At 33.6% G+C, this 69,653-nt stretch overlaps 10 protein-coding genes, 2 long non-coding RNA genes, 2 other non-coding genes and 1 pseudogene across 15 annotated transcripts; 6 read left to right on the top strand and 9 right to left on the bottom strand.

Annotated features, from left to right (window-relative positions):
* The first annotated feature begins 835 nt into the window (after positions 1–835).
* On the top strand, positions 836–3,839 carry LOC107412199 (hydroxycinnamoyltransferase). The gene is made up of 2 exons (XM_016019915.4): positions 836–1,474; positions 2,634–3,839. The coding sequence occupies exons 1-2, from the start codon at positions 881–883 to the stop codon at positions 3,582–3,584; spliced, it is 1,545 nt and encodes a 514-aa protein (XP_015875401.3). The 5' UTR covers positions 836–880; the 3' UTR covers positions 3,585–3,839.
* A 197-nt stretch (positions 3,840–4,036) lies between these two features.
* On the bottom strand, positions 4,037–7,071 carry LOC107412201 (probable aldo-keto reductase 1). The gene is made up of 7 exons (XM_060812417.1): positions 6,733–7,071; positions 6,394–6,549; positions 5,982–6,185; positions 5,706–5,878; positions 5,320–5,414; positions 4,820–4,975; positions 4,037–4,363 (listed from the first exon to the last, which is right to left on the bottom strand). The coding sequence occupies exons 1-7, from the start codon at positions 6,790–6,792 to the stop codon at positions 4,170–4,172; spliced, it is 1,038 nt and encodes a 345-aa protein (XP_060668400.1). The 5' UTR covers positions 6,793–7,071; the 3' UTR covers positions 4,037–4,169.
* Positions 7,072–7,680: 609 nt separating this feature from the next.
* LOC107412160 (probable aldo-keto reductase 1) lies at positions 7,681–10,983 on the bottom strand. Its single transcript, XM_016019868.4, has 7 exons — positions 10,744–10,983; positions 10,408–10,575; positions 9,946–10,149; positions 9,607–9,779; positions 9,164–9,260; positions 8,641–8,794; positions 7,681–8,117 (listed from the first exon to the last, which is right to left on the bottom strand). The coding sequence occupies exons 1-7, from the start codon at positions 10,801–10,803 to the stop codon at positions 7,930–7,932; spliced, it is 1,044 nt and encodes a 347-aa protein (XP_015875354.1). The 5' UTR covers positions 10,804–10,983; the 3' UTR covers positions 7,681–7,929.
* A 61-nt stretch (positions 10,984–11,044) lies between these two features.
* TRNAG-GCC (transfer RNA glycine (anticodon GCC)) lies at positions 11,045–11,115 on the bottom strand. The gene has a single exon. It is a non-coding gene; the product is annotated as a tRNA-Gly (tRNA).
* Positions 11,116–14,991: 3,876 nt separating this feature from the next.
* Positions 14,992–19,291, bottom strand: LOC107412125 (uncharacterized). The gene is made up of 2 exons (XM_060812090.1): positions 16,011–19,291; positions 14,992–15,924 (listed from the first exon to the last, which is right to left on the bottom strand). Exons 1-2 carry the CDS (start codon positions 17,176–17,178, stop codon positions 15,881–15,883), a joined length of 1,212 nt encoding a protein of 403 aa, XP_060668073.1. The 5' UTR covers positions 17,179–19,291; the 3' UTR covers positions 14,992–15,880.
* Positions 19,292–26,976: 7,685 nt separating this feature from the next.
* Positions 26,977–28,144, bottom strand: LOC132799658 (uncharacterized). Its single transcript, XR_009634496.1, has 4 exons — positions 27,983–28,144; positions 27,668–27,834; positions 27,351–27,424; positions 26,977–27,181 (listed from the first exon to the last, which is right to left on the bottom strand). It is a non-coding gene; the product is annotated as an uncharacterized LOC132799658 (long non-coding RNA).
* A 67-nt stretch (positions 28,145–28,211) lies between these two features.
* On the bottom strand, positions 28,212–28,282 carry TRNAG-GCC (transfer RNA glycine (anticodon GCC)). The gene has a single exon. It is a non-coding gene; the product is annotated as a tRNA-Gly (tRNA).
* Positions 28,283–28,929: 647 nt separating this feature from the next.
* Positions 28,930–31,852, bottom strand: LOC107412188 (perakine reductase-like; annotated as a pseudogene).
* Positions 31,853–39,812: 7,960 nt separating this feature from the next.
* On the top strand, positions 39,813–40,907 carry LOC125420825 (uncharacterized). Its single transcript, XR_007239115.2, has 2 exons — positions 39,813–40,276; positions 40,541–40,907. It is a non-coding gene; the product is annotated as an uncharacterized LOC125420825 (long non-coding RNA).
* Positions 40,908–43,791: 2,884 nt separating this feature from the next.
* Positions 43,792–45,720, bottom strand: LOC107412193 (calmodulin-like protein 11). Its single transcript, XM_016019910.4, has 4 exons — positions 45,532–45,720; positions 44,887–45,044; positions 44,694–44,774; positions 43,792–44,153 (listed from the first exon to the last, which is right to left on the bottom strand). The coding sequence occupies exons 1-4, from the start codon at positions 45,605–45,607 to the stop codon at positions 44,019–44,021; spliced, it is 450 nt and encodes a 149-aa protein (XP_015875396.1). The 5' UTR covers positions 45,608–45,720; the 3' UTR covers positions 43,792–44,018.
* A 2,999-nt stretch (positions 45,721–48,719) lies between these two features.
* LOC107412126 (ammonium transporter 2 member 4) lies at positions 48,720–50,151 on the top strand. Its single transcript, XM_025070887.3, has 2 exons — positions 48,720–49,479; positions 49,825–50,151. The coding sequence occupies exons 1-2, from the start codon at positions 48,892–48,894 to the stop codon at positions 50,149–50,151; spliced, it is 915 nt and encodes a 304-aa protein (XP_024926655.3). The 5' UTR covers positions 48,720–48,891.
* A 90-nt stretch (positions 50,152–50,241) lies between these two features.
* Positions 50,242–50,937, top strand: LOC125421147 (ammonium transporter 2 member 4-like). The gene has a single exon (XM_048469076.2). It carries the CDS (start codon positions 50,269–50,271, stop codon positions 50,821–50,823), a length of 555 nt encoding a protein of 184 aa, XP_048325033.2. The 5' UTR covers positions 50,242–50,268; the 3' UTR covers positions 50,824–50,937.
* Positions 50,938–52,088: 1,151 nt separating this feature from the next.
* On the top strand, positions 52,089–54,775 carry LOC107412205 (uncharacterized). The gene is made up of 4 exons (XM_016019919.4): positions 52,089–52,491; positions 52,769–52,963; positions 53,496–53,677; positions 54,118–54,775. The coding sequence occupies exons 1-4, from the start codon at positions 52,197–52,199 to the stop codon at positions 54,433–54,435; spliced, it is 990 nt and encodes a 329-aa protein (XP_015875405.2). The 5' UTR covers positions 52,089–52,196; the 3' UTR covers positions 54,436–54,775.
* A 1,147-nt stretch (positions 54,776–55,922) lies between these two features.
* Positions 55,923–59,474, bottom strand: LOC107412204 (GDP-mannose 3,5-epimerase 2). The gene is made up of 7 exons (XM_016019918.4): positions 59,315–59,474; positions 57,921–58,331; positions 57,648–57,741; positions 57,421–57,550; positions 57,200–57,332; positions 56,540–56,747; positions 55,923–56,370 (listed from the first exon to the last, which is right to left on the bottom strand). Exons 2-7 carry the CDS (start codon positions 58,328–58,330, stop codon positions 56,215–56,217), a joined length of 1,131 nt encoding a protein of 376 aa, XP_015875404.2. The 5' UTR covers position 58,331; positions 59,315–59,474; the 3' UTR covers positions 55,923–56,214.
* A 5,786-nt stretch (positions 59,475–65,260) lies between these two features.
* LOC107412166 (V-type proton ATPase subunit F) lies at positions 65,261–68,508 on the top strand. 2 transcript variants are annotated; one of them, XM_016019873.4, is made up of 5 exons: positions 65,261–65,411; positions 66,338–66,419; positions 66,990–67,071; positions 67,892–67,974; positions 68,074–68,508. In XM_016019873.4, the coding sequence occupies exons 2-5, from the start codon at positions 66,357–66,359 to the stop codon at positions 68,236–68,238; spliced, it is 393 nt and encodes a 130-aa protein (XP_015875359.1). In that variant the 5' UTR covers positions 65,261–65,411; positions 66,338–66,356; the 3' UTR covers positions 68,239–68,508. The 2 variants fall into 2 exon arrangements, with proteins under 2 accessions (XP_015875359.1, XP_015875360.1); XM_016019874.4 differs by having other exon boundaries at positions 65,335–65,407.
* Positions 68,509–69,653: the final 1,145 nt, after the last annotated feature.

Below are 69,653 nucleotides of genomic sequence, written 5' to 3' on the forward strand. Positions count from 1 at the left end.
TGTAGAGAGTTAAAATTATCTTTTATTTCAATTATATATAATTTAATTAAATATAATTATAATATTTAAAAAGTAGATAGCTCATATAAAAAAAAAGAATTACAAATAAAATAATAAATATTTATAGAAAAAATTAAAAATAAAGAACAAAAAATTTGTTGGAGAACATTTTTAAATATTATTAATTATTTTAAAAAATATTTTTTATTACAGAAAATATATTTTTTTATTTTTAGAATGCTCTAATGACATGCAAATTTAGACTGATTCGCAGCCATAGGAAAACCATAAATAAATAAATAAAGATTTGAAATTGAAAAGCTGATACTGAATTCAATATGTGCGGTGCAGATTGAAGTGTAGTAATTTGCTTTATTGCTCACGAATTGATCAATTAAATATACAAAACAAATAAGTATGCATATACTACAATAAATAACATATAAGTATGCATATACCACATACGAGCTCGACGACGACATATCAAGTTGTCAAGTGGGAAATTAAATGATCACGTGACAGTAGGACGTACTGTTACAAAGCACACGAATAATAATAATAATAATAATAATAATAATAAATATTATGATTGCCAACTCCATTGAAAATACATCATTAAAATAAAATACTCACAAAAAAAATTTGATTAAAGTAAAATAAAACAAAACAAAACAACTGGTTGAGAATTCACAACGTGAAGAAAATAAAAAAAATAAAAAGAAGGGAAAAATGAGAGAGAAATTTAAGGACCCAAAAAATGATATTCACACAAACACTTCATAAGAGAGATTCAGAGAGGTACGAAACCATCAATCGAATACCCAATATTAATGAAACTCAACAAACACCAGCTTCCCTCTTTAATTGCGCCTCCCTAATTATGTTCCTTAACTACCTTCCCCTTCTTTTACATTGTTCATCTCCTCCAGCCTTTTACTTTATATGCTATATATACATATATAACAAGCTAAGCTACATAGTCTACGTTATATATTTGCTACATCACTGTCTCTTCCTCTCTGGGAATATATATATAATATATACATATATAATGTCTAACAGCAACAGTCGGGTTACAGTTCTTTCTAAACTAACGACAGTATCCAGTAGACCAGTCGGGCCGGATCATACCCACTCGTTTACTGCACTGGACCATGCCATGGGCCTTCACAGTCTCCATATTATCTTCTACTTCAAGGACAACATATTGAACGATTTTGATTTGGACCATTCCAGGGTTTCTCTCTCCGAGACTCTTTCACTGTACCCGCAGGTTACGGGCCGGTTGACCCGAGATGAGAATGGCAACTGGGCAGTCAAGTGCAACGACGCCGGTGTTCGGGTCGTTAAGGCCCTGGTTGGAACCACTCTCGATGAGTGGTTGAGCTCGGCTGATATGTTGGAAGAGAAGGATCTAACCGTCTGGGATGATATGCCTGATGATCCAAGTACATGGTCACCATTTCGGGTCCAGGTACTATATATATATATATATATATTTTTTTTTTTGTTTGGTAATACGGGTCCAGGTACGATACTACTTTCTTTTTCTGGGTTTTATGCATATTTGGGTAATTGGGTCGTAATTTTATCCCATATTCTCTTATATAATTGGTAAGATTTCTGTGAACAGATATTTTTTTGTCTGTGAAATGTTAATTTGTATTGGTAGGTTTTATTTATGTGATCAAAATATTGATAAGACATTAAAAAAAAAAAAATGAAGTAAGTTTATTTATTATAATGTATTTACATAACTATAGTCTTTATGTAATAAAATTATGTATGAAGCAAGTGGAGCACTTCCTTTGAAAAATAAATACAATACTTTTTTTTTTTTTATGTTTATTTATAATTGAAATTGAAAACTTATACCAACCCAGAAGAATCTAGGTGTAACAATAATAAAATCATGCCTATATAAGTCCAAACAAATTTTTTTTTTTTTTTTTCCTTTTTTTCCTTGCTGAAGAAGTCCAAACAATTAGATACATATCTATCTTTGTCACTTCGTAACATCATTTTCAAAGAGATACGTGGCAGCACATAATAGGACATACATATATCTTTTGTGTGGGAAGATAGACCCTAAACAAGCAAGCAAAACGTACGGACTTTTACTCATGGATACTTTCCTATTGGGTGGTTAGGTGGCATGTATACTTGTTCAAATCAGGAATTTAACAAATTTTTTTTATCAAAATTTTAATAATTTTTTATAATATTAAATTAATATTATTTTATAAATAAATAAATTATTTAAAAATTATCAAATTATAAGTAAAACAATTTAATCATTTTAGATTTATCATTTTAAAATTTAAAATTTACCATCATCATTAATAAATTATTGGATCAGATGGAAAATTTCAATTTCTAATTAATAAAAAAAGTTATATTATACACTTTTAAAGTTGTTTTTTATTATAATTGAATATTTTGGTGTTTATAATATTTATAATTTTATAAAAATATCTTATTATAATTAAAAAAAAAATCAAAATTGCATATGCAACATAATATACCGTTAATAAAATAAAAGGCCAAAAACCTTAAACAAGAAAATGATACGTTATTCAATGTCACATTATATTATATTATATTACCAAAAAAAAAAAACAAATGATATGCAGGTAAGTGAATTCGAAGGAGGAGGATTAGCAATTGGGCTGAGCTGCACTCACATGCATGCAGACCCAACTTCAGCAACCATACTCCTCAATTCATGGACCCAGGTTCACCGTCGGCAGCCCATAACCCACCCGCCTTTCTACTCGCCGCCGAAACTCCATCTACGACCGGTTACGAACCTCCAGACACAATCCGCAACCTTCTACGAAACCAAGTCCAAACAGCCTATGCAATGTACCGTACAAATGGCTTCGGCGACCTTCAGGTTCTCTCACGCAACTATCAAACAATTGCTTCTGGAAATCCACGAGAAATGCCCAGATGCAACCCCTTTCGATGTCCTCGCTGCGCTCTTCTGGTCACGCGTCGCTAGATTAAAGGCCGGCAAGAATAACGACCAGAGACGCTCTCTAACGGTCTGCGTGGACTTCCGGAAGCTTCTCCGGCCACCGCTGCCAGTTGGGTACTACGGCAACGCACTGCATTTCTCACAGCTGTCGTTGGGTTCGGAAGAAATGGAGGGCTGTGGGCTAGGACACGTGGCGGAAAGGTTGCACCACCACATGTCGAGAATAGAGGAGGAGGAAGAGATTTTGTCTGCGATGGAGTGGTTGGAATCGCGCAAGGATGAGGAAACAGGGAAGTTGGCTGCGCCGTTCAGGATGTACGGCCCTGAATTAACCTGTGTTAATATGGAGCACATGATCGTTAAAAGCGGGCCCACTGGGAATGAATATACGGCGATGTTTGATGAAGATGCTGGGCCAGTCCACGTGTCGTATAACGTGGGGAACGTGGAAGGTGAAGGTTTGATCATGGTGATGCCCGGTCCAGAAGAAGGGCTTGGGAGGACAGTGACGGTGACTTTGCCAAGCAAGCAGTTGGGTGAGTTATGTGAGGATGAAGCTGTACTGGGCTTGCACCCAAAATTGCTTCTAAGTGGGAGACATTAGTACAGCCGGTTTTTGTTTTTGGTTATGAGAGTCCAGCAAATATTAGGAGTTTTATGATTGCAAAATTATAAGACCCCTGTAAAAGGTCAAAAGTGGGTGGAACATTTAATGAAGTAGAGGGTAGGGCCCGGGGGGCCAAATGATGGTAATTTCTAGCTCTTACAATCCATATATGTACATGTGTTTGCCAGTGCGAGTTTAGTCAATCAACGTGTTGATTGCTGTTGTTAATATTCATCAGTTTATTTGTCAAAATTTGGATGCTAGCAAGTGAAATTTTTTCAAATCAAATTTTATTTCTTCCAAGGCCAGAACAAGAAAAATCATTTGTGAGTGAAAAATCAAATGTGGCAAAGAAAGCCTGAAAATCTGTTCACCACCAGCTGTTAAGCCTGAAAATCTGTTCACCACCAGCTGTTTTGCCTAATACAAATCCATAACAACACCTTACAAAACCACTTCAACTAACCAGTTTATTACCATCCCCTAATCACAAAGTGCAAATAATACACAAGTTTGTCAACAATTATATAACCACATATATTGCTCCGATTTTACAGTATTACCGACATTAATGCCCCGCTATCAAGTTGAGATGTTGGACTGTTTCGGAGGAGTGTCGGCAAACTTCCATGAACCTTTCAGAATGTTTTCACTAGCTCTATCACCTGCCACCTCTTCAATTGGTACAGCATCTGATATTTCTTTCAGTTCTTCTTCACTCAGTTTCAGCCTCAGGGAACCAATATTGTCGTGTACGTGCTCAATCTTAGTTGGCCCTGTAGAAATTCAAAACTAAACGTAACCATAACTGGTGCTTTTCAAAATAAATGCTTATTGGGGTACAGAGTAGATAGCTACACCATCACACATGGTCGTATATGCTTGTTGTCACCTCACACATGCCATGAAGCTCAGCGGGTGCTTTTCAAAATAAATGCTAATTCGGTACAGAGTAGATAGATACGCCATCACACATGGGCCACTTCCTATCTTCTGACTTTAGCAATTAACTGCTTGTAGTACTGAATAGTTCAGAATTCCCATGCTTATACTACTGTCTCATTTTTATGGTAAGTTTGCTTATCAGATGAAAATGAAAACCACCAAGCAGAGTCCTTGCATTATTCCCCATTAATTCGTATATTTCTAGATGAAACTATAAACCCACAAATACATGCTTGCACTTCCAACTAAAGTATTACTGAGAGAAAGAAAGAGCATGAAACACTCACCAGGGATTGGTACAACATCATCCCCTTGTTGAAGAATCCAAGCTATTGCTAGTTGAGCAGGAGAGCACTGATGCCTTCTAGCAAGTGTTTCTATTCGACTATAAATGGTCTTGTTCTTCATCAAGTTCTCTCCATGGAACCGAGGATTGGAGGCCATATGTAAGGGGAAAAGGAAACTTTCAAATTAACTGAAAATCTATTGCCTAAATATTAATTTTCTATGCAGAAAAGAAAAATCGTTCATATGCTTCCGTATCTAAAGTTAATTTCTCAATTTTCGGTGAATAAACTAATATCCAACAGAAATATGATTAACAACTGGAAAGAATTGTAAGAGGCTTCATATGTTTCAGAGAAGACTGTTAATGTCCAAATCTGAAATTTCAATATAGTTCATCGCTGAGGATCAAGTGGGTTCAGAAACTTATTTTGTTCCTCCAAAAACAAATTAGAAAAAGACTATCTATCAAACACACTGAATAGGCAAAAATCTTTTACCAGAAAACCATTTGTAGGCACACTTTCCACAACTCCTATGCCACCGAAGAAACCACGACCAAGAGGACTATATGGAACTATTCCGATGCCAAGCTCCCTGCACGCCATGCCTCAAAAATTTGAGCCATACATTACACCATTTGCTTGCAGTAAGTTTTTAGATCTATTTTCCTTTTCTTTTTTAATTAATTACCACATTAAAGACCCCAAACTATCAAACTAAGGAAGGAAAATTGCTGCAAATGAGACCCAAATTTCTACGTTTACAATGCATTACTATAACATCACACCATCTAAAACATTGTCTTTTTCTTATTCTTTCTCCCAAAAAGAAACAGAAGCCATGGGCATAACTACTTTCCGAAGAAAAATTGGATTGTGAACAAACCTGCAAAGAGGAACTATCTCTTCCTCAATATCACGGGTCCAAAGCGACCATTCCATTTGCAGTGCTGTAATGGGATGAACTGCATGTGCCCTCCTTATAGTGTCAGGACTGGCTTCGGATAGCCCAATATATTTTATCTTCCCCTCCTCCACAAGCTTCTTCAGCTCACCCATCTAACCTCCAAATATAAGTATCTAATCATTTTCATAAATTTAAAGTTGGTTCTTATATTACTTGAAAGAACTAAAGAATTTCCACAGAAAGTGAACCACTTACAGTTTCCTCTATAGGGATTGAAGTGTCAATCCTATGCTGATAATAGAGATCAATATAATCCACATCAAGACGCTTCAAGCTGGCCTCACAGCATGAACGCACATACTCAGGAGTTCCCTTCACTATGATACCACTACCCTCTACTCCCACTATACCAAACTTGGTGGATAATTGAATTTTTTGTCGAGGCAATTGCTTCAACGCCTAATACATAATGAGATAGCAACAATAAAGATGCCTTTGCATATTACAGAATACAGATAATAAGAAAAACCCAGATGACAAAACGCAGAAAAAAAAAAAAAAGAAAAAAAGAAAAAAAACCTAGACTTGTCAAATAAAAGCAGTGAGCTTCCTTATTAATAAACTCAGGCAACTTCCGGGAGCTCCAATTAATAAAAGAGAAAACTACCTTTCCAACAAGAAGTTCATTAGAGTGAGCACCATAAAGATCGGCTGTGTCAAAGTAAGTGATTCCCTTGTTAAAAGCCTCTTTTATTATCAAAATCCCATCCTCCTCTGACTGGATATCACTCAGGCGCATACAACCACAACCCAACTTTGACACCTGCGAAGGGTAAGAAAATGGAAAGACCATGAAAAAATGGGGAAAAAAAAAGGATGATGGAAATGAATACCAAATGGAGATTAACAAGGGGGTTATCATAGAAAAACGATAGAAGCAAATTGAGTTGAAGAAGTTGAATGGAAGAAATAGAAAAATGAAATTGATATGGTTTAGACGGTATACCTCAAGTCCCTGATTGCCAAGTTTAACAGTTGGAACTTTGACTCCGTCGTACTCAGCCATGTTTAAACAAATTCTTAGCCTTATCCGGATTTTTAAGGTCTCGAAGTATCAGTGTCGGACAAGAAGCCAAAGAGTAATCAGTGTGCGAGTGTGGCAGTTGAGGTCCGTGGATGGTTGGTTAAAAGCACATTTATGTATTTATTTATTTTTTTTCAGATGGGATGGTCAAAGCCGAGGAGTTGAAATGGATTGATGTAGGATCATTCAACAGATACAGTCAGAGATCGTGAAAAACAGATAAAAAGTTATTCGAAAAAGAATCAATCAAAATGCCCCCAGCCGCGAATCCAACCCGGCTCCGTACCGTGATACTATTCTACCATATCCGCTTGAGCGAGTGGAGTCTCGCATTAACTTGAAACATAAAGTCAAATTTTATTTTATTTTATTGTTATTATTTTTTTTGTGGGTCCAACATTCTTATACAAAAATTAACGAGTACATTACATTATATAAAACTGCACAAAACCTCTCTATTTTTTTTGAACTATGGATTAACACCCCCCCCCCCCCCAAAAAAAAAATAATAATTATAGAACCGTGTATTGGAAAAAAAAAATTGTTTTTGGACCACAATAGATTGTTTAGGCGATATTTAGATTTGGGAGCACAAGCAAGAATAACATAAGAATTGAAGGGTACCACACACACACACACTTACACACACACTCACCTAAGAAAAAAAAAATTGTGAATGAAATGAAAATGATGTTTGAAAGAGTGCTAAGTCAGGGTATTGGGTCATCATACATGGGAGAAAACCCATTTGCCTTTATCTTGCGAATAATTTGGTCCTGTTATCTAAAATTCTTGCTCACTCCAAATGTTGCACTTATTCTGATAGTAATTTACAATCACCAACAACAGTTTCGTGTAATACAACTCAAATGAAAGATATAAGGATATTTAACTTCCAAAGCACTTAACAAAGTACATCGAACGGTCAGTTTATCACAAAATTCCATAGAAATTTTTATTTTTATGTTGTTCATCAAATGCTGCAAGTAATCTAGCAACTACTCAGCAGCAAATACGATGACATTCAGCAAATACCCAGCAGCAGACACGATGGCATTCCCTAGTTTTACAACATACTGTATCAACCAAGTGAAATGGAGACTAGGACATGTCTTAAGCTCAGACCTTGGACTCTTTTGGAGGAGTGTTGGCAAAGTTCCATGACGATTTCACCATGTTACCATAAGTTCTACTACCTGCCACTTCTTCAATTGGTACAGCATCGGATATCTCTTTCAGGTCTTCTGCAGTAAGTTTCACCCTCACTGAGCCAATGTTGTCATCTAGGTTCTTAATTTTAGTTGTCCCTGTAGAAATTCAAAGTAAACAAACAAATTCAGTTCAAAAATGACCTTTTTCTGTATCCTACAAAGTAGAAAATGATCTTCTCAGTTGCATGTCATATCCACAAACATTGCTCATGGATAGTATCAGCTTTACAGCTTCAATGCAACTATGGCTTTCATGCAGTTTTAAGGAAAACCTTATAAGCTACAGGGCATGACATTCTCAAAGCCCATATATTGGGATACTTTCTATCTTTTAACCTCAGCAGTTAACTAGTCATACTTTTAGAATGATTCTCCCATATTATCTTATCGTCTGATTTTCATAAAAGTGTAATAATTAGATAAAAAGCAAAAGCACCCAACTGTGTCATTGAATTTATAACTATTAATCCATATCTTTCTCGAGCAAACTATAAATCCGTGCAGATACAGATATACACAGGCTCATGTTTTGTGCAAACACAGAGACATAGACAAACAAAGCATCTAGCTTATAATACTTTAAGATTAAAGAGAAAAAACAAAAGTGTGAATCACTCACCAGGGATTGGTACCACATCATCCCCTTGTTCAAGAACCCAAGCCAACGCTAGCTGAGCAGGAGAGCAGTGGTGCTTTCTGGCAAGAGTTTCTATTCGATCATAAATGATCTTGTTCTTGTTCAAGTTCTCTCCTAGGAACCGAGGATGGGAGACCTTATAAAGCGGGAAAGAGTCAGTTACTCAGTTACAAATTTTTCCACAAGCAAAAAGCGAAAATCCTTCATATGCTCAAGTCTCTAATCAAAAGTTAGCTTCAGAAATTTTAGTGAATGAACTATTATCCAGCAGAAACATGCTTAACAAAAATATTGTCAGAGCTCTATATGTTCCAGTAAAGAATAATTTTGACCAAAGCTTGATATAAAAAGTTATTACCACTCATCAATATGATTCATGATTGAGACAAATGATGTCAAAGAAACAAAGTTGTTTCTCCAATAACAATCTTTTTTACCACCAAAAAAAAAAAAAAAAAAGGAAAAAAAAAAAAAGATAATCTATTAACAGACAAAATCTTTTTACCAAGAAACTATCTGCAGGCAGACTTTCAACAACTGCTTTCCCAGCGAAAAACCCACGACCAAGAGGACTATAGGGAACTATTCCAATGCCAAGCTCCCTGCAAGGCTTTATGCATCGATATTAAAAATATCATCCAACAAAATAATTTACACATAAACTAAAATTACCACAAGGTATAATATTTGCTTCTAGCTGGTTTCTATTTTCCTTGTTCTTCCTTAAATAACCAAACAAAAAGCAAATTACATCAAAATATCAAGCCAGTAACATCTAACTAATGAATGCAGATTGTTGCAAAAGCGAGTCAAATTTATACATTTACAATTTCTAAATATACAACCAGACCATCTAAAACATTTATTTCCTTTTTCTTTCTCTTCAAATAGCAAGAGGCGCAATGGAGATAACCATTTTCCATAACAACAATTGGATTGTAAATAAACCTGCAAACTGGAATTATCTCTTCCTCAACATCACGAGTCCAAAGGGACCACTCAATTTGCAGTGCTGTAATAGGATGAACTGCATGTGCCCTCCTTATTGTGTCCACGCTAGCTTCGGATAGCCCAATATACTTTATCTTTCCCTCTTCCACAAGCTTCTTGAGCTCACTAATCTATCATCCAAAAAAAAAAAAAAGAGTCTAATTTAGTCATTTCTTATAGGTCGGTTCCAACATTACTTTTAAAGGGATGATATAATTTCCAAAGACCGCTAATTTTACTACTGAGACATATCAAAGTCGCAGGCTTGCAGTTGAAAAAGAAAAGTGAATCACTCACAGTTTCCTCTATAGGGACTGAAGTGTCAATACGGTGCTGATAATATAGATCAATGTAGTCCACACCAAGACGCGTCAAGCTGGCCTCACAGCACGAACGAGCATACTCAGGAGTTCCCCTCACTATCATGCCATCAGCATTGATTCCTGCTATTCCAAACTTTGTGGCCAATTGAACTTTTTCCCGAGGCAACTGCTTCAACGCCTATATATATAATAACAACAGAAAGACACCATTTATAATTAACATTACAAACAGATGTATGAGCTACTTAACAACAAAAGACAAAATAGAAAAATATATATATATATTTTTTTAAATGAACAGAGAGTTTCCTTATATCTAATCTAAGAAATAACCATTTACTAACACAGACTACATTCTTCAAAAAGATATTAGTTTGTCGTAAACCCAAAAACAAAAACACAAACCCATTTAAAGTTACAGGTGGAGATCACAAACCTTTCCAACAAGAATTTCATTAGAATGAGCTCCATATACGTCGGCCGTGTCAAAAAAAGTGATTCCTTTATTGAAGGCCTCTTTTATTATCAAAATCCCATCCTCCTCAGCCACAGGAGAGTTGTAGACTCCACTCAGACCCATACATCCAAATCCAAGCTTTGACACCTGGAAGGTAAGAAAATCGAAAATTATTGATAAATGAGGGGAAACAATTAAAAAAAAAAAAACAACAAAGAAAAAGAAATGAAATGAACTGAAATTGATATGGGTATAAAGGAAATTAAAATGGGATTTTTTTTTTTTTTTGAGAGAAATTAAAGATGGGATTTTTACCTCAAGTCCTTGACTGCCCAGTTTAACCTTTGGAACTTGGACTCTCTGATTATCAGCCATGTTTAAGCAAAATTTTAGCCCTTTGAAGGTCTGAAAGTCTCGGTATAAGATCAAAAGCCAAGCAAATACTTTTTAAGTAGTTGAATGACTGTGTAAGTAGGTTAAGGTTTTTTTGGTGAATGTGTGTAAGTTGAGGTTGGTAGATAAAAATTCCGATACGATAGTCTATGTCGTTGAAACTGGGAAGTTGGGCTGGTAAGAACTTAACAAACACGCTAAAATAAAATCAAAAAAGGAAACTTGCACCAGCCGGGAATCGAACCCGGGTCTGTACCGTGGCAGGGTACTATTCTACCACTAGACCACTGGTGCTTTGGTGTTGATCTTGACAGTTTTAGATTAATTCTTAAAACCCATGGGGATATTTTTTGAAATTTTATTTTAGATTAGGTGTCTTCGCTAGTTCGTCATTGATTATGTCAATTATTTCCCGTCTTTTATCATCATTTTACTTTTTTGTTTATACATTTCAACGCTTAAGTTATTTTGCTTTTTGTGACGTACAACAGTATTGAATTGACTATACCTATATGAATAGAGTTAATTACACTGATCCTCTTCTAGTTTTTCTTAATTATAATTAAATACTTTCAGATTTATTATAATTATATTTGTATCTCTTCCCATAAAAATTCATCCAAAAAAATATTTTCTTTCTCTTATGTGGCAATTAAAATTAATGAAATACCCTTATATATTAATTAAATGGATTTTGATTTGTTTGAAAAGTAATTATCAATTTTCAATATCACCTCCTAAAATGTTTAAAATATAAATAGAGAGAGTGCAATGGAAATTTGATAAATAACATGCACATCCTCTATTATTTGGAAAATTGATGAATTATCAGTTCAATAGTTGTAATGGCATTTTATTAAATTTTCAGATGTAACAAAATATATTTCAAAGTGTCATAATAGCCATTGGCTATACAAAAAATAACATGGTTGCAATCCTATTGGACTAATATTTTGTACACATCTAAATGTGTGCTGTGTCTCAAAAAAAAAAAAAAAAAGAAGTGACATAGCTTTCTATGCTATGCACTATATGTACCCTAGCCTTCATGTACATTTGCTTGATGAAAGTCACCATGTACACCTATCAAAATATTCCTATAACTAACTTGCATTGAAGAAACAATTTGCATCTAATTTCAACCGCAAATTGAAATCCTCAATTCAACCAAAAAGCATTTAAATGTACTAAAGCCCCCAATGTACAACCATATATCAAAATCCATAACTATTTATCAAAATATTATTGCACTTGATGCTGTGGACTTGCTGCAGTGGCTATGGCTGAGAAAACCAAAGGACTCACCGTGGATTGGGATGATAAGCCTTGAGGCTGGGATGAAGAAGCTCCCTAATTAATTGGACAATAGACAAACAGCAAAAATTAATATAAACATGCATACAAGATAGTTCTTTAACAAAAAAAATACAGACAATATAATTTTCAACATATAAAAATACCTGTGCATTTCCTTGGACAGCAATATATACCTGTGAAGTTCCTTGGGCAACATCAACTTTAGCAGGTTCCTTTTATCAAACAAAGTGACAAAAATTAATACACAAAGCCAAAAAAATAATTTATTTATCATCTTGACCAAAAAAAAAAAAACCACACAACCTCTTCTTTTTTTTGGGCATCAACTGTTAGATATTCCTAAGTAAAAAACACACACACAATCAACTTCTAAAAAATATCAAATCAAATTTTTAGTCATTTCCCAAAAATAAATTTAAGAGAAGAGATATTATATCGGGCATTTATAAGGCTTCCTTCACCTTTAGCAATACCCTTAAATGAAGCAAATGAAAGAAATTAATAATCTTTGGAAAAACACACCAAATTGAAAAAACACACCAGAATTTTCTTTTCATCAATAAAGAAAATATAATTAATGTACAAAGCAATGAAAAATATAACTTAAAAAAAAAAAACAAGTTATCCAAAAATAAGAAAATTTTTACATCTGATTTTTTTCTTCTTCTTTGTAACACCCCGTCCCGAACCATGTCGGAATTTTTGCACGTTGACCGAGGTTGACTGTTGACCGTTGACCGTTGACCAAGGGATCAAAAGTTGACTTTTTGACCCGGTTGGAATTCTAGGTTGAATGAGGTACCGTTATGAAGTACATGTTGGCACGAGTTCGTAGACTGGTAGCACGTTGAAATCGGAGCTACGGTTTGAAAGTTATGAGCAAAACCAGTTGAGGTCCAAACTGTCCAAGAGGTGCCGAGGTTGACTTTTTATTCATGCAAGGTTGAGCGTTGACTCATGCATGGTTGTGAAGTGCTCGTTGATACGAGTCCGTAGACTAGCGGCACGTCTGATTTGGACATGTGGTTTGAAAGTTATGGACCTGTAGAATTTTTCAAATACCGTATTATTTTAATATTATTTTACACGCATAACGATGTGCCACGTGTGACTTAATGAAGGTGACCATGTGTTCCCATGTTGAGAAGCCACATGTCAACCATGTGTAAAATCAAATTATTTTTATTATTATTTTAAATAATAATATTATTTAATTAATTTTAAATCATTTCATTTTATTTTTCTTTTTCTTTTTCTTTTCTTTTCCCCACGTGGGAAAACACCTTTTTCTTTCTTTTTTTCTTTTTTTTCTTTTTTCTTTTCCCTTCCTTTCCTTCCCTTCTTCCCCGAGCCCGACCGAGATAAACACACACGCAGAAATTTTTTTTCCTCTCTCTCTCTCTCCTTTGACTCTCTCCCTCTCTCTGTTTGACCGGCGTTTGGCCGGATTTCAGTCGTCGGAATGCTACACGCGCCGGGGTTAGATTGCCCAAAATTCCCACCGTTTGAAAGATCCCTCAAGTTTAATACCGGCCGAAACTTTCCGACCAAATTCCGGCTACCTCCGGCGGAATTGGGGTCGATGGAGACCGGATTGGTAATCCTCATTCCACGAGCTTCAATTCGGTATATTATTTGCCTATTTTGGTTAACGTTTGTGTTTGACCCCCCGGGTACCGGGTATTATTTACCCGAATAAAATATTAATTTATTTGACTGTCTGTGAATTTTGTTCTAGGAACACCGGTGAGTCGTGAAATTGATCCCATGGTGGATCGTAGTTTAATTGCGTGTTCCAAGTGAGTGACCCACCTTTGAAAATGTTTTTGGGGTAATTAATTGTATTTATGTGGTATTAAATTGATATCTGTAATTGGTGCTCATGTGGTGTATTTTAAATACAATCGGGAAAAAATATTATTTTATATATATATTTACCCAATGGTGCTAAATGAAATTTTGAGGTCATTAGAAATTCCCGATTATTATTTTATTATGGTTTAATTTATTATTTATGCATGAGCAAAGTGTATTTTGGTAGTATTTGTACATGATTTTTAGTATTGATTTTTCGGGCATAATTGGGTTAAATATTTTATGAAAATATTTGTTTAAGTTAGTGGTTTAATTTTATAAATTATGCCCGCGGTATTTCAATTGTTGAATCTCGTATTACGAGAAAAGGTATGGTTTTATCTGTTATCGATGTTTTCGTACCGGGTTGTTAAATAAAAATATGTGGGATGGTATTTTGTGAAAATTGGTATATTTTCCATGGTAATTTTGGAAAACGGTACGGTTGGTTAATAATGTTTATTTTTAGACGCACTCATACAGTATTGGTGTTCTGGTGTATGGTGTATGGACACGTGGTAGCGCGTGGTTATTATGTGGTTTAGCGCGCGATTATTACTTCACCCGTGAGTTGCCATTGGACCGTGGGCAGGCAAATTTGTTGTTGCGCACAGCCGCCCCCCTCCTTGGTCGGGTTGATGGTTTTAGCAGTCGGTACTGTCAGGACGCCAAAATGCTCGGGACGCTGGGTATCGGAGGGCATCACCGGTATATAGTGTGGTGCGTCGGTGTAAATTGCAAATAATGTTTTAAACCCCAAAGGTGTTCTAAAATTATTTATTATAAATTGTTGCAGTTTATTTATATTTGGGGTATTTATTTATTTATTTGTTGTTTGTTAAATTATTTGGTCCCTTGGTTTTTTTTTGGGAAGTACGAATATCGGGTTTTGTGAAAATGTTTTAAAAGGGAAACTTTTCCAACGGAGTGAATAGTGAGGGTTTTGAGAGAAATTATTATCTCAAATGTTTATTTATTTATTTATTTATTTATTCGGTATTGATTAATTAAATCATTTTATTTGATATATTATTAATATTAAAGGTGTACAGTAGATAGGGTCACTCACTGAGATGATTAGCATCTCACACTCTTAAATTCCGTTCCCCTAGGTCCAGGTTGGAGACGTTGATTGTCCGAGACGAGCCCAACGTCTCAGTTCGTTGCCGAAGGTTCAAGAAGTTTTTCTTCCCTTTTTCCTCTCGACCTTGTATTGCTTCTTTATCTGTCATTTTATAAATTTCACATGTATCTGTTTAATGCTCTGTATACTGTATTGGATGTGTAGTTGTTCTTTACACACTGGGTTGCTGCTGTTGTTATTTGAAGTGCTGAAATTTGTGGAATCAATCTGTAGTAACGTGGGAGGAATAAGGGGATGATTTATAGAAGTATGTTTTCAGTGCAGGTAATTTGTGGTAAGTCCATCCCTTAGGGGAGGCTCTGTCGGATTTTCCATTGGAGGGTCCGGTAGGGTTTCCCTGGGATCAGGGCTTGTCTAGGGTTCTGGGGAATGAATTCTGGACGGGTCCTGACATTCTTTGCATGTGAACAAACCTTTGGGCATGTTCTCTTGCTATAGCCCATGGCTTTGCAAACCCCACACTTTAGAACATATGATCTTTTATGTGAGCTAGCTCATCGGACTCCCTTCTCCTTGTAAGTTTGGGTCTGCCAGGCTTTCTTTTGTTTGCAGGGGGATGGACTTTGTCACCCTCCATTTATGGCCAGGATGATTCATCAGGTATTGGATGAATCGATGAATCTTCCCTGCATAGATCAACATATATGCTTCCTTTGACAAGCAACTGGCCACATATGGAATAGGGCTGACCCCCAAATGAGTGATACATGCCATGGCATGTTTGCAAGGACTTCCATATATCTGTCAGACTCCATAGTCACATGTGGCCTTGTTGAAATCCACCAAAACTATCACAGGTTGCAAGAATAGATAAATAATTAGAAAATGAAAGAAAAATTTACATAATTTAAAAATATATATATATAATTAATACCTGTAACAGATTCATGCAAAACCTCAAACTTTGAATTTTCAGCATGAATAACCTGAATGTGGCTCCCTTCCCTTTGGAATTTGTTGACCTTAGCTTGAACTGATGGAGGAAGATCTGTCAGCCAGTCCTTAGCTTTTTGTTCCCTTTTGCTAAACTTTTTCATTACTTTTCTCCTCAAGCTTTCAACCAATTGCAGAATCGGTTTGTTCCTAATACGATCAATCTGACTATTAAACGATTCTGTAAGGTTGTTAGTTGCATGATCCATTTTAACATCAGTCTCAAATGCAGGATTGCTCCAACTATCCACCGGAATGTCTTTCAACCAAGTATATGCACCCAAATCAACCGCCTTGATACCCTCCATTGCAATACTAAAATCCTTAATATTTGTTGACCTAGATGCTGCCCAAAACAAGTTCCTGACCTTAAGACCAGGAAAATGAGACTTAAAGTTGGCAAAGATATACTTTGCACAAGATCGATTGAAGGCATTTGGGAAAACCTCATTAATTGCCTTCAACAAACCCTTCTGTCTATCAGATATGAAACAAATCCTTCTTATTTCATGGACTCCTATGTACTCACTTATCAAATTGAGAAACCAAATCCAGTTGTCATAGTTTTCCTCTTCACACACAGAGAAAGCCAATGGGAAAATGCTGTTATTTGGATCCACACCTACTGCAACCAACAACACTCCACCAAATTGCCCCTTGAGATGGCAACCATCTACCCCAATAAATGGCCTACAGCCCTTTAAAAAGCCATCCTTTTGTGCTGGAAAACTCAAAAAGAATCGTTGAAAAACAGGGTTCTCAAATATGTAATTCCTATGGCACTTGACTTGTACCATAGTATCTGGGTTCTTGCACAATAAAATATTTCCATAATCATGGAGCTTAGAGTAACTTGCTCCATGATCCCCACTTAACTTTTCTAATAACCTGTTTTTTGTTGTATACAGCTTAGCATTTGAAACATGAACTCCAATCATCACTCTAACTTCCTTTTTCAGGTCTTTAATTTTCATACCAGGATTGCATCTAACTTTATCCTCTATTTTTCTAGAAAGCCACTCACAAGTGACTATGGGATTCTTAGACAGCATTGTACAAGAATGATCATCCCGAAGTGTTTTTATTTGGAATGTAATATTATCAGCCATGAAGGATGCATGAACCCTCCAACCACAACCCGTAGTTGCACACTCTCAAGTAACCCTATTCTTCTCATTTTTCACTCTATAAATATTAAACCCCTCATGTATGCTATACTCAGTAAGGACCTTTCTAAACTCAGCAGCACACTCAAAAGTTTGTCCTATTTGCAAATGATGTTTTCCATCTGGTAAAGGCTTATACAGGTTCCTCTTCATCAACCTAGATAGCTTTGCAACTCTACTTTCATCCTCTTTATCACTACCAAATTGACCATTCTCATTGTTTGAATCTTCCCCTTGCCACTCACTATCATCCTTATCACTTATTTCCACTTCATCACTATCAAATTCAGGTTTTCTTTTTGTTTGAGGTTGGGACTGAGGTTCTGTTTGTGGGGGAGGAGTAGAAACTTGACTGACAGGGGAGTCTGGTTGAGGTTGATGTTTAGGTTCAGGTTCAGGTGGGTCTGATTCTACAGGGTCCATAACCTCAGGTTCCATCTCATCCATGGGTAACATATTGCAATGGAAGTGGATAATACTAATATTGTGTTCACTAAATTCTTGGAACAGTTCTAGCAAATCCTGATCATTATTTACATGGAACTAAGCCCCTCTTGTCCAGGGTAACTTAACCTTAGCACTCATTAAGGGCTTTTCTCCTAAAATCAACCTCTCATTACATGTAATGAACTTTACATTGTCATACAGACACACAAAACTAAATCGGTCCTCATCTACCTCAAAAGACTCAAACTGTTGCCCAAAACAATGAATAACTATTTCAAAAATCATGACTCTATCAAATCAAATAAAGACAAACAATCCAGTTTTAGTTCCAGCAATCATATACACAACAACAATTATTCAAACACAAACACAAAAATGCTTGAAAAAACAAATTAAAAAGACTCTCAAACCAAAAAAAGAAAAAAAGAAAAAGAAAAGTACCTGAGAAGTGAGAAAAAAAGGAGATCAAAGATGAAACGGTAGGATTAAAAGGTGTCCAAATAAAGAGAATACAATGGCTTGCAAACAAAATCCACCCCTTCTTAGTATCAATGTCTTCATAGTACAACAACTAACTGAGTACTGAACGCTTTGTTTAGCTTAAATGCCAAACATTTTCCTAAATATCTTTAAACCCATGATCAAATCCCCATAACCCATATAAGTAACAAAACCCACACATATAGAAACAAGAAATTCTTATAGAAGAAAAACAGGTCAAATGCAACCACAAAAGATTAAGGACAAAAACAAAACCCCAGAAAAATAATGATGCAGTAAGCAGGAAGTTTCAAATGACAGAGATGATCAAAAACCCACTTCTAAGAAAACAAAATAAAAACCTCGGAGATCAAAACTCCTGAGAGAGAGAAAGAGAGAAAACGAAAGATATTAAAATGCAGCAGAAAACAGAGAATAAAAATGGCATTTGGCACATTTAATGGTTTTTGGGTTATTTATTGATTCTAAATTTGGCACATTTCCGAAAAAGTTTATATTGAAACTAAATTGAAAGAGCTGATTGCCTCACACATATCACAGAAATGAGAAGGCATAGTAACGTGCCAAAAGTCTCATTGTTACGTATAATCGGAAAATACCATACCATCTTTCAACACAAATGGCAAAACTTAGTACTCACTTTCCTTTCTTTTGCATTTTAATGGAAAAAAAAAATTAAAAAAACTCACAATTTAGTACAAACCCATAAAAGAAAAGATCATGATACATCCAGTTTCAAAAGGGTTTTCAATCAATCAGACCCTCTTTCAACTTAGTAAAGTTTTCTTTCCTTTTATTTTTATTTTTAAATTGAGCGTAAACAGCAAACATATACCTAATCCATTATCTTCTTCTGCTTCTTTCTCTCTCTCTTTCTCTGTGATTATTATCCTTCAGTTCCAATTTTTTGCTTTGTAGATGGGTAAAGAAAATCAAAATATGACAAAGACAAAGAAATGGATTATAGAGAGAGAGAGTGAGAAATGGAGAGAGAAGCAGAGGAAGAGAAGAGAAGAGAACAAAACCTGGACTCCAAGAACTGAGATTTGCTCGAGATTCGTCCGTCGAAGAAATGAGACCCCTGTCAGGCATGAAGGTGAAAACCCCTGTCGTGTATGAAGGTGAATCTGGCTCGGTGGAGGTGAAACCTAAAAACAATGGAAAAAATCTTTTTTATGTTTTTTTTTTTTTTTAAATTTGTTTTTTAGAATAGCTGTTAAATGACTATTATACCCCTCCTCCGTTAATTTTAACGTCAATGTGATAATCTCAGGGATTGATTTGTAATTATCACATACATCAAGATATTTTTTGTAATTAAAAAAAACCAGAGGGGATTGCAGTGTAATTAACCTATATGAATATGGCACTGCATGGATGAACTGGAATGCAAAATTTATAAAAAGAAAACAAATCATTTAGTTTATCGCCTTTATAAAATGAATTTATATAGCCTAGACACAGAATCTTCCTAGATTAGTTGTATAACGAAGGAACATAACATGTAAACAGAAATAAAAACCTTGGTCCCTGGCTAGCACTGGTTCCTGGATGTTAAAGACTTGGCTTTCAAGAAACTTCCTATTTGACAAAAGTTATGCATCATAGTGCTAAAATCTGATTCCAAAGTTATTCATTGAGATCAATAATGTTAGATTTATTAAATGATGTGAAAGATGATATGGGAGCTTTTAATTAATTTATTTTTTTAATTTATTCATTTAAAGATTTACTCTTCTATATTTAAGTTGTATGAATATGTTAATTAATAATATTTTAACATAGGTTGTATGAATATGTTAACTAATGATATTTTAACATATATTATTTGTTAACAAAATTTAAAGAAGGTAGAGGATGAAAACGAACTGAGTAAATCTAAATTAGCCCATGAAATTCTAGAATCAATAATGATGTGTTGGTTGACCATGGAAAGAAGCAGCAAGAATGAGTACGGTTTCAAACCGATGTGTTTGAAATGAGATGAATGGAGTGTTGAAATTGCATAAGGCACCAACTCTCGATGAGTTTCATTAATTGGTGACAGATTGATTCTCAAGCATCTCATCACATAAATACTTGGCTGGATTTTGCTGCCAAAAAAATGTCAAAAACCTCACTTTGATTCTTAATCCTATTATTCGTTTCGACACTATTTTTATCGCTGATAATTTTCATTGCCTCAGGGATTTATTTATCAACGGCTTATATATCATTGAAAATGCTATTCATCGTTTATTCTCTAACTGTCCTTTTCTTGAACGTTTTTCTCTTGAACGAGCTTGTAAACTGGATAAGTTGGAAATTGTTTATGCTCCTCCCAATCTCAAACATTTGAATTCTCCTCCGCAAACAAGAAATGTTCTTGACACAACGGAATTAAAAGGTGTATGTCCTTTGGAAACCGTCACCATATCTGCTCCAAATCTCTCCCACCTATATTTTATAGTCCATAAGCACTTCAAATTTGACCCATCAAATCAAAAGACTTGCTATGCACATTGTGGTAGGTCACTGTTTTTGTTGTTGTTGGATTTTTTTTTAATTTTTAATTTTTTGGTTTGGTTGGAATATATATATATATATATATAAGTTCATGTTTTTTCGTTTAATTTGGTTGATTAGGTTTCCAAGAACTTTATATCGGATGGATCTCTTCAATTTTCTCAATTTATTAAGGTTGAGCATTTGGAATTGATTGTGTTTTGGAACCAACAAATACCAATTCACGTTTTGCCGGATTTTCTAAAGGGAGCTCCTCTCTTGAATACTTTGTCAATCCAGGTCATCAGTGCCAATCTACTAATATTTATTTATTTCTTGATTTGCAAAGGCCTCTTTGGCTTTGTCTTTTTGTTTTATATTTTCAAAACATTGTTTCCAAACAGGCCCTAATCTTTGTTTATGTGAATTTATATTCTTTATAAAACAAATAAAATAAAAACTAGTGAATTTTATCTTATACTGTTATCATGAGAAAAAATGTGAGTGGAATGACAATCTGTTATGTTTATGGCAGTTCTGCAAACTACCACATCCCGCTAAAGTTAATGGCTTAAAAGGTAGTAATTGTATATTTTTATGATATGATATTCTTTCCTCTATTAAAAAATGTAAACGCGATATTATTTATGTGAATATGATTTTTATTTTTACAGTGGTTGGATAATCATATCGCTGTGAAAGTGGAGGTGAATAATTCATTTCAATACCTTAAGGTAGTGAAGTTGGAAGATTTTGCCCGGTCATGCCAAGATGAAATCGAGTTTGTGTTGCATTTACTCAATACTGTGGCAGCGGAGAAAGTAATCATCCAGTTTTATGTCTTGGAGTGTTTGGAGAAACAAAAGAGAATGGCAGGACTTAAAATAATTTAAAATTAATGAGAAAAACATTTAAGTGTGAATCACTCACCAAGGATTTGTAGTACCACATCATCCCCCTTCAAGCTAGTGCAAGTTTTTATAGGAAAAAAAAAAGAAAAAAAAAAGAAACTAGTGCTAGTTGAGAAGGAGAATATTGGTGCTTTTTGGTAAGAGTTTCTATTCGACCATAAAAGATCTTGCTCTTGTTCAGAGCTCCACATGTTTCAGTGAAGAATAATTTTCTCCAAAGTGTGATATAGCAGGGCAGCGTATATAAAGTAATTACCAATCTTCAATATGATTCATGATTGAGGTAAACAGTGTCTAACAAATTATGTTGTATAAAAGATCACCTATTAAACACACAAATTTTTTTACCAAGAAACTATTTGCAGTCAGACTTTCCACAACTTCTTTCCCAGCCAAAAAAAAAAAAAAAAACTGACCGAGAGGACCATGGGGCACTATTCCAATACCAAGTTCCCTATTTCATGCATCAATGTTACAAAATATCATCCCAAACAAAATAATCAACATAAGCTATAATTACTGCCACCAACAAGGTATAATATTTGCTTCTACTAGTTTTCTGCTTTCCTTTTTCTTCCTTAAATTACCAACCGAAAGGCAAATCAAATCTAAATTTAAAGCCTGCAAAATATCTAACTAATGAATGCAGATTGTTTCAAAAGCTAGTCAAATTTATACATTTACAAAGACTAAAAACATATAATTTTTCCTAATCCTTTGACTTCAAATAGCAAGAGAAGCAATGGGGATAGCCATTTTCCATAACAATAATTGGGATTGTGAACAAAACCCGCGAACTGGAATTTATCTCTTCCTCAATATCACCGAGTCCTGTTGTAACAGTGCCTAGGTAGCTGCATATGGAGTTGTTGTCAGCTGACCAAGTCATTAGAATATTTGTTATGCAGTTAGCTGACCAAGTCTTTAGGATATTTGTTATTATTTATGCTGTTATGCTGTTTTACTTGTTAATAGCTAGAAATTAGGAAGCTGTTAGTCATGCCTTGTGTTTAGGAAATATATTTGTTTTTCTGTTAAATGTTAGCTCTATATAAAGAGTAGTGCAGTAAATAAAAAATATATTCTGGTCTTCAATATTTTATCTAGTGTCTTATAACTACAAATTGGTATCAGAGCTATTTTTCTTGAGGGATCTGTGAGCTAAGCCATCTCTTGAGGGATCTGTGAGTTGAGTGAATCTAAACACAAACCCAGAAACACAAACCAAAACCAGTAACTTAAAAGACCAGAAACACAAAAACCTTTAGAAATGGAAGCTGAAACAACATTTTCTCATATTGCTCCACCAATTTTTGATGGTGATAACTATCAGGCTTGGGCTATTAAAATGATGGTCCATCTTGAGGCATTAGATCTTTGGGAGGCTGTAGAGGAGGACTATGATGTTCTACCATTGCCAGAAAATCCAACGATAGTACAACTAAAGACTCACAAAGAGAGGAAGACAAAGAAGTCCAAAGCTAAAGCATGTCTATTCTCTGCTGTTTCAAGCACCATATATTCAAGAATCATGAATCTACAGACAGCAAAGGCTATTTGGGATTATCTCAGAAGCGAATACCAAGGCAATGAAAGAACCAAAAACATGAAAGTGCTTAACTTGATCAGGGAGTTTGAAATGCTGAAAATGAAGGAGACAGAAACCATCAAAGACTACTCTGACAAGTTGCTGGGCATAGTAAACAAGGTGAGGTTGCTGGGTAAGGATTTTTCTGATGAACGAATTGTACAAAAAATTCTTGTGACTTTGCCTGAAAAGTACGAATCTAGAATTTCTTCATTAGAAGAATCTAAGGATTTGTCAAGTATATCCTTGGCAGAATTAGTAAATGCATTGCAGGCCCAAGAGCAAAGGCGAATGATGAGAAAAGAAGAATCTGTAAAGGGTGCTTTTCAAGCAAAGGCACAAAATTCAGGAGGAGGCAAAGACAAGAAGGACAGCAAAAAGAAGTACAGCAAGAAAACTGAATACAATGACAAAAAGGATGAGGTAACATATCCACCTTGCCCATACTGTAAAAAAACTAACCACCCACAAAGGAAGTGTTGGTGGAGACCAGATGTCAAGTGCAGGAAATGTGGTCAGATTGGGCACATGGAGAGAATCTGTAAGTCACAACAACATGAAGGAAAAGCAAATACTGCTATTGAGCAACATCAAGAGGAGCAGCTATTTGTTGCAACTTGTTTTGCAGCAAGCAACAGTTCTAGTGATTCTTGGCTGATTGATAGTGGTTGCACACATCACATGACTAATGATCTAGAGCTTTTCAAAGAACTCAACAAAACTGAAATTTCCAAAGTAAAAATTGGAAATGGGGAATACATCTCAGTCAAAGGCAAAGGAACTATAGCTTTAGAAAGCTTATCAGGTTTGAAGTATATTACTGACGTTTTATATGTGCCTGATATTGACCAAAACCTACTTAGTGTTGGACAGCTGATTGAGAAGGGCTTCAAAGTTATATTTGAAGACAAATGGTGCAGGATTAAAGATGCAGAAGGAAGAGATGCTTTTAAGGTGAAAATGAGAGCAAAAAGCTTTGCTCTAAATCTGATGGAGGGGGAGCAGATAGCATTTCCTAGCAGTGCAAGCAATGCGGAATTGTGGCACAAAAGGCTTGGGCATTTTCATCATGCTGGACTTCTATACATGCAGAATCACAAAATGGTAAAAGGAGTACCATTACTGGAAGACAAACTTTCTGATTGTGTGGCTTGCCAATATGGAAAGCAAGTTAGAAGATCCTTTCCTCAAACTGCATGGAGAGCAACACGCAAACTTCAACTGGTACATACAGATGTTGGAGGACCTCTAAAAACATCTTCCTTAAATGGCAGTAAATATTATATTGTATTTATTGATGATTGCACCAGATTTTGTTGGATTTATTTTCTTAAATTTAAATCTGAAGTTGCTAATGTTTTTCGGAAATATAAAACTTGGGTGGAGAATCAAAGTGGTTACAGGATGCAAACAATCAGATCAGACAATGGAAAGGAATACACTTGTGATAGTTTCAAAAATTTATGTGATGAAGCTGGCATTGAGCACCAGTTTACAGCACCGTATACTCCGCAGCAGAACGGTGTAAGTGAAAGAAAAAATAGAAGTATTATGGAAATGACAAGGTGTTTGCTGCATGAAAAGGAATTGCCAAAGAACCTGTGGGCGGAGGCTGCAAATACTGCAGTTTATCTGTTGAATCGATTGCCAACCAGAGTTCTACAGAAAAGAACTCCATTTGAAGCTTGGTTTGGTTACAAACCAGACCTGCAATATTTAAGAACTTTTGGTTGTCTTTGTTTTGCTCATGTGCCACAGGTGAAAAGAGAGAAACTCGATAAAAAGGCGGAACCGGGAGTTTTTATTGGATATAGTAAAGCATCCAAGGCTTACAGAATTTTCCAACCACAAAGTGGAAAAATTCTTGTAAGTAGAGATGTCACATTCATGGAAGATAGACAATGGAACTGGGAGGAGTCAGTAAAGGAGCAGCGGTCTGAAATTCAACAAAATATGGATGATAACATAGATGATGAACCAATTAGAGGTACAAGGTTATTATCTGATATTTATGAAAGATGTAATATTGCTGTGTTTGAGCCTACAGAGTTTAAAGAAGCTGAAAAGGATGTCAAGTGGATCGAAGCAATGGAAGAAGAGCTTAAGATGATTGAGAAGAATGACACATGGAAGTTGGTGAATAGACCTCAACATAGAAAGGTCATTGGAGTCAAATGGGTTTACAGAACCAAATTTAATGCAGATGGTTCTGTAAATAAACACAAAGCCAGATTAGTTGTGAAAGGGTATAGTCAAGTGTTTGGAGTAGATTTTTCAGAAACCTTTGCTCCAGTAGCACGCTTGGATACAATCAGAATGTTACTTGCTTTGGCTGCACAAAAGGGATGGAAGATTTACCAGTTGGATGTTAAATCTGCTTTTTTAAATGGTTATCTTCAAGATGAAATTTATGTAGAGCAGCCTGAAGGATTTCAAGTCAAGGGACAGGAGGAGAAGGTCTACTTATTGAAGAAGGCATTATACGGTCTTAAACAGGCTCCTAGGGCCTGGTACAGCAGGATCGATGAATATCTTCAAAGCCTTGGTTTTGTTAAAAGTCCAAGTGAAGCTACGTTATATATAAAAAAAAACAGATGCTAACTTAATTATAGTTTTTGTTTATGTTGATGATCTTCTTGTAACAGGAAGCAATGAGATGCTGGTGAAAGAATTTAAAGCCAAAATGCTTGAAGCATTTGAGATGACAGACCTTGGCTTAATGTCCTATTTTCTAGGAATGGAGGTGAAGCAAGACCATCATGGAGTCTTCATAAGCCAAAAGAAGTATGCAAAGGAAATACTCAAGAAATTCCATATGGAAGATTGCAAAAGCACTAGCACACCCATGAATCAAAAGGAGAAATTTAGCAAAGAGGATGGAGCTGAAAAAGTTGATGAACGCTTATACATGAGTCTGATTGGTTGCTTGATGTATCTTACAGCTACCAGACCAGACATAATGTTTGCAGTAAGTTTACTCTCGAGATTTATGCATTGTGCTAGTGAAATGCATTTTCAGGCTGCCAAACGAATTGTAAGATATATCAAGGGCACAACAAATTATGGAATTAAATATTCTAGCTGTCACTCTTTTAAGCTTCATGGTTATTCTGATAGTGACTGGGCAGGTTTTATAGATGACATGAGAAGCACAACAGGTTTTTGTTTCAATTTTGGATTAGGAATTTTTTCATGGAGCTCAAAAAAGCAAGATGTGATAGCTCAAAGTACAGCGGAGGCAGAGTATGTTGCAGCAAACGCTACAGTGAATCAAGCAATTTGGATCAGGAAAATACTAGCAGATTTACACATGAACCAAACTGAGCCAACAGAAATTTATGTAGATAACCAAGCTGCCATTGCAATTTCAAATGATCCTATTTTTCATGGAAGGACAAAGCATTTCAAGATCAAGCTATATCATTTGAGAGAAGAACAGAAGGCTGGTGAAGTTAAACAGGTTTATTGTAAGACTGAGAACCAAATTGCAGATGTGCTTACCAAGGCTCTTCCAAACGCAAGATTCGAAGTTCTGAGAAACAAACTAAGTCTATGCAGCTATTAGGCAAGGAGGAGAAATTGTTGTAACAGTGCCTAGGTAGCTGCATATGGAGTTGTTGTCAGCTGACCAAGTCATTAGAATATTTGTTATGCAGTTAGCTGACCAAGTCTTTAGGATATTTGTTATTATTTATGCTGTTATGCTGTTTTACTTGTTAATAGCTAGAAATTAGGAAGCTGTTAGTCATGCCTTGTGTTTAGGAAATATTTTTGTTTTTCTGTTAAATGTTAGCTCTATATAAAGAGTAGTGCAGTAAATAAAAAATATATTCTGGTCTTCAATATTTTATCTGGTGTCTTATAACTACAAGTCCAAAGGGACCACTCAATATTAATTTGTAGTGCTTTAATAGGATGAACTACATGTGCCCTCTTTATTGTTTCCACGCTTGCTTCAGATAGCCCAATATACTTCTAGCTTTCCCTCTTCCACGAACTTCTTGAGCTCACCAATCTATCATCCAAAATTAAGCACAAATCTAATCATTTCTCATAGGTTGGGGGTTCCAACATTACTATTAAGGGTTCAACAATTTCTAAAGGCTGTGTGTGATTAATATCACCACACAATACATATAAAAAATTTGCAGGCTTCAAGTTGAAAAAGAAATCGAATCACTCACAGTTTCCTCTATAGGGACTGAAGTGTCAATCTGGTGCTGATGACAGAGATCAATGCAGTCCATACCAAAAACGCCTATAAAAATATAATAATAACAGAAAGTTACCTTTTTATAGTTAACACTATAAATAGATGTGTCAGCTCCTTAACACCAAAGACCAAATGGTAAAAGAAACAAAATGCTATTTAAATAGCAGGGATTTTCCTCATATCTAAGTATATCGGTTTTTTTTCGTACAACGAAAGAACAAAAACAAAAACCATGTTAGGAACACAATCAATATATCCCTTGATAAAGTCACAGGTGGAGACACAAACCTTTCCAACAAGAAGTTTATTAGAATGAGCTCATCAGCCGTGTCAAAGAAAGTGGTTCCCTTATTGAATGCCTCTTTTATTATCAAAAATCCCATCCTCCTCAGACACAGGGGAGTTATAGACTCCAGTCAGACCCATACATCCAGACCAAATCCAAGCTTTGACACCTGGAAAGTGAGAAAAATCGAAAATCATTGATAAATGAGGAAAAGAAAAAACACAAGCACACTGACACAATGAAATGAAATTGATATGGGTATACAGGAAATTAAAATGGGATTTTCTTCAGAAAGAAATTAAAGATGGGATTTTTACCTCAAGTCCTTGATGGCCCTGTTTAACCTTTGGAACTTGGACTCTGTGATTATCAGCCATGTTTAAGCAAAATTTTAGCTCTTTGAAGGTCTCAGTATTTGAGGCTTTGAGTGTTTTGAGGTTGGTAGATAAATTATCCAATCCAATAGTCCCTGCTGTTGAAAATGGGTAGTTGGGTTGGTAAAAGCTCACAAATTCATGAATAAAAGAGGGATTAAAAATGAAAGAATGCACCAGCCGGGAATCGAACCCGGGTCTGTACCGTGGCAGGGTACTATTCTACCACTAGACCACTGGTGCTTGGATGATCAGCCCATGCCTGGCATCTAGTTTTAACACAGAATCGATTTACATTTCAACTTCGTGGAAGGCAACCATGTCAATCTCAGGGCCATAGAGTTTTCACAGTCTCTAATCCAAATTTTCATATATAATTTTTAAATGCTCTTCTTCATATCATGTCTCTCTATTGAGCCTCTTCTTAAAAAAGAACATTCTCTTTCAATGAGGGCTTGACATTTTATATGTAAAAAACTTATGAACTAAATGTTTACTTTTGCATTCAACATAATGAAAGGCAACCATGTTAATCTCATGGCCACAGAGTTTTCACAAATCCTCTAATCCAAAACTTCATTAATAATTTTAAAATAGTCTTCCTCATGTCAAGCCTCTCCTTAAGAAAAGAACATCCTCTTTCATAGGATAACATGTCTAGGCACAGGATCTTTCAATGTTGGTCGTATTGTGAAATTGGAAATTACAACCAAGGTATTATATGAGACGTGTTACAGAAATAAAGCCACGGTCCCTCACTATGACCGGCTCAAGGATGTTGAAGACTTGGCTTCCAAGAAATTTCCTATTGGAAAAGGTTTTGCATCAAAATGCTAAAAACTCATTCCAAAGTTGTTTCCGGATAGTGAAAATATTTCATTTCCTAAAGATAAAAAGAAAATTATTGTATATACAACTGGACATTAAAATTTACAATATGATCTTTACAATGATGGCATGCTTGTTAAGTATAAGTTTTACAACAAAATCCAAGAACATTGTATTGACAATTGACAATATAGTGTTGTCCAAAGGGCTTCACATAAATAGAGTGCAATGTATATTTATTGCATCCAAAACAATGCTACAGTAGAAGAAAAACGTCAGCTTATCTATATTTACAATAAATCATTTTTTTGTCTAAACAGAAAATACTTTTCGACTCTTCTTTAGTAGCTCTGATGAGTGCTCTTTTTGACAATTTGCTTCAGTTCGTCACTTGGCGTCGAGTTCCTATGAGAAATAAAAAAGGGGAACAAATCATATTGCAGAACACGGAATCTTAAGATGGTGTTTTGCCATCTTTTGGTGGTGTATTTGCAAATTTCCATGAGCAGCGAAGATAATAATCAGTTCTTCTATCCCCTGCGACCTCTTTGATGGATATCAGATCAGATACCTCCTTAATATCTTCTTCGCTGAGCGTCACTCCTAATGAACCAATATTACTATTAAGATTCTCAATCTTAGTTGTCCCTGCAAAATCACAGAGAAAGCCTTTAAAAGGAGCATCGGTTTGACATAAAGTTTCCATTTTAGCCTGAACAGACTCAATTTTTAAGAGCTTCTCATTCTGTTCCACGTTCAAACTGTTTGAACATAATAATATGTAACTATATAAAAATGTTATTTGTCACATAATAATTAAAAATTAAGATGAGAAAGTAAAAGGGTCACATACCAGGAATAGGCACCACATCATCACCTTGATGGAGAACCCATGAAAGCGCAAGTTGTGCAGGGGTGCATCTGTGCTTTTCAGCTAACTTTTCAATACGAGCATACAAGTTCTTGTTTTTCTCCAAGTTTTCTCCTTGAAACCGAGGAAGTGATTCCTGGTATAAACAAAACGAGGTGACCATATTTTTAACAGAAGCTATTTGCAGTAACAAAAAGGAGAAAAAAATTATAAATTTCTTTGACCGAAAAATGCTGCATAACATATAATAATAACTAAAAAAGTTATCTAAGAAAATCAAGCAAAACTTCTGGAATAGATCAATGCCTTACCAGAAAGCTATTTGAAGAAACACTTCCCGTAATTTTCTTACCACCGAAAAATCCCCTCCCAAGAGGGCTGTATGGAACTATACCTATCCCAAGTTCCCTGAAAACATAAACAACTAAAACACATCACTTACATTTCAAACTACATTAAAAGAAAAAAATACCAACATAATGTATATGTTTAGTTTAAGACACATGCACATAGCTTTTCCATAATTAGGACTTAATATGGTTGTCAAAGGTGAAAAATTATCGCATATTTCCATAAAACCATGCATGATAAAAGCATACAAAGAACCAGCCTGCTAGAACATCAAGTTCTTACAAATATATTTGCAAGATCACAATCTTAATCCATCACAATCTTAATCCAACAATTTTAAACTCAACTACTATATAAACTAAACGTATTTTCGACTATATGAAAGATTTACCTGCAGAGTGGAACGATTTCTTCCTCAATTTCGCGAGTCCAAAGTGACCACTCCATTTGTAAAGCAGTGATAGGATGAACAGCATGTGCTCTCCTTAGTGTCTGGACTGGCTTCAGATAACCCAATGTACTTAACTTTTCCCTCTTCCACCAACTTCTTAAGTTCTCCCATCTACCATAATTTTATATAGAAGGGCAATAAAAAATAAATAAAAAAGTGAAAAAAAAAAAAAGAAGAAGCCAACGTCCAAGTCCAAAGACACATGAAAAAAACCAGAGCTAATAAGCTGAAGGTGCATATATTGAAGAAGTAAATGTAATGTAAGACTTACAGTGTGTTCTATTGGGACAGTTGTGTCTATCCTGTGCTGATACTAGAGATCAATATACTCCAAACCGAGACGCTCCAGGCTACCCTCAAAGCAGCGGCGAACATATTCAGGTTTTCCATTTACAACCACTTTATTAGAATCTACCTTCACAATACCAAACTTTGTAGCTATCTGAACCTCATCTCTAGGCAAATGCTTCAGTGCCTGAAATAATAATTCTAAAATTATATATGAACATAACCAAGTGGTCCTGTGAAATTAACATTGTTGACAAAACAAACTTCAAATCAAGAAATTATTTTTTTGACCTTTCCAATCAAAACTTCATTAGCATGATTTTCCCCATAAAAATCTGATGTATCAAAGAAGGTAATTCCTTTGTTGAATGCATACTTGATGATTGATATGCCAACCTCTTCAGGGACTGGAGAGTTGTAGAAACCAGTAAGCCCCAAACACCCGAACCCCAACTTCGAAACCTATAAGAGCATGTAAACCAAGGCTCATAACATTATGGATGAATCATTGATTAAATAGCATTACCTTTAACAAGAAAATATAACCAACCATGTTACAATATTAATTTATATAGATAGATAGATAGATATGATACAAATAGTACATTTTTAGATCCTAATTTGATGCAATTACATGAACAATCCAAGAACTTGAACTGGGTTTAGCAAAAATTTATGTAATATGTCGTTATACTCTAAACTCGAACACAAGGAACTAACTTAGAGAATGTATAGCAGCTACAATTTCTGACAACTTAAACCCAAAAAAAAAAAAAAAAACAAAAAAAAATTCTGAGATTAATTTTCTTGTTAGCAATGAAACGAATTTCTAGAATGAACTTTACCTGGAATCCCTGATTTCCTAGTTTAACTCTTGGAATAACAACTCTTTGATCCTCAGCCATTCTTCTTTCCTTTCTGTTAGTTTTAGCCTTCCTCTGTTCTCTCTGAGAAGTGGGTTCCTGAGAGTTCTTAGTTTTAATTTATTTATTAATTTATTTTTTTTAGTTTGATTTCATAATTGATTATGTCATTTTTTATACGCTTGGACGTCACTATTATGTCAACAATAACCATCGTACATAAACCATTATCTCTGGCAAAATCAAGTCATCGTACGCGCTTCCTGTGGCGCATACAGAATATTGATTATATGAATTTGGGGTGTGAAATTGAAAATAAAATTGGATTATGGCCTTTTTTTTTATAATAAATTGGAGAAAAGGAGAATCATAGCACAAAGTCTAATTTAATCCGAATTATCCCTAGTGGTTATTGACAATAATTTTATATTATTCGAGTAAGAAAATGTTAAAAAAACTAATATAATCTGAATTTAAAAAAAAATTAAATAACTAACCATGGTTATAAAGTTGTTAAAAGGATTATTTTGCACGTATAATTATGAGGAAAAATAGGGAATCGGAATTTAAAAGAGATTGTCCTGTAAACAATAAACATGTTAAAGCAACACGAAGTTAAAGAGACCAACTAAGTGATAATATTATTATTATTATTATTATTAATATAATTATGTAATATATGAAAGTAAAAGCAGAAGGGAAAAAAAAAAAAAAAACAAAAAAAGTAGTAGAAAGAAAAAGCTACATTTACAAAATCTAGGGAGATCATCAGGAAGTATATATTGTAAAGTATATTATATAAGATTGGTGTACATCTACTTTTTCCTTTGTTTTTTTGTTTTAATCAAGATTATTGTACTTTTCTTTTTTTTTTAATTACTACTTTTTCGACATGCAATAAAACAAAAAAAAAAAAATATATATATATATATATACTATTTTTTAGTAAGCGGCGCCGTCCACACTGTTAACATCCCTAGGACATATTGATAAGCGTTATGCACCTTTTCTGGCTTTAAATTTATAATATGTGCATAGAAAATGCATAGCAATGAGAAAAAGTGTTTGAAAAATAATTTAAAGTAATAATTAGTTTTTTTTTTTATGGAAAAAAATAATAATTAGTTAATAGCTTATATAAAAAGTATGTTAACCAACTCAGTGAACTCACCCACATATTCAAGTTATTAATACTTGCTTTGAATATATTAGACCGCACATCTTTAAATTTTTTTTTTATTATAATTAAATATTTTTATATTTATAATTTATAATTTTATAAAAGTATCTGGTTGTAATTTAAAAAAATTTTGAAAATATACAGTGTAATATATTCTATTTATTTTTTAAAAAATAATATGATAAAAATAATTTAATTTTTGAGAAACCATATGATAAAAATAATTTAGCTTACATGATTTGATTTTTAATGCTCATGTCTGCCCAAAAATCTGATTTTCAACATATTTTTTTGGTAAATATATTGGATGTTTGGTCCTAGGGTGATTAATCAGCTTTATTTTTAAAATGGGTTGGGTGTGGTTCAATCCTTTTGTTTTGGGCTATATATAACTCAGAAAGGCCCAAAAGTATATGCTTTTTCCTTTTTCTTGTGAGACAAACATTCGAAGTAGTTACCATCATTATAAATGCTATTCCTACCGGATTTTAATTTTATGTTTTTTTCTTGTCACAGTTTGTATTTGACAACTAATATAATCTCATTTTATTAAAAAATGATTGTAAAATGCAAAATTAACACATAATAGAGTTACTTTATTAATGCAAAATTAATGTCACTTTATTAATATGATTTTTCTGTCAATCTTTCTATAGGCACTATATAACACGTAATGCAAAAGTAAGCACTTTCGGCCATTTTATGGATGTTTAATGCGCATATTAACTAGAAGGCCAAGTTAACAAATTACCATGTATAGCACTTCATCTAAATTTTATATTATTGTTTATATATAACACGATAACCCACCAGTATATAAATACAAAAATCTTATTTATAGGTTTAATAAGTTTATCATATATTATCCAATTATCTGGTGAAATGCAAGATCCACAATGCTAACATTAGATATATATATATATATATATATACACACGCATCAAAAATATAGATGTAAACTTTCAATTATTCGTTTGCAGGAACCAATACCTTCAATTAAATGCTAGTCAAATAATAAAAACATAATTTGTCTGTGATAAAACTTTTACATTTAAATTTTTCATCTATCAATAACTACAACAGATTTAGGATGCATTCTAAATATATATTAATAAGTACAATAGTTTTGGGTTGCATATCTAGTATTTTACTTCTTAACAGTTTTGCACATTTAACACACATTTCTTCATATTTGCAGCGAAATCAAGTTTATAATAAGGACCCCAAAACACTCAGTCTCTCACATACAAAGAAGAAATGTGTCAAGTGTGCAAAGCTGAAAAGAAGCAAAATACTCGATACGCATTCCAAAGCTATCATAGTTTTTGACATGTGATATAAATATGGAGGGGAGTGTCCCAAAAAGAAAGGCAAGATAGATAGGATTGAAAGAGATTAATAAAGTTAAGCCATTACTTCTCTTCAATCGTGCCTTAATAAGAAAGGCAATAGGATCCTACAAAACAATCCTTTTTCTCGCCTCTGATTCTACAAATCAATATATATTGTTCATTTCTATTTTTAATTTTTCATTCGAAATTAAAAAAATCGATTAACATTTATATCAATCCAAATTTAATTTTAAACGTTAAACTATAATATGTTCAAGTTGTCAAAACCAAATCATTCATTTTATTTAATTACTTTACTAATTATCTACATTTCAAATTCAATTTTGAATGTCCAACAATATATGCATGTTTCAAAAACAAATCATTCATTTCATTTAATTTACTTTACTGATTATCTACATCTCATATGCATTTTACTCTTGATCATTTAGAATTCAAGGGAACTCTAGTACTCCACTAACCAATGATAATTGTTGATAGCTTGTCCATAGTTAGAAACTAAGATAAATTAAATATTTATATTTTACAAAAATAGCTTTATATGTAATGGTAGTCAAATTAGATCAAAAAGTATTTCATATTTCCATATAACCAAGCATAGATAAAAGCATATAAAAGAAACAACATAACTCGAACATCAACTCTTTTACAAACATATTTGCAAGATCACTATTTTAATCCAAAGAAATTATTAAGTAGAACGGGTTTACCACGTTAATTGTAGCTTTATCTAATTATATTATGTCATTTCATTAAATATAAAATCAATCATGTTATTTTCTAAAATTAATATAATTAAATTTCAAATTGATAAGCTATTTATCATTAAATTATTTCTTTTAGTCAATTCATTTATTAATGTATTTAGTTTCCTTCTAAAGAATTATTATATTAAAAAACATTGTTATATATTTCATATTCCATCCCATATAAATATATATATATATATATATATACATACACATAATTTGAGCTTAATATGATAAATTGTGAGGGATATTTTTTATTTTTAGCTTTTATTTTTGAAAATGAAAGAAAGATTTTTTTATACTTCTCTTTGTGTTACTACCATTTTATAAGAAAAGTAATATTTTATATATATATATATATATATATGCCTATACCAATTTTTCCAAAATGCTTATATAATCAGAGCAATAGTATACATAATATTTTTATTTTCATTAAAATAAATTAATAATAAGAAATAATATTTGTTCTTTTTTCAAATTGTTTGAGAAATAAAATGAATTAGATAATTTTTTAAAGAAATTAAATATATTAACAAATTCATATTAAAGGAATTAGATATATTGACAAATAATTTACTAATTTAAAGTAATTGTATTGGATTTTGAAAAAAATCATGATATTTGTCACTACCAATAATCAATAATAGTTACTAGCTTATATGACAAATATTAATTACAATATTTAATTTTATTATTTTTCATATTATAATCTAAGAAAAAATATTTTAGTGGCAATCATTTAAATTGCCATTTAGCATTTAGATCCCATCATCAATCATATAAATTATATTTTTTAATAAAAAATTATATAAATAATGTATCATATTTGACGAACTTATGTAATATGATTAAACCGGTTTGCAGCTGATGTGTTAGACCCATCATATACAGAATAATTTATCCTTAATCCAGCAATTCAAAACTCAACTACTATATAAACAAAACGTGTTTTTGGGCAAAAATTTTGCGGAAATTCGATTTATATTCATCAAAATATAATTAATCTAAGGATTTAAGGTTTACATGCAGGCTGTAATGATTTCTTCGTCAATGTCACGAGTCCAAAGGGACCACTTCATATGTATATTACCTTTCCAATCAGAACTTTATTAGCATGATTTTCCCCATAAAATGTCTGATGTATCGCAGAAGGTAATAATTCCTTTGTTGAATACATAGTTAATGATTGATACATATGCCTACTTCTTAAGGGACAGGAGCATTATAGACCCCATACACCCAACTGCCAGCTTCGAAACCTGTTAAGCAAGTTAAGTAACAAATAAAATATGGCAAAATCTTCAATATTTATACCATCATAGAGAGGGAGGGACATTTTGCATATGAACAAATGAATCATTTTCTAAATAGCATCACTTCTCATATTATAGAATATATACATATATATAAACAACCCATGTTAAAATGTATCTAAATATAGCATGATTTAGTTAGCTAAAATTTATGTATATATGTCATACTATAGATTTTAACACAACTCAAAAAAAAAAAAAAAAAAAAAAAAAAAAAAAAAAAAGGAACTAAATTTCATGAGCATGTAACAGCTACAACTTCTAAGAAATTTGATTTTGATATAAAATTGCAATTTAATTTTCTTGTTGGTAAAGAAATGAAAATTCTGAAATGAACTTCACCTGGAATCCCTGATTTCCTAAGTTATACTCTTGGAATAACAACTCTTTGATCCTCCGCCATTCTTCTGTCTTTCCGTTAGCTTTAGCTTTCCCCCCTGTTCTCTCTGTCGTGCACGAAATTGTTTCCTAGGACTCTTCTTGCTTAGGACAATGAACAATTTAGCAAGCCATATTTGTTGTTATTATTATTGTTTTTAATTTTTTTTTTTCGTTTGGTTTCATTATTGAATATGTCAATTTTTCTCATCTAGTTCGTTACTGATCATGTCAATCCCATCTTTTATCATGGATTTTACTTTTCTTTGGTTTATACTTCAACCACAAGTGGCGCACTTATTGACTATATGATTATGGCCCTCCATGGATAAATTAGTATGTGAAACTCAATAATAATAATAATAATTTGATTTTATCGCCTTTAGACAATGATTTTATATTAGTTGAGTAACAAAATATTAAATAAAATATTGAAAAAAAATAATCATCTGAATAAAAAAAATTTAAAAAAAACTTTGTAATAAAAATTGTTAAAAGGATCCTTTTTGCGGGCATGTTTATGAGAACAAAAAGGGATTAGAATTTAAAAGGGATCCTCGATGATAATTTTTAAACAGTAAACTTGTTAAAGCAACACGAAAAATCAAAGAGACCAACTAATTGAAAAGAATTATTGAAATTGAATATAATTTACGTAATATATATAAAAGTAGAAGCAGAAGAAAAAAAAGAAAAAAAAAAACATAAAAGTAGTAGAAAGAAAAAAGCTACATATTTTCAAAATATTAATGGCCCAGCCGACCTGTAGAAAAAAGCAGATAAAAGAAATATATATTATAAAGTATATTGTGCAAGATAAGAGTACTTTTAATTACTACTTTTTGGTAAGCGGCGCCGTCTGTACTTTCAACATCCTCACCTAGCATACCTGTTAGTGTTGTGCACTTTTTCTGGTTCTTAGTTTATAATATTGCACAAAGAAACAGGATAGCAATAAAAAAAATAAGTGTTTGAAAAGTAATGTAAAGTAATAATTAGCTAATGGCTTGGCTTATATAAAAGTATGTATAAGCAACTCACCCACATGCAAAGTTATGTAATACTTTTTGAGAAACAATGTAATAAAAGTAACTTAGATTAGATGGTTTGATTTGTACAGTGTACACAAAAATCTGATTTTTAATATTGGATCTTTGTTCCGAGGGTGTTTATAATCAGCTTTATTTTCATTGGGTTGGGTGTGGTTCAATTCTTGGAATTGGGCTCTACAGAACTCGAAAAGCCCAAAAGTGTAAGGGTTCTTTTTGTTTTTTTCCCTACCCAATATACATGCATATATAAGAAAAGTAACATGTGTTATAACAATTCAAAAAAAAAAAAAAAACATTTTATTTATTATGAGATGAAGATTTGAAGTAAGAACCATTATTATAAATGCTATCTCTATCAGATTTTCGGATTTTCTTTTACATTTTTTTTATATTACTGTTGATATAATGTCATCTTATTAAAATGATTATTAAAATGACTGTAAAAATAAAATAAATAAACATAATCAATTTGTAAATGAAGTGAGATTTCGTTATTGGTTGGAAGAGAATAGGAAATGGGAGATTTGAATCCATCTCTAAAATACTGGGTCAAGCATTTGATTAGATAATTTACTAATTTTCATTCATACAATTTTACTTTCAAGACTAATAAGATTAAGATAATCACAAAATAAATAGTAAGATAAATCAAGAATTAAAGGATAATTAAACAAGATGTAAAGTCTAAATCACAACAACTTTTATCAAAGTATACATCATCCCTCCAGGTGGACTCATCGCACAAAGACACACAGACAGACAGACACACACACACACACACACACATGCACATACACACACATTACCTTATCGTTCACAATTTCATCTAATTGTATGCCTAAACTTGGCCAAAGACAAATGCAACAAATTGCAAGGCATTTGCAAATGAAAGGTTACCATCACCCAGCTCATAGCAATAAAAGAGATCGGTTATGTTTGTAATTTAATACCGTATATGTAATTTAAAAGTTTTACTAAAATACATATAATATTATTGTGCTTCAATATTGGCTTGTTTTTATACAATTTTTGGGGGGGTTAGGTTTTCTTACAAAATGTGTGAACCTTATGGGAAGAAGTCCAAAGAGGCATATGCAGAGAAGAGAATGGTCCCCTATACAGTGTGCGTTTTTTAATTTTGGGTTATATTATAGTGTCTTTTTGGGGGGTTCATAGTTGATGCAAACCTTACAAACACATATATTCATGAGAGGAGAAAGAGGTCCAATTAACTAAAGTGTCCCTCCCAACCTTTAAAGTTCTCTTAGGAAATATATAGAAACTCTCACTTCTCTGTCTGCATGTGGTACTGGCGTGGCCTGGGCGTGACATTATTCAATTTTCTTCTCCATTTTCAGGGACCACTTTCACATGCTTTCTTTCTTTTCCTCTCTCTCTACTTTTTCATCTCCCACCCCTGAAATTTATACCCCATAAATATTCTTTCAATGTAATTCATATCCTTCCTCTTGTTCCACTCCTCTACTACATGTATATATGTTTTCTTACATATAACGCCTAATGCACATTTAACTAGGCACTTTATGCCCATTTAAGGTTATGTAATGCACAAATTAACTATAAGGCCAATTTCATACCATGTATTATACTTCTCTTAAATTTTACGTAGCCAAGAAAAATTTTAATTCATTACTTAATTATACATCTTATAGGGTAATTATTTTATGGTAATTTTGTGGTGGCAAAATTCTATATCATTTTTAATTTTTTTTTTAGCAGGGGACCATTTTTATTGTCCATATGATGATAGCAAAAATTATAAACCATTTTTATTTTTTTAGCAGGGACCATTTTTATTCTTATTTTTTATATGATGTTAGTAAAAATTTATATTATACCATCTTTTGCCGTATATACAAGCATATGTCTCTCATCATTCACCAAAAAAACAAGCATATTTCTCTCATCGGATAATATAAAAATGGAAAAAAGAATTTCAGATAAATATCATTTTCCATAACATTTTTTATGTATATATTTTTTTCTTGGCTATCTATCTATGTTGTTAAAGATGACACCCTTATTTCACATATAAGACAAAAAAGATGAGGGTGGAATATGCCAATTGTAAATTTGGAAGAAGTAGAAACCAAAAGTCCTCAAAAAATATGCCTCCCTCTCTATTTATATCCTCTCATCTCTTTCTTATCTCTATGGAAACCCTTGGAGGAAAAAAAACAAGAAGAGAGCAAAAAAGAAAGAAAGGAAAGAAGAAGCAGACCATCAAGAGCAGGCTTTGAAGGCGTGGTCTAGACAGTCTTATCACGGAGATGTAGGAGGAGGAGGGTACTTTATGCATATGTATCATTGTATCGTGCACCTATAATAGTTGAAGCTGCCAGCATGATCTGAGCTTTCCTATGTTAAAGGAAAGAGTAGATCATGTGGCAGTTTCACCTGTTAATGGAAGCACGAAAAAAAGCCCCGTCCTGATAGCCCCTTAAACCCTAAACCCTAAATCAACTTCCGTCTCCATCTTGGAGAAGCCACTAGGGTTTTTTGTTTCTCTATGGAAAACCATTTCTGTGAAAAAATAGGTGTACATGTTTTTCGTTTTTGATCATCTGGGTATTTTTTTATTAACAATTTTATTATTCTCTTTTGTTCCTCTCTCTTCCGATTCTGATTTGATGATTTTGAATGTTGTTTATGCCCTTGATGTTTAGGTTTTTTTTTCTGTTTTTTTTATTTATTTATTTCAATTTTTTTATTTTAACAAGCTTCTGAGGAATCAGAAGATGGATCAAAAAAGATATGGTTTGAAGAGATATTAATTGTTAGGGTTTTTTTTCTTTTTTTAGGTGACATAATTTCTGTCACAAGGAGGTTGGTGGTTTTCGAGATCTCTCTCATAGTGCCTAGGGAAGAGTGCTTTTTAGATGAAGCGTTTTTGTCAATTCATGTCGTATATGCATTTCTTTTTGTATTCATGTGTTATGATCTATTCATGTCTATATATTCCTTCTGATATCTGTTTCTCCTTTTACTCATTGGGATTGGATTCTCTCGATGATTTTTTTCTCCCTCAGATCTGTCATATGAAAGAGCGAAAATTATGTATTAAGTAAAATGTACTTCCTAGCTGTACATATGTATGTGTATATATATGAATCTGTGTTTCTGATAGTATATCAAAAGAAAAAATAAATAAATAATTACCTTTGTCTACGTGTATTAATCTCTCATAAGAAGTCTGCTCTGACCATATCAATTTGAGATACTGAAACTGTACATGGATAAGATTTATTATTATTGATATTTTTGTTTTTATATATTAGTATTTTGCCAATGCGTCAAAGGACATTATGAATCATGACCTGAAACATTGACAAACCAACATGTATAATTTTGTTAAGGTTGAATGAGAAATGCAACATATCTGGTAGACAATCATGTTTCTATTTCTTTTTTGGTTTTAATTTCCATCCCAATTTTGTGAAACTGAAGCATAAGAAAGACAATTTTGTCAAAGGAAAAGCCAAGATCTGGGTTTTCTTACAGTTTCAGAGATGAAAAGTCAAAAACTCAGTTGTAATTTTTCAATAAATATTAAATGTAGAAGCAGAATGTATACGAACTTTGAAAGAATAATATGGTAGCACACAGCTTTTTTCCTTGGTATTTCAAAAAAAAAAAGAAGTTTTTTTTTCTTGTAAATAAAAAAATGCCTGAATTCAAAAATGCTTCCTAGTAGTACGTTACTGTTAGACTGTAGCCTTGCATGATCCAATGTTGAAGCATGGGACCATTCGGTATAGTAGTATGAGATTATTCTAGACAATAACATATAACAGTATGAGACTATTCCAGATAATAACAGAACTTATCAGGATTGACAATAATAGAATTTATCAGGATTCGAATTACAGTTTTGAACTTATTAAAATTCAAATCACACTGCAGATATAATAGTTTGAGTATTTTTTTCTATTAAATTATAGTATAATAGCACAACTTATCAGGATTCGAATCACAATTTTAAACTTATCAAGATTCGAATCACACTGCAGATATAATAGTTCGAGAATTTCTTTCTATTAAACTATAGTATAATAGCACATAGATAAAAGCACTGTATAGTCCATTTCAAGAGGCAAGGCAATTCCATCATCTTTCTTTATGGAGGATATATACATATAGTTAGTGAATTGTCTGCTATTTTACCTGTTTAGTATTGAAGATGGTCAGATTTAATGACTTCCATATGGATATATTTATAATTCTCGGACAGCTCTTTGTTTTGAACCTCATACAAGCAGTAGATGGAGAAGCTTCTTTTGTTTTGGTCCTGAGCTCATTGGTTAATATTCCGGGCTAACATTAAAATTATGTTGTGAGAAAACATGATAATTAATCACCATTATTAATAGTTCCTGCAAAATTCTAAACCTTGACTGAAGGCATGCATATATATATATATATATATATATAATTAAAAACGGATATAACAACTTTAACATTTACATATAAAAATTTCAGATTTGATAAAATCAGATTTTTTTTTTTATAAGAGTAAATATATGTACATATGAATGATGAAGAAAATTCTTGAATAGTGCTTGAAATTTTAATAAAATTTTCTTTATCTTTCTCTGTCTCTAATGGATATATCAATGGAATTTGATTGGCAGTTTGGAGTAAAGTGACACTTGGCTTTTGTTTGGAAGCTGAAATTGGATACACACAGTAGAAGCTTTTAAGGATTGTGAGTGAAACCCACGTAGCCAAAACGTCACCCACCTTCCGGCAATTTCTTTCATTCCTTTTTTTTTCAATTAATATTTGTGTGTGTTGTTTTTTTGTCTTAATCTATGAAGTGCAACACAACTTGGTCATGGTGGGGCTTGTTGCTAGAGTTCGTTGCAGCCTATTAATAGGACTTTCCTTAAACATCACCTGCCTCAACTAAAAGCCCATACTCCTGAGTTTTTGTTTGGGAGTGCAGAGAAAGCTGGCTTATTTAATTAGGATCATGTACTTTGTGTGTCAATGGTTCTGCATATAATATGTACAAGGACTTGACAAAGCAATAGTGTCACACATACAAATCCAAACTTGCTACCTTTCATATTTGGATTTGAGAGTTATCTGAAATGAGATTTGATTAATTGGTAACCTTTTTTATCCACATCTAAGTGTAGAAATTTTTGTAACTTAATTGAAAAAAAAAAAAAAGGAATTATCTTCTTTCTCTTCAAAACTAGTTAATCTTAAAACTAATTAAGCTATTTGATCATTTCGAATTGGGCCTCCATGTTAGTATTTGCAAACTAATTAAGCTAAACCCATATGATACAGGATTATGAGAAAGTCCATACTTTTGGTCCTAATTCAGTTACCTCATGGGTTAAACAAATTTAACAATTACACTCTCATTTTTGAAATTATGAATTTGGTCTTTTTGTTTGAAATTAGGAGCTTGATCTTTTTGTTTTTAAGAAATTTTTTTAGTTTTTAATTTAAAAATAACTATTTTCAACAGTAAATTTATATGTATATATATATATATATATATAAATTATATGACTGATTCATGGTCAACCATAAATTTCATAAAGTTGGGCTGATAAGCAATTGCTTTTCTACGCAAGTAAATAGTATAGAACATTTGTGGTGCAGATATCTATATATTTTAGCTTAAATAATATATTATGTTGTTTAATATAAACATCCATAAAAAATTTAAGGATGTCATAGAAAAATAATATATATATATATTCTCATAAATAGCAATAGTTTTTCTATATATAAAAATAAATTTGACATAAGTGCATTTATTTTTTTTATATTTATTTATCAATGGGGGTAACACAATATTTTTAAGGCACTGACCATCCAAAAATGCTTTTGTATAATTAATTGATTTGAAAGTCTTATTTACTTATTTTTTTTCTTCTCAATATCAATTGAAACTAATGAATACTTGAATAAACTCCATTCAGTTTTGGAATAAGTGTTGAGACTTGAGAGAAGAATAAGCAATCAACACCGAGAATAAGCAATCGACCCGCGATGGGAGATTTCCTTTTCAATCACCAAGAAATTCAAAATATATATATTAAAGTATTTTATCTTTATTTATATATTAAGGTAATGGACTAGGCTTCAACTATTTCATTACTCCACAATGCAATTCTATGACTTGGAGTAGATAGACCCCTAAAAAATAAAAAATAAAAAGTAAAACAAAAATTACAGGAGTGATGACCATTGACCAACACGAACAGACTTCATAAACATAGGCCAATATATATAGATTAAAAGAAATGTTTAGGTAGATCAAACGGCTAACATCATTCTCACAAATTCCTCATAATTGACCAAACCATCACCATCCAAATCAGCTTCTCTGATCATTTGATCTACCTCTTCATCTGTTAGTCTCTCTCCAAGATTTATCATTACGTGTCTCAGCTGCACCCAATAGCAGGGAATGAGAACATAAATTATGTACAATTAAGTGCCAGTAAAAATTAGTAGAGACACTGCTTTTTACTATTTCACCACCAATTTCGCGGTGAAAAACTCATTTGGTGGGGGCAAAATATATAGGAGAATTAGCCACTGCACAGTAATATATATATATTTGTATACCCTATACTATATTGCAAAGGTACTGAACATCGCTCCTACAAAAATCCTTGAAACCAATATATATAAGATTGAAAAATTCTCAGCGAAAAGAATATATAAGATTGAAAATTAATAGGGACTTTTCATTTTGTTTCCCGTCTTTATTTCTGTTTTTTACTTCATATTCTTTTGCAGCTAGCTTTAATTATTATTGTTATATATATATATATATATATATTTTGGATACAAGCTTTAATTAATCAATAAGAAGTTTCGAGATTCTTAATTAATTTGTCACAACAAGCCCGTCTTTTAAGGTTTTTATAGATTGTTAGTAAGGACAAATTAAGTACTAGAATGATAGGGGATGAAAAATTCAACCTCATTAGGTGAAATGTAACCATCTTGGTCCTTGTCAAACACCCTAAAAGCTTCTTTCAATTCCTCTTCAGCTTCATTTTCCTATATAATATATATCCAAAATCAAAATCACTCATAATTAATATTTTAGCCGAAAATAAAGACAAAATAATTTTGGAATTAATTAATATGAATATAATATATACATAGATACCTTCATTTTCCTGGCCATTAGATTCAGAAACTCCCCAAACTCTATGGTTCCGTTGCCATCAGCATCAACTTCGCTGATCATGTTTTTCAATTCTTCTTCGGTGGGATTTTGGTCCAATGACTTAATGGCAGTTGCCAATTCGTCAATAGTTATGCACCCTACAATTAATTTTTAAATTCGTCAATTACACCATTAATCAAGCTACAAAAAAATGTCTTGCATACGACTTTAATGAATTAGTCAAACTTATACGGACACCGACATTAATCAAATTCCAAACGAATTGCAGAACTTAAAAAGAATTAATCAAGCTAAGATCATCTTGCAGGGTTTTAATTTTCTCTTAATTTATTGAGACAAATTTTTGAATATAAATATATACAGAAACAGAACAATTACCGAGCCTCAACCTTGCATATATGGTTTACATATTTGGCATATGTATAACTTTTAAGATATTGATGAATGAAAGTGGGATCGATTTACTTTAAGTCGCAGTTTGATTTGGCTTAATTTCTATATATTATACTAGACTAATCGATATCTAAACATGTCATGTATATTAATTCCAGATTATTGCAAGCGATGATAATGGTTAGAAAAACCAGAGAGAAAGTGGTTAAATAAATAAAGAAGGAAACTTACCATCTCCATCTCTGTCAAAGAGACAGAAAGCTTCCTGAAACTCCGCAATCTGTTCTTCACTTAAAACATCTGCCATTTGTTTTGTATTTACAAATCCACGCTACTATATGTACAAGAGGACTGAGAGGATATCTCAATCTGGGAATGGCCTGGAAAGCAATATATATAATGCAAAGCCAAAGCTAGCTTCACATGTATGTATATATATATATATATATATGCTGGTGTTGATATGTAATTACTAGACTAGTCGTCCGTTTCTTTAGTGGAAATGGAAAATGACCTTAAAAGGTCACGCATTTTTGTTTTAGTTTCTCCTTAATAGTCAAACGTATGATATAAAAATTTACGTGAGCGAACTTTCTGAATTTTGGATTCAAAACTCGAAAGTCTTTTACAGGGAATGTAGACTAGTATTATTGACGTTGAATTCTTCTTCTTCATTTTTTTTTATTTTTTTTTGGGGTTCTGATTTTTTCCGCATTGATGGTCTCGAGTCTACGGGTACTATTCCTTTATTTTTGCATTTTATATATATATATATATAAATTTGCTATTGTAAGTGAAGTTACCAATTATATTATGGACGATAACTATTAAATTTACATAATTTATACAATTTAATAATTACAAATAACTATTTTTTTACATTTCCATGTGTTAAATAATTTCTCTCGTAATAATAGTTTTCATATATATATATATATATATATATAAATCAATCACAATTGTCTTTGTTAATATATATATATATATATATGTATACAAATAAAATGATAATCTATTTTGCATTTGTTTTAATTTTTTTTTTTAAAAAAATTGTAATTTATTTTGGTATCAAAAGCAAATATGTAACCGCCTTAATATTTAATTTGAATAAAAAATAAAAATAAAAACTATTAACAAGAAAAATTGTCAATAGTCTTCCATAAAATGTGAATGGTGTGTGATTCTTTGAAAGCCACGGCATGTTCTATTCAATTCATTATGCTCCCTTCTCACAAGGTGTCTGATTCTTGGAGATTTCATTATTAATCAGTAGAGGCACACGGTTGAATTGGTAAATCCTGTTGTACTTATTCCACCTAGTATCAATTGTCTTCATCAATTTGGTTATGTATATGGTCATATTTTTTTAAGAATAAAATAAAATTAAAGACCAACGAATTAATCATATGTAGTTTAAGTAATTAAATCGCCAATAATGTTATTTAAAATAATAAAATAATATGTACATCTATATTTATGATAGATACATGAGTAATGTTTATTGCTATATACATATATATATATATATGTATAATATTATATTGAAAATATAATGACATGTTAAAGTGTTGAAAATACTATCAATTAATGATTTAAAATTAAAAAAAATTAATTGGATAAATAATAATTTTTATTAATTGCTATATAAATAGGTGCCCAATAGAAAAAAGAAATTATATTTAAAAAAATTAAAACGGCATGTATATATATATAGAAATGTTACGATATGGTCCGTTCGCATGCGAATCTGCATCAAAATTGATACTTTTTAAAATCAACTTTGCTGTTTTTTTAAAAAAATATCAATTTTAATGCAGATCCGCATGCGAACGGACCATATAGTAGCTTCCTATATATATATATATATATACACACACGTACACATGTATGATGTGCACATGTGATGAATGGAAAACCGAGTCATGTGTTGAATGGAAAACTGGGTCGTTTTCCTTCCCAAAAATATAGAAGAATTTTGTTTTTATCTAGAATTTAATACGAATTCTCTGGTGGCTCATTTCATATTATGCTAACCAAAACATATGCAAATTTAGCTGAAACCAATTACCATTGCTAAAAGCCCAGGGGCTTGCCGGTAAAATTCGTCCGTCCAATATTTCAATATTTTTTTAAAAAAATATCAATTTTAATGCAGATCCGCATGCGAACGGACCATATAGTAGCTTCCTATATATATATATATATATATACACACACGTACACATGTATGATGTGCACATGTGATGAATGGAAAACCGAGTCATGTGTTGAATGGAAAACTGGGTCGTTTTCCTTCCCAAAAATATAGAAGAATTTTGTTTTTATCTAGAATTTAATACGAATTCTCTGGTGGCTCATTTCATATTATGCTAACCAAAACATATGCAAATTTAGCTGAAACCAATTACCATTGCTAAAAGCCCAGGGGCTTGCCGGTAAAATTCGTCCGTCCAATATTTCAACGCTTATGCGGGTGTAAATCTTAGAAAATCATGACCATCAAAGATTGAACCTCATAATTTTCTATTTTATAAAATTTTCAAAAGAGAAAACCAACATGATATATATGTATATATATACACATTGTTTTAGTGCTTCATAATTTCTTCCATATCCCCAATTTATTATCAACACAGGGTCTTAGCTAGATCTTTTTGACTTGATAAATATCAGATAAAAATTTTCATTCTTCATTATGATTAGAAGCATCACTATTATATATATATATGCGCACATGATCATTGTCTCATGAACCCGCATCATGAACGATATATATATATTTATAAAATTGCAAAATCCATCAAACCATTCATAATCTTATATTGATATATATATATATATATATAATTTGTATGTATCTGTAATTCTTAAGACGATTTATAGGTCGCCTATTTCATTAACTTAATTTCATTTCAAATGATATGATGTCACATAAATAAATAAAATAAGTGAGCGGACGGTGGTCGCTCAAGATTTAAAAAAAATAGATAGAAAGCGACACTTCTTGGGCTCAAAATCTGGGCCTGGAAGCAAGCCCAACATTGGTCTACTTGATTTTTATTTTTTGGTTACGGTCCACTTAAAATGAGGAAAGGCCAGTTTCATTTTTTTTATTTTTTTTTGTTTTTGGTGGTGAATTGAGCTAAGACAAGTCTCAGTTTGGTTCAAAAGGCTCTTATTATATATGCCTACAAAATTGGACGGACCATACAAAGCGAAGTTTAGGAATATATATTGGCATTTAGGACATGTTCCAACGTTTAACAGGACACAGACTAAGATATACTGGTACAACTACAACAATTATGTACAAATTAACCATGTGTCGATTTTCCATTGTCCTCATTTTAGAATTTTGCAATTTTCAGAGAGATGGTTTTGCATGGCTGGTCTGTTTCTTAAAATAGCTAAAACGAAGAAATATGTAAAAGAAAGTTCTTTCAAAAAATAAAAAACAGTAATATATAGTAGCAGCAGTCATAGATATGGTTTTTGGTTCTAAAATTAGCCAAACTGGAAACTACCCTCAAAACAATCTCTTTTTAAAGCTCAAACCTTACCCCTCTCTAATACTACCCGGCCTTCAAAAATATGGAGTTCCCGGCAAACCTTAAACCCGACGAAGCGAGCCCCGAATGGATGAACAAAGCCGACAACGCATGGCAACTCACAGCCGCTACCCTCGTCGGAATCCAGAGCATTCCGGGTCTGGTCATCATCTACGGAAGCATGGTGAAGAAGAAATGGGCGGTCAACTCTGCGTTCATGGCTTTCTACGCTTTTGCAGCCGTTATGGTATGTTGGGTCGGTTGGGGTTACCGCATGTCCTTCGGAGAGAAAGCGGTTTTCTTCTTGGGCAAGCCTGCTGTGGCGTTGGACGAGAAGTATCTTCTGGGTCAGGCTTTTCTGGGGCTCTTTCCGACGGCTACGATGGTTTTCTTTCAAGGGGTGTTTGCAGGGTTAACGTTGATTCTAATAGCGGGTGGTCTGCTGGGGAGAATGAATTTTCGTGCGTGGATACTGTTTGTGCCGCTGTGGCTGACCTTGTCGTATACTGTGACTGCATTTAGTATATGGTGTCCGGATGGTTGGTTGTCAAAGCTTGGTGTTATTGATTATTCCGGTGGTTATGTTATTCATCTCTCTTCTGGTGTTGCTGGTTTCACTGCTGCTTATTGGGTAACCCATTTTTTCTTTGCTTTTATATATTTTAAACATTCCTTTTTGAAAACATGTGAGGGAAAATGTTCCAATGAACCATATAGCAACCTCAGGTTTCATCCTCTGTGTCCCATTTTATCTGTTTGACGAATAATATAATTTCATTTATTTTTTAAATGATATAAGATTTTATCATTGATCATATAGAAAAATGGAACAGAAGATCTTCATCCTTTCTTGATTAAAATAGTGAGAAATGAACATTTTATTTGATAATTTAGTTTGTAAACTATGGTTTGGGACGTTGGACATGTAAAGTTGAGATGGATCGGAGGTAATTTTTGATGGGATATATATGTTCAGGTGGGACCAAGAACAGACAAAGACAGAGAGAGCTTTCCGCCAAATAACATCATTCTGATGCTTGCAGGCGCAGGCCTGCTTTGGATGGGGTGGACGGGATTCAACGGTGGAGATCCATACGTGGCAAGTGTGGATGCATCACTGGCCGTACTTAACACGCACGTTTGCGCTTCAACGAGCTTGATCACGTGGGTCATCCTTGACACTTTCTTCATTGGGAAGCCCTCTGTGATTGGTTCCGTACAGGGCATGATCACGGGCTTGGTTTGCATCACTCCCGCCGCAGGTATACATTCATTTACCAAAATGACCCCTCTATTTATTTAAATACCTTATTATAAGTTAAAGCACATGATATCATTGAGACAACATTAAAATTCAAATATGTGCTGTCCAAAATAAACAATTTGGGCAGGAGTTGTGCAAGGTTGGGCATCAATCCTGATGGGGCTATTATCGGGAAGCATTCCATGGTACACAATGATGGTGCTCCACAAAAAGGTTAAGCTGTTGAGGGACATCGACGACCCCATGGCGGTGCTCCACACGCACGCCCTTGCCGGAGCCTTGGGCGGAATTCTCACTGGCTTCTTTGCGGTGCCAAAGCTATGTCGCCTGTTTTACATGGTGCCCGATTGGGACAAGTATATTGGCCTAGCTTATGGACTTCAAACGGGTAGAATTAGTGCTGGATTTAAACAAATGGGGATCCAACTAGGAGGCATTGTGTTTGTGATATGCCTAAACGTTGTGATGACTAGCATCATTTGTTTGTTGATTAGGTTGGTAGTTCCACTTAGGTTGGAAAGAGATGAATTGGCGATCGGAGACAGGGCAATACATGGAGAGGAAGGTTTTTGGTTTGTGGAGGAAGGTCAATTCTCAAACAATACCAATGCTACTTTTGAGAATTCAAAGACTAATACCGTTTATGATGTTGAAGACTATTCTTCTACTGCATCAAGGGGGTCCATACGTGAAATTCAAATGGTAGTTTGATTTCTTTTTTCTTTTTTTCTTTTTTTCTTTTTTTGAGTTCTTACTTCTAATTTGAACCAAAAAAAAAAAGGCATCCTAAATCTTGGATTGTTTTTAAGATCTACTGTTTTCTAAAATCTGCACCAAACTTTGTAACAATTAATTATCATCAAACTTTTATATATATATATATATATATATATTCAACTAACTTACATGGCATGTTGGTCACTTGAGCTTGCTTTATAACATATGGACAACTTTGAATAGTGGTAATATTATTGTTCATCAATTAAATGATATTTTCACTTCTAAAAATAATAATTGACTATGATGTTGTGCTACTTATTAATTGAATGTATAACAATTATTTTATAAGACTTGCATACTAATGTGACAATTATCATGAAAATACAAAATAACTGAATTTAATCGGCTTCCCTCTGGCTCTAAATTTCAAATACAATATCATTGTAATTGAGTTTTTTTTTTTTTTTTTTTCAAAAACCATTTCTTTTTTCAATTCAATTCAATGATTATCAATTAGGGTAATACATATGCATACCTTACCATACATTCAATTCTAAGGCTGCCCCGTCTTTCACGTGTTGCTTTTGCAAATTTGTGGAAAGAGATTGAAAAGCCCCAAAAGGAGAAATAATTGTTGTCAATAAGAAAAAATATTCGATTAAGAATTTGTAGAAAGAATAAATAAATAAATAAATTTAAAAAGAATGAAAAGAGATGGTGAGTGATAAGAGAAAATCAATAGTCGAAAACCGCGTCCCAATGGAAAAATTCACTTATTATTACACAACATTTGGCCCCTCAAGCAGGTGGCTGGTCTAACCCGTCTTCATCAACCCAATTACTTTGGTCCTCTAAACCCAAATATTCACGAAATTTCCCCCCTACCCCCTAACGAGTCAAAAGTTTTATGCCTTTTTTATTTTTATTTTTTTAAAATATTCTAATACATAACCAATATCTTTCACATTCTTGATATTGACATTTTATAAATTATTGTTCTTTTATTGTTTTTTTTTTCTTTATTGTTTCTAGATGTAAAAAATGGTGAAAAAAAGAGAAGGATTGTAGTTTATTAGCTTAGATTTTAGATGGTTTTAATGTACTAATTAAAAAATTTATCAAATTAGGTCCTAAAATTTGTAAGTTTGAATTTCTATTTAAAAAATTAAAAATGTAATTGTATTTTCGAAAATTAAAAAAAAGAAAAAAACAAGAAGGTAGTAGCAAGTAGCAACAAAAAGCCGATTGATATTTTATTTAAGACATCCAACATATAAAAGCAAGCAGAGCGGTTACGAGACCACCAAAATTCCAAGTCAACTTCTTCCAACTCTCTGTCCATCTCCGTCTGTCTGAAACTGAAAATGTCCGACGGAGCTTTAACGGTCCTGGATGGGTCCCACCTCCGAGCCATTGATTGCTCGTTGCCTTCGCCGGCGTCTGACGTTGCCCTAACCGGAGCTCGGGTTCTCGAAATCGCTGACTCCAGAGTTTCGTCTTCTCACTTCGGTCTCTCCCTCCCTCAAAACCTCAAGTCCTCCGCACTCCGACGTATCAACATTCTCGACGACGCCGTTTTCCGATCATCGCAACTCGATCCCGAGCAGGCTTCCGATACGATCAACCTCTACATCACCGCCATCGCCGATCAATTAAAAGGTAATATGCACACATTGCGCTCACATATGTATATCAGTATGTCATTCATGTGTTTGTAAGTTTTTATATGTGAATTTGTTTTATGTGGTGCTTTATATCTTCAAAGAAATTTTGATGAGACTCTATGCTTTGTTTGGTTGGTTGGTAAGAAAATGATGAAATGAAAGAAATCGCCATGGTGAGTGTAATAAAATTTCTTTATGTGATATAGGATCTATGAAAGCTAGGATTTAAGTGATTAATTGAAAATAATACATGTGTGTTTATTGATGATCAGATGATCCTCTTGTTGTATCAATCTTGGATGGAAAGACTCTTAGGCTGTTTTTCGACGACGAAGATGATTTTGCTATGTTAGCGGAGGATCTTTTCACTGACTTAGATGCTGAAGATAAGGGAAAGATCTGCAAGAGTGAGATACGGAATGCTCTTCTTCGTATGGGTATTGAGATGGGTGTTCCTCCCATTTCAGGTGCGTTTTCATTCATTCTTTTTATGACAAAGGGAATATTTTTTTTACTTATTGGAATTTTGTGTTTCAATCTTACTGCCATTAACAATTTGATTAGTTGAATGCATTCTATCTCCTAGAATAGTCATATGTAGCTATTTGGGCCTCAAGAGTGTTATGGGTTTAACTGTTAGGCTAACTTTCTTTGTAGAATGATACATGAATTTGTGAATTCAAAAACACTCCTATACAGGGTTGAGGTGATGGTACCATCTCTGTGAAATTTTTATTTTCTATTTGGTATGCCAGGTTTTAGAAGGCAATAATAAAGAAGGTTGGCAGAAGGTGTATTTTTTGAAATGTGGGTTCTTTTGAGTTGGGGATACGGTGTGTGTTCCCTGGTATAAACATTTGGTTCCTAGATATAACAGTGTCAAATGTTTGATTCTCTAGCTAATTGTGAAGTTGGGAATCTAATATATTTGATTTTATGTTCTGTACTTAAAAAAATGATTTATGTTCTGTAATTAATTCATGATGTGTAATTTATCAGATTTTCCTCTGCTAAACGATATCTTGAAGAAACATGGGGCTGATGGGAAAGAAGAATTGGGCCAAGGACAGTTTGCGCAATTACTTCAGCAAATATTGCAAGAACTATCAGAGGTCCTAGCTGAAAAGAATTTTGTGTTCATCCAGAACATCAAAATCATCAATGGTTCCAAGCTCAGAAAGGTAGTTCATGTTTCCAATATTTTCTTTAGTTCCTTTGACTTTAAAAGTAAGAAATGAAAATGGATGCATGTTCAGTAAGAAATTTTAGAATTAGAATTCCAAAAGGAAACTGAATGCACGATAGTTTTAAAGAGGAACATATGTAGTCATACTGGAATACCATGGGAATTTTGTAACAGTCAAAGAGTTATTAGTACTGTTAAAATACTTTTTTCTCATAGTAAAAGTTTAGAAATGAAAAATAAACAACCTAGATATCTCATTTTCCCTGTGGAAATGCGTGGAAGTTGCTTAACATTTGGTGTTTCGTGGTCCTAGTGGAACGTCATTTTCAACGTTTGCTTAATAGAAACTTGATTTAACCAAATCTGACAAAGGCCTGTATTTATTTTATGGTAATTCTGTTTGACAAAATTCTAATACACTGGACAAAACTGCAGCTTTTGGCTGATGAGGTGCAATTGGGCAAAGTGGTGGAGAAGATATTCAAGGAAAAGCATTCTGGAAATGTTAGTTCAGGCGTTGCAGAATTAACGAGGAGCTTTCTTGAGAAAAATGGGATAGAGTTGGGCTTACCGCCATCTGAAGCCAATGAGGCAGTGGTTCTTCTATATGATGCTGTCTTTGCTGATGTGCAGAACAATAAGAGTGCTACCGAACTAGAAAGGGATGAATTTGCTAGTATTGTGAAGGAGATTCTTGGAAAATTTGCGGAGCAGCTAGAAGCAAATCCTGTTTTTCATGATCTTGATCAGTAAGGGAGAGAAACATGGAAATTTGCAGAGCAGCTTGGAAGCTGATACCCTGCATGTTAGGCTCAGAGGCACATTATGTGCTTCGTTTTCTGCGCAGAATCTCTCTCTGGGTTTCAATGTTTATTCGTCCATCATAACATTTTAACTTGAAGAGGATTACAGCGATCACATTGTACCGGCTCATTCCTTCATAGTCTTTTACTCTATGTTTCATACAGTACTTAAATAGTATGAGCCCCTTTGGGAGGCTGGATTAGTAATTTAGATATGATATAATTCGACACAAGCTTTTGATACGCACATTTTAGAAACAAAAATGAAAGGTTGATACGGTTCGCTTTCAGTGCATTAGTTTTTCTCTTTTTTTTTTTTTACTCTTGCATTTCATATTTTTTGAATTTAAAAAATTCAAGTGGGAGATAAAAACTTAAAATTTAATTTTCTGTGATGGAGGTGGTCATTTTATAAAAAGTGTTATTATCAAATATATATATATATATATATATAGTTTGAAGAAAGTAGCAAGATGCTGATGCGGCTGGTCTCCAGAATCTTCTGTTCGGTTGCAGATATTCAACATCACTGCTTAACATATCAGTTGTCAGTGATTTGAGTTGCCAAAACGCAATTTAGCATTATATTAAAGACAAACACATGCCAATTCTGTCCCATCTGTAAAGCTAAATGCATATAATCTTTCTTCTCTGGCCAAATTGCGTAAAGTCACTCTCAAAACCAAGCACTTGTTTACAATTCTTGCCTCTCCACGTAACAGCATGGAGATCCCCTTGTTTTCTTGGTTAACCCCTTACAAGCTTAGCCACGTTATTCTTGTGCAAATTTGAACCACTTAATCCACTGCCCAAAACCCCAAGCTTGTCCACTCTCATCCCCCACATCACCGTAACTATCCTATTTCAACATCTTCATATAATGTCAAATCGTCAACTAGCAAACATCCATCAAGTCGTAACACATGCTTTTCACAATACTGTTTTGAGCTTCTCCCTAACGACTTAGAGACACAAACATGAGGTGTCCACCAGTCCGATTATGTGGAAGATCAGGAAGCACATATGAAGAAATACCCAAAAAGAGTTGATAAATGTTACACGTGGCCTTTGTATCATATCCTAGGAGAAGAAGAACATTCATTGTAACGTTAGAGAATTGCTTTAGTTTTTATTAGCAGGTGGTTTCAAGCGAAAGGAACTGACAAATGGTGAAGAGTATCCCATAATCCGAATTCAAAAAGTCTCAAAGTCAATAACAAATGAAGTCACTATCTATGGGCCAGCAGTAGTTGATCAAGTGGTATGGCTATTTATCACAGTAGCTCAGCTAGAGTTCGCATCTATCCAAATAGGATAATAACAGGTTCAATTCTATTCAACTGAACCCTTATTCAGACTTGCTTTTTTTTTTTTTTTTTTTTTTTTGTCTTTTTTTGGTATATTATTCTTCATGTTGACAACGAGACAAGGGAAATGGATAATTCAACAATTTGAACAGTGCTTTTCGAGAGGAAAGAAAATATGACTTAAAGGGTACAAGAATGCTGTCGAGCATCCTAGGGCAGCAACAAGCAGGACTAAAAACAGTGGGGGCATAAAAGCTTCCCTCATTACACATTTAACATATTACAACAAACAGGACACCAAAAAAGCAGCTGCTTAATCTATTTATTGTCCATAACCATAAGTTCCTTCTCAGAAACGCACTTTTATAACTCAATATCACTATATTTGGATATTTCAAAAGCAACCACTTGAACCAACCACTTCATTCTTTGCCATCAGCAGCACGCAGTGAGCCAAGTTGAACTGGGGCTTGGGTTCCCACCACCTTAGATGACCCATAAATTGACAGGTCGATACCTTGTGCTTTCTCTTTCTCAATCTGCTCCTTGATCCAGAAGTATGTAATTCTCAGCCCATCCTGAAATGGAAAAAAGGATTTGAATTGAAATTATCTATGAATGTGTAGCGATAAACCCAAGGCAGGGTTAGTGACTACCAAAAGGCACATTTTAAGTCTTCACTGTCAAATTCTGTCGCTTGAAGCAACCAGGAATTTGGAACGTGATCGGAAAAGGAAAATCAGTTACCTTCAATCTCATGGTAGGTGCCCAACCAAGTTTCTCTTTGATGAGTGTGTTGTCTGAGTTACGACCACGTACACCTTCTGGGCCTGGAATGTGGTGGATGGGAAGCTTCTTGTCGTCAAAGCTAAGAACAATTTCAGCCATTTCATTCATGCTAACCATCTCATCACTTCCAATGTTGACAGGTTCACGGAAGTCGGACTTTGTCACCCTAAACACATGAAAGATGATTCCAAAATAATGAATCCATGAGAACAACACAGAAATAAATTCAGAATAAGGACAAATATTCCAAATTCCAGGGATATTTCAATGGTTTTCAAGTGAAATGCAAAATAGGTATGCTAAATGAAAGTTAACATAATGGACCAAGTTAATCTTGTCTATATCATGACAACTTTATTTTTCCATACTGATGGCATGGAACACATTAAGTACAACTATTACTAATCTCTCCTTCGAGAAAGACAAACAAGTGTTCCAAAGAAATTACATTAATATATAAGCTTTTCAACTCCAAAATCTACATTGCTTTAACTGAGAACATAGAAGAATAGTAAAACAACAGGATGCAACAAATTCATTTCAGTCGAATTTCATACTACATAACCTTTAAAAGAAATGTATTACAAAATGGAAAAATAAAAAGTAGCAAGTGCTTACCGAAGGACACCTTCTACACATTCATCAATGAAGGTAAAGGACCGGGTCTGAAGTCCATCACCCCACATCTCAAACTTATCAGTGGAGGTTATAGCCTTTCTGCAAAAAGCAGCAGGAGCTTTCTCTCTGCCACCTAAATGACAAACATGACATCCAAATTTAGACTGAAACATTATAATATTTTGCAAACACTGATGCAATATCTTCAATCAAGAGCTTACCCTTCCATGTTCCAAAAGGACCATAAATGTTATGGAACCTTCCAACACGACACTCAATTCCAAAATCTTTAGTATAGTGCTTGCATAATTCCTCTGTTGCAAGCTTCTCTAAGCCATAAGCATCTTGAGGCTATACCATTCAGACAAATTAAACTCGTTAGATACATCCACAACTAAGAATTCACGTATAAATGGATTCAAACATATGACCATTATGAGAGACAAACCTCAGCAGGCCAGGCATCGGACTCCTTCAAGCTCACATTAGTTTCCAGCTGCTTAAACTCTGGGTAAATACAAGCACTGGAGGCATAGAAAAACCTGCAGGAACACTCCAATATATGAAACTGTAAAATCAAAATTCAAGCATATCTTCTGAAACAGATATCCTGGGCCTAAAGTTCCATTTTTACAGCATATGTTAGCAACTGATAAAAAAGAAAAATATTCTAATAGCTTTCAACTCAAGGGCAGAAAATACTTGGTTAAAGACTTCAAACCTTTTAACACCGCTGATCCTAGCAGCTTCAAGCATGTTGAAGCTGATCATTGTATTGTTATACATGATGACAGAGTGGTTGGACTGAATGAAGCCCATCCCACCCATATCAGCAGCAAGGTTGAAGACATGGTCAACATCTTTAGTAACTTTCAAGCAATTATCCATCACCCTGAGGTCAACAAGATGGAATTCATGGCAAAACATATCTTCGGTCATGTGCTCATTCTTCTTCCAATCAGAAGCAATAATGTAATGGCCCTCACTCTTCAAACGCCGGGCAATATGGGAGGCAATAAAGCCACCTGCACCAGTAATGGAAATACGGAGCTTTTCTGATGGCCAGTAAGGTTCTCTCTCAAGGTTCTCATAGGTGTATGCACCGTAGTCAGTTCCACCAGTACTTCCCATGCTACGACATATTAAATAATCAGAAAAGCAAGAAATCTTTTGCAAGCATAAAACGGTGAAACTTTCATAATTTTACTTTATGCGCACTGAAAACTACTACTCCTAAGTTAACGCAGTTGGGCAATTCCGATGAAAGACAGCCATATTAAAAGGAAAGAATCTTAACAAATAAATCATGCAAATAGTGACAATTCCTCAAAGAAAACAGGGAAATAAATTCCCCAAAAGGCTCATTAGATACGCTAATTGACAGAATCACTTACTTAATAACGACAATTCTACTTATACCACAATCCAAACCATCCAATTGAAACTTACATCCTCTATGAAAATTTGAAGCATTGAAATTGAAAAACTATGGACATTTGAAACCAACATTTCTAATATAAAAAAAATAAAATAAAATAAGAAAGTAATTTAAACTATTTCCTGTACTTCAAAAGGAGAAGTATAACTCCACATAGCAGCACAAAGATGTAATTATTCATAAATTAATAGGAGAACAAAGTGTAACATACATGAAAGCTGAAAAGAAACGTGAAAAGTGAACAACCTATGACAGAGTCAAATGTAATCACGCATTTTTTTAAAAGAAAAAATAGTACAATTACAAGTTGAAGATTTCTTATAAACAAAACACCCATCCTAGTGTCTTTACAGCGTGCAATTCAGCAGAAAAACCAAACTAACAGTATCATGTAAAAAATTAGCTTAATAAGCATATAGAGTAATATGGTTATGAAGAAAACATAACAGACATCTATTTAAAAAACGTAGAAATTAAGCAGGGGATCTATAATGTGACCCAGAAAGCCATTACAACAAACAGTTTATAACAAACCCACCAAAATTCGAACCCTAAAAAGAAATTAACATACTAAAAAAACGAATATTGGAACCACAGTAACAGAGGATTGATAAGATGGTATTTGAAGAAAAAGGAAAAAAAAAAAAAAAACCGCGAAACCCAGTTGGGAATTTCACCTGTAGAGCGTAAAGCAAGGAGCTTTGAAGCTTCAGAAGCCAAGAAGAAGAGAATGTGAGGAGATGAAATTGTTTTCAGAGAGGAGAAGAATGGGGATGGTTTCTGAGCCTGTAATGCACGTCCTATATATAGAACTAGAGAAAGTGAAAAACAAACAAGGCCACTCGTTTCGTTTCGTTTCGTTTCGTTTTGTTTCATTATTTCTGTGATTTAATTAATTGCGGGACACACAGTGAGAGAGAGAGAGAAAGTGATTGGTTGATTTCCCGAGCACAGTGCTTAGATTTTGTGCTGTTCTGTGTTTGTACCATGTGGGTTAATTAATCAAATCCCTCCCATAAGGGTGTTGATTTTAATGGAAAATTTTTTATTAGTCTTTTGCTTTAATTTTCTTTTCTCTCTATAGTCAAAATCTTTAAAGAAAAAAATATTACCGTTGTTTTTTTCTTTTATATGATCAGTAATATCTCGAAAAGCTTTGAAAAATAAAAGACTCTTGTAAAGGAATAGAGGTTCATTTAATGGCGAAAGGTACAACAACCTACAGCTGAAGAAAAATACTTCAACATTTCTATCTTCGTATATCCACCATTCCAACTTGATTTGATATAAATACATAGAATAAGAGGATCAAGATTCAAGATCAAACCTTGACATTAATCTCCAATTTTGAAAATTTGAAGAAAAATAACGTACGCATATGTATATATTTCGCCTGAAATATCATTACAATTCATAAAGAAATATGCTACAAATTCTAAATTTTAACTTTTAAATTTTTTTTTTCTCGAATGAATTGTAGATTGCCACATCTTAATACATGATTGCAAAATAAATATTTATACATTAAAATGACTGATTAATTTATTGTGTTATTTGTTAAAAGATTTGTGAACTTAAAAATTTGAGATCTTTTATTATTATTATTATTATTTTAAATGTGATCTTTATTCTTTAACATTTTTCAAGCATAAAATATGAGAATATACTTATCATATTAATATGATTAGTTCTATATGAGAATTCATCTTAATTTTACAATATTGAAAAAAAGGTTATACATTCAAACTTGAATGCATGATTAATGAGAGTTTGGGCTCATTTCACCATGATTCATGTTGCAAGATTATAGACAAAAATTCAGTATTTTTAAAAAGGGTTTTAAAAGTATAATATTGAGTGCAAGGTTCTTGCTTCTATTGTGTCTTTAAAATACAAGTTATTATTATATATACAAATGTAATATTTTGTATATTTTTGTAGGTGGGTAGAAGTATTATATGTGACTATTGTTGCCTTTTAAAAACACATTCATTTTTATACTCAAACCATTAATAAATTTGGAAAAATAATAATATATAATATATAATATATAATATGTGTTTTTAGTACGAAAATAATGCCATTGTTTCTCAACTTTTGGAATGAGTAAGTTTTGGAAGCTTTTAGTATTTGAGAAAATGCCGTCATGGGATGGGCCTTAGCACATGCTTGGAGGAGAAGATTCCGAGAAACTGGGCTGAAAGTGAAAGGCCTGCTTGGCTAGGGACCATGAGAAATTACTTGGAAAGTTCTTTTGTTTTTTGTTTTCGCCTCTCCTGTTAATGATCTTATAACTTTTCTTAAGATCTAACAAAATCTTAGGAAAAATTTGGATTTTCTATTCAAACAAACACCAAGGCAGCATTTCATATTTAATGAAATGTGTGAGTGTTGATTCTGGTGAAGCTAAAATGATAGTCCTAGTGTCAGGACCTGCCCAGAATTCTTTTTTCGGAACTATAGATAAGCTCTGATCCCAGATAAATACCACCGAACCTTCCAACAGAAAATCCGACAGCACCTCCCCTAAGGGTAGGACTTACCAAAAATTATCTGTACTGAAAACATACTTCTATACTCATCCCCTTATTCCTCCCGCAAAACTACAAATTGATTCCACAAATTTGCAGCACTTCACAACAATAACGGTAAACCAGTGCATAAATAAAACATAAGTGTCTAAATAGTATACAGAGTTCTATGAAGTGCTATTCAACAGAAATACAACAAAGATGAAAGAAATAATACAGCTGAAAGGAATGAGTACAAAAGTACTTCTCGAAACACGATAGCGGCAGAGAACTGGTTCGCCCCGGAAGAACGTCTATCACCCCTTGCACCTAAGGGAACGGAACTTAAAAACGTGAGATGCTAATCATCTCAATGAGTGACCCTAACTACTGAACACTTTTATAATAATAGTAACAAATAGGGAATTGAATTAATACCAACAATTAATAAATAAATAATAATAACAGTTGGAAATAATAATTTTCTCTCAAAACTCTCACTAATCACTCCGTTGGAAATGTTTCCTTTTTAAAACAATTTCACAAAACCCGATATTCGTACTTCCCAAAAACCAAGGGATCAAACCATTTGATAAACAATAAATAAATAAATACCCCAATATATATAATTAAAATGTAGTAAATCATAATAAATAAATTTGAACACTTTTGGGGTTTGGAACTTTATCTGAAAAAATTACACTTGACGTACCACACCATATACCGGTGATGCCTTCCGATACCCAACGTCCTGAGCACCGACTGGCGGGGAGATTAAAGAGAGAAACTTGCAAACGGCACTTCGGCGTCCCGACAGTACCGCTGTTGAAACCATCATCCCGGCCAAGAAGGGGGGCGGCTGTGGCCAATAACAAACTTGCCTGCCCACGGTCCAATGGCAACTCATGGGAGAAATAATAATACTTGCGCGCTGAACCACATATACATATACCAGAATACCAATACTGTATGAATGCGTCTAAAATAATTATTAAACCAACTGTACCGTTTTCCAAAATTACCGTGGAAAATATACCAAAATTTCACACTTACCATCCCACATATTTTTATTTAACAAACCGGTACGAAAACATCGATAACAAATAAAACCATAATTTTCTCGTAATACGAGGTTCAACAATTAAATTACCGCGGGCATAATTTATAAAATTAAACCACCAATTTAAACAAATATTTTCATAAAATATTTAACCCAATTACGTCCGAAAAAATAATACTTAAAACCACGTACGATTATTACTGAAATATACTTTGCTTATGCATAATAAATAATTTAAATCACACTAAAATCATAATTAAATTGTACCACATGAGCATAATTTAAATACCAATTAAACATAATTAATTGCCCAAAATATTTTTAAAGGTAGGTCACTCACCTTAAGCGCGTAAATCAGCTAAGATCCTCCGCAGGATCAACTCCACTACTCGTACGCACACCTAAAACATCCACAGTATACCAACCAAATATATTAATATTTTATTCGGATAATTTCCAAATGGGTACCCGGGGAGCGAACACAAATGACAACTAAAAGTTACGAGTTATATACCGAATTGAAACTTGAGTGATGAGGATCACAGATTCGGTCTTACTTTCGGGTGATCAGACCCGAGGTGGCCGGAATCTCGCCGGAAAACTTTCAGGATTCGACTCCGCAATTCTCCCAAAACCATCGCGAATTGGCGGAAAAGGATACCGGATTTGGATTCAGGAGGTTGAAAACAGTGGACAAGGACCGGCGGTGCGACTGGGTACTCGCCGGAACAGTAACTTCCGGCGAGCCGCCGCGGTCACCGGCAACCGTCGCCGGCGGAGGCGTGTGCGGTGGCCGTTGGCTGAGATTTTTGGCGGTTTTGTAGATCGAGGGGAGAGGATTCCAACAGGACCGGCGGTGAGGCAAACGGAGGCCGGACGAAGGAGAAATCGGGGTTTGAAGATTTTCGACCCCTTGCCGGAAAACGCTCCGATCCCGGCCCGTCGGAGGTCCGGTGGCCATGAAATTTGGTGGGTAGGCCAGACTTGAGGAGGTGGTGAGGGGTGGCTACCGTGTGTGGCCTGAAAATGGCCGGAAACAGGGCAAACGGCGGTGGAGGGAAAAATGGCCGCCGAACTTCGCCGCCTCGATCCGGGCACGTCCGGCGACCAACGGCAGTGAGATTTTGGGGTTTGGCCGGAAATGGGGAGAGGCTTCCGTCTAGCCGGCACGTGTAATGAGAATCAGCCGGAAAATTTGAAGATTCCGGCGGCCGGTCGGTTTCTCTCTCTCTCTCTCTCTTTCTCTCTCTTCCCCGAGATTTTTGTCAAATAAAAGTCACCGTGGTGACACTGTTTATCCATGTGGACCAATCAGGTGATGACATGTGGCATTACTGTGCACTTAAGCCAGATATAATAAAATATTACGGTATCCGGCGAACTTCAAACGTCCATAACTTTTTAACCAAATGTCCTATTTAAGCGTGCCGCTAGTCTATGAACTCGTATCGACGAGTACTTTACAACCATACAAGAGTCAAAACAAAATTACACAACAAGAAAAAGTTAACTTCCGGTACCTTTTGGACTGTTTGCACCTCAATTTGTTTTGCCCATAACTTTCAAACCGTAGCTCCGTTTTCAACATGCTACTAGTCTACGAACTCGGGGCATCATGCACTTCGCCACGGTACCCTGGTCAACTAGAAATTCCAACTAGGACAAAAAGTCAACTTTTGACCCGCTCGGTCAACGGTCAACCTCGGTCAACGTGCACGGATTCCGGTGTGATTTGGGACGGGGTGTTACTCCTAATTCCATTTTTTCATATGAATTTTTTCTTACCTAGGTGTTTGGAATACATATTTCCTAGATCTAACAAAATCTTGGGAAAATTTTGGATTTTCTATTCAAACAAACACCAAGGCAGCATTTCATATTTAATGAAATGTGTAAATGGTGATTCTGGTGAAGCTAAAATGATAGTCCTAGTTCCTTTTTTTTTTATATGAATTCTTTTTTTTTTTTAATCATATAATTGTAACATATAGATGATTAATGTAATAAAAAAAAAATTACATATTTGATATGAATATGGTTAACCAAAATGGAAAATATAAAATGGAGTGCTAAAAGGCCTTAGGACAATGTTTCTAATTAGAAGATTTCTTTCAATTTCCAAGTTCCAATGCCATTTTTTTTTTTTTTTTTTAGCATTGAATTTCAAGATGTGCAAACCTAAATGGGGAAGGAAACAACCAAAAAGTAGCGGTGACTATGTGACAAAACTCATGTGCTTCCCTTTACAAGAAAAAAAAAAAAAAAACACATAATTATAAGCATCTGCATATGCTATTAAATTCTTTAATTTCTTGTTTGAATCATAAAATTGTAAAACAAACGTCACTTCTAATATATAACACGTTAACTTTATATGCTGTGTGTGTTTTATCACCTAACATTTTGCCAAGCAATCTGCTTCTTCAATGCCTTGTACTGAATAATTTTATTTTTGTTTTAGGGACGACAAGTTTGGATATTATGGGAGGGGATTTGCTTGATTGGGAATATATAATAGTAAAGTAGTTATACATTTATATATCTTCCCAAACTAACCTACATTAATTTGAAATTATTATTTTCTATTTGTAGTAACAACTTTTCATGTAGACATAATTATTTTCTTCAAAATACAGGCAAAGAAAACAACAAAAAAAAGGGGGAGTCTAAATTCACCAAAACCAAGATATAAAAGCTAGAAAATACTTGTCTAAATGGATATATTCAATTTAGAATTTAATAAATTTAAAATAAATTATAAATTTTAAAAAATTTAATAAATTGTTATAGAATTTTATAGATTGCATATAAAAATCCAATAAAATTTTTAAAATTAAAACTGAATTTTATTTTGATAATTTTCTAAATTGAATAAACTTTTTAAATTCTTTTTCTCCATCCATTAAAAAAAAAATTAAAAATTAAAAAAAAAATGTAACCGACACTTTAAAATTGAAAATGCCCATTTTGGACCTTATATTCTGAATTAGGATAAATATTGGGTTTATGGGCTTTAAGCTGCATCTGTTTGGGTTTTAAACTCGGGTTGATTCACTCAGCAAGACCAATCCGAACCGCCAACCAGAACTCCTTCGGGTCGTCATTATTCATCTTTAGCCCGGTCGTCGTCAGCTTCCTCTCCTCTTCTCTCTCTGTGCGGATCCAAAGCTTGAGCCCTGAAGCACTGAGCGCACTACACTGCAGGTTTAAATTTTCGATTTTTAGATATTAACCTTGTTTACTTTTACTTATTACGTATCGTAATTTGCACTGATTTTTTTTTTTCTAATTTCATTCATAATTCTAGTTTGATTTCACCGGAAGATTTGTTTTTTCACAAAAGGAAATAAGTTTTCTGGTTATTTAAGAACTGGATTTAGATGACCCAACTCGGTAATGATAATAATTTGGCTCTCCCAATAATCAAATAAATATTATTATTATTATTATTGGTCTCAAATAATTAATTTGCAGGCACAAAATGCTTTTTCCCTTTTCATATGTTTACAATATAATTCTGGCACAGCGACTTTATGCTTGGTTGGTATGAAAGTCTTGGTGGCTCATCGCCAATATTTTCCCTATGTTTGGTTACTGAGAAAACTAGAAGTAAATGAAAATTTAACTTTTGAAAGTTCGCATTTTGTGTTGTTTTGCTTTCCAGAAGAATAGAAAAACAACTAACATGGGTTAAAGTTGTTGCATTAGGCTCGTTTAACAAAAAAAATAAAAATAATAATAATAATAAAAATGATAAATAACCGAAAGATGTAATTTTGATTTCTTCCCAATTGACCAATTCCAACATCTTATCACCAATCAAATCCTGGAGTTAAACGATTTTGTGAATATTTTGATGGTACAGTAATCAGGAATTTAGGCATTCTTCTACCAACAAAAATTCGTTTTCTGGTAGATCAATGCTGTAACTTTTTATTTTTGTATACTTATTGCATAAAGTAGGGAGGAAATATATCAGTCTGAAGAAAATCTATGTATTCATTTGTATTTTAATAACAGAGACACTAAAATTATAAAATAGGCACTGTAGCTTTTATCTTAGACAACCTGGTTTAATGTAAATGTAAGATTGTATATTTTGTAATCATTGTTGTTTCTTGTTGTTGCAGTTGAATAGCTTTAATCTAAATGGCTGGCAGAGCTCAAATTCCCACCAACAACTCGTCGCTTATTGCTATGATTGCTGATGAGGTATGGATGATGTAGTTTTTCTATAAGTTGATGATGAAAAATAGTTCTAACTATCTGTTTCCTGCCCATAAGCATTTAGAATTTCATTTGGCAAGCAACGTCACCATAGTGATATTGAAATGTGAAACCATGTTTCATGCGCTTTTATTTAGTAGATAGGCCTGCCTTTATGCATATGCAATAGAAATAAGCTACCTTCCTCTGTGATCCCTACTCAGGAAGGTTATACAAGAAATTAGTGAGTTTAAAGTATGAATGTGAAGGACCCACAGTATTTTCCAATACATAGATGCTTGTCTTTCCTTAGAAGTTTCATTACTGCTCTGCCTATCTTTGTTAAGCCTGCTCAAGAAACTCTAAATACTAAGGTTCCCAGATTAGCTGTTGCAATTCCTGAAAAAATTTCATAATTCTATAAATATAAAGGCTTTACATGATATAATTGTGCTTCTGTTCATGTATTTTTTTTTTTTTTCCTTTTTTTTGTTTGGTATACTTGGGTTGTTTTCTGTTCCAGTCTTGTGTTAGTTATGGTAGTATCTATCTTCAATATGCTTCTGATTTCTGTAGGACACTGTAACTGGATTTTTGCTGGCTGGAGTTGGCAATGTTGACTTGCGGAGAAAGACAAACTATCTTATCGTTGATTCAAGTATGTTTTATGATCCTTTCCATGATGAAATATTTGAACTTCTAGGTCAATAGATTATTGAACTTATACTGAAAAAGTTAATTTTAAATTGCTATGTAGAATTGTTTTGTTAAAGTTCTGTTTCCCAACTAATCACGTGCTTGCTTGAGGAGGAACAAATTAGTATCACTAGTAATTACTTCTAAAATCCAAACAAATGATATTACCCGGTCCATCCATTTTCACATGGAAGGTTGGTTTGATTACCCAGTCCATCCATTTTCACCTGGAAGATTGGTTTGATCTTTCATCCACACTGGGCATGTGATGTTGGTCCTGTTATATTTGTTGGCTAGTAAGAATGATGTAGCCATCCTATAGCCCAGAAAGTTAGTTTTTCTATTTTGTTATGTGATATTCAAGCAGAATATCATATACTGAGTAACAATTATGGTAAAAGTACATTGTGACTTGTGAGCTTAATCACAATCATGTTATTATGCAAGTTACTGAATCTCTCGATTCAGATTCTACAATCAAAACTTTAGATGTTGGTTGTTAGCCTTGATTGTAGAACACATAAAATTATTGCAACTTTTTTAGCAATAGTGATTGTTTAGGTCATGAAAGATAAAACTGTCCTGTATTACAACAAATACATAATTTACGTCTTTCCTTTCAAGGAAGATGTCTGAGCAATATAATATTTTTCTCTGAAATCGAAAAGCTAAGTTTATTCATATTGTATGAGAAACTTGTACAGCTATTATGCATATTTATTTTCAAACTGAGTTTCATTAGTTTTCTAATTTTCATTGCTATGGAATGTCTCTTTTCTCAGAAACAACTGTGAAAGCAATTGAAGATGCATTCAAAGAGTTTACCGCAAAGGAGGATATTGCTATTATTTTAATCAGCCAATATGTAAGTTCATTCTCAGAGTTGGGTGTTCCATCTGTTGTGTATCACTATGGTCTGCAGGGGGACTATTGTGGAAAGAATTAACCTTGACTTCCATAACAGGTTGCAAACATGATAAGGTTCCTAGTTGACAGCTATAATAAACCAGTTCCAGCAATTTTGGAGATACCCTCGAAGGATCATCCTTATGATCCATCTCATGATTCAGTGCTTTCTCGAGTCAAGTACCTCTTCTCTGCTGAATCTGTGGCGTCTGAAAGGCGTTGAGTATAGCAATAAATGGGTTAAAAACATGACAAGCTGATGGCATATACCCTTGGCTTTTGAGCGCACCCAACTGTATGTTTTGTTATTTACTGACTTCTAAGTGATTGATTTGTTTTTTTCTGCACATCTTTTTAGATTCTGTTTGTGGCTTAGTTTATTTTACTTTCTTCTTAAATTATTGATGGCATTTGGATCTTTGTTGTTATAATATTATAGGAATAAAATTCAGAAATGAAGAAGGCTTTCTATCCTTGAGCCACTTTAGCATGAGATATTTTTCCACTTACTATTGGGCTTTTATGTAGAATCTTTCGGGCTTTTTAACGACTAATCATTGTAATCGATCTCCAACTAGGCCCAACGTCCAAATAAAAATAAAAATTCTCCAATTTGGGCAGAGTGGGGTTCCCAAAGATATTTTATTCCACAGGCAGAGTTATCCGAGTGGGAGTCCTGGGATTGTAGCACTCACATAGTAGAAAACAAATCATGAATGAAGAACTGAAAATCTCTCTCAGACAACCATAGATACTCTTATATTATTCCCCCTATATTCAATATCGTACAAGTGCTCTTCATGTTCCTCAGACATGTTATATAAGTATGTTATGTTTTTCTTATACGACTCGAAGATACAAGGAAAAATCGGGAATGTTTGTTTTAGTAACATGTTGAACATGTTTTTCTGTGAAAAAAAATAAACGGGTCGATATGTTCACCTTTTCAGTATCCCAAAAAGTTATTAATAGTTTTTTTAATACAATATTTGTATTGCTGATGTTGCCTACGCTGCATTAATGGGATTGCCAAGATTTTTTTGTTCTTCTACTGGTGCTAAATCTTCAACAAGCCCATTTTCACCAGGAAATAATAATAATAATAAACAAAAAAAGGTGATATAAATAAAAGGAAACGATCACATAGATGTATTTAAAAACCAATAGAAGATTCTAAACCATTTCCACATTATGATCTGACGTCTACCTTTTAGAAATTTTCAAGTGTACACAGCCAATTAATTGGATTGGAAGAGTATGTATTCTACTTTATGTCTCATTTGTTAGTTGTTTTGTGAAAGACCACAAAGATATTTCATTGACTTTTTGTTATTTTTTGTCCTTTACCGACAAGTGTGAGTCATTGCCATGCTGTAAGACATAGCTAAATGGAACATATGGCAATTTTCAAAACTAGATTTCCTCCTAAAGACAATGTTTATTAGCCAGCCTTGTTCGTCTTTTTCTAGTATTTCATTTTGAATATCAATTTGCTTTTGCTGTATGAGTTTGTTATTTGAGGTCCTTTTCGAAATTCCTGTTATGGGTTTCAAAGCGAAAATAAAATAATAATTTAAGCACACTAACCATGGTTTATCTAATTTTTGCTAAAATGGAAGCTCAGGATGATAGTAATTA

Source organism: Ziziphus jujuba, chromosome 10 (genome assembly GCF_031755915.1).
Source record: "Ziziphus jujuba cultivar Dongzao chromosome 10, ASM3175591v1".
Taxonomy (NCBI): domain Eukaryota; kingdom Viridiplantae; phylum Streptophyta; class Magnoliopsida; order Rosales; family Rhamnaceae; genus Ziziphus; species Ziziphus jujuba.

Coding starts and splice junctions, on each gene's coding strand:
- LOC107412199 (XM_016019915.4), top strand. CDS start 881: ATGTTCCTTAACTACCTTCCCCTTCTTTTACATTGTTCATCTCCTCCA. Junction 1,475..2,633: donor GGTCACCATTTCGGGTCCAG/GTACTATATATA, acceptor AATGATATGCAG/GTAAGTGAATTCGAAGGAGG.
- LOC107412201 (XM_060812417.1), bottom strand. CDS start 6,792: ATGGCTGAGTACGACGGAGTCAAAGTTCCAACTGTTAAACTTGGCAAT. Junction 6,550..6,732: donor TTGGCAATCAGGGACTTGAG/GTATACCGTCTA, acceptor TACCCTTCGCAG/GTGTCAAAGTTGGGTTGTGG. Junction 4,976..5,319: donor TGTGCCTACAAATGGTTTTC/TGGTAAAAGATT, acceptor TCCCCTTACATA/TGGCCTCCAATCCTCGGTTC.
- LOC107412160 (XM_016019868.4), bottom strand. CDS start 10,803: ATGGCTGATAATCAGAGAGTCCAAGTTCCAAAGGTTAAACTGGGCAGT. Junction 9,780..9,945: donor CAGTCCCTATAGAGGAAACT/GTGAGTGATTCA, acceptor TTTGGATGATAG/ATTAGTGAGCTCAAGAAGCT. Junction 8,118..8,640: donor TGATGTGGTACCAATCCCTG/GTGAGTGATTCA, acceptor GAATTTCTACAG/GGACAACTAAAATTAAGAAC.
- LOC107412125 (XM_060812090.1), bottom strand. CDS start 17,178: ATGGCTGATAATATTACATTCCAAATAAAAACACTTCGGGATGATCAT. Junction 15,925..16,010: donor TTTGCATGAATCTGTTACAG/GTATTAATTATA, acceptor AACCTGTGATAG/TTTTGGTGGATTTCAACAAG.
- LOC107412193 (XM_016019910.4), bottom strand. CDS start 45,607: ATGGCAGATGTTTTAAGTGAAGAACAGATTGCGGAGTTTCAGGAAGCT. Junction 44,775..44,886: donor TAATGGCCAGGAAAATGAAG/GTATCTATGTAT, acceptor TATATTATATAG/GAAAATGAAGCTGAAGAGGA. Junction 44,154..44,693: donor GTTACATTTCACCTAATGAG/GTTGAATTTTTC, acceptor TATTGGGTGCAG/CTGAGACACGTAATGATAAA.
- LOC107412126 (XM_025070887.3), top strand. CDS start 48,892: ATGGAGTTCCCGGCAAACCTTAAACCCGACGAAGCGAGCCCCGAATGG. Junction 49,480..49,824: donor GTTTCACTGCTGCTTATTGG/GTAACCCATTTT, acceptor ATATATGTTCAG/GTGGGACCAAGAACAGACAA.
- LOC125421147 (XM_048469076.2), top strand. CDS start 50,269: ATGGGGCTATTATCGGGAAGCATTCCATGGTACACAATGATGGTGCTC.
- LOC107412205 (XM_016019919.4), top strand. CDS start 52,197: ATGTCCGACGGAGCTTTAACGGTCCTGGATGGGTCCCACCTCCGAGCC. Junction 52,492..52,768: donor CATCGCCGATCAATTAAAAG/GTAATATGCACA, acceptor ATTGATGATCAG/ATGATCCTCTTGTTGTATCA. Junction 53,678..54,117: donor ATGGTTCCAAGCTCAGAAAG/GTAGTTCATGTT, acceptor ACAAAACTGCAG/CTTTTGGCTGATGAGGTGCA.
- LOC107412204 (XM_016019918.4), bottom strand. CDS start 58,330: ATGGGAAGTACTGGTGGAACTGACTACGGTGCATACACCTATGAGAAC. Junction 57,742..57,920: donor AGGATCAGCGGTGTTAAAAG/GTTTGAAGTCTT, acceptor GTGTTCCTGCAG/GTTTTTCTATGCCTCCAGTG. Junction 56,371..56,539: donor CACCTACCATGAGATTGAAG/GTAACTGATTTT, acceptor TTTCCATTTCAG/GATGGGCTGAGAATTACATA.
- LOC107412166 (XM_016019873.4), top strand. CDS start 66,357: ATGGCTGGCAGAGCTCAAATTCCCACCAACAACTCGTCGCTTATTGCT. Junction 66,420..66,989: donor TTGCTATGATTGCTGATGAG/GTATGGATGATG, acceptor TGATTTCTGTAG/GACACTGTAACTGGATTTTT. Junction 67,975..68,073: donor TTATTTTAATCAGCCAATAT/GTAAGTTCATTC, acceptor CTTCCATAACAG/GTTGCAAACATGATAAGGTT.